The following is a 72,089-nucleotide window of genomic DNA, read 5'->3' as shown; positions in this document are numbered from 1 at the left end:
GTAACGGGGTTATGGCTCGATAGCAATTCTTCTAGCGTATCGGTCATTGTGTCCCCGTCGCTCTCGGCCAATTGCCAAGGTAACGGGGTTACGGCTCGATAGCAATTCTTCTAGCGTATCGGTCATTGTGTCCCCGTCGCTCTCGGCCAATTTCCAAGGTAACGGGGTTATGGCTCGATAGCAATTCTTCTAGCGTATCGGTCATTGTGTCCCCGTCGCTCTCGGCCAATTGCCAAGGTAACGGGGTTATGGCTCGATAGCAATTCTTCTCTTTGGGTGGCGATTATGGAGGACAGGCACTTGGATGGAAAACCTGGTTGTTTCTTCATTTAAGATCACGCGTTGGGGTGTCCACATTGGGTTTGGACACCTCCGCCGCTATACGAAGTACTTTCTTAAGTTGTCGGTGTTCCAATGGCTCATCAAAGGCACACCCTCCATGTCTGTCAGCCGGTATGTACCCGGCCTCATTTCTTCAACCACCTTATAGGGACCCTCCCAGTTGGCCGTTAGTTTACCATGAATATTTCCTTTGTTGGTGGCGGCCGACTTTCTTAGGACTAGATCTCCTACTTTTAAGTCCCTCTTGTGGACTCTTCGGTTGTAGGCTCTTCTCATCCGGTTTTGATATACTGCCAAGTTGAGGCGTGCCGTATCTCGGCTTTCTTCGACTAGATCCAGGGAGGCTTTAAGGCCTTCCTCATTTTCGACTGGATCAAAGGTAGCCGTTCTGAATGTTGGCACCGTCGCTTCAATTGGTAGGACTGCTTCGGATCCGTAGACTAAATGGAAGGGAGTGTACCCCGTTGCTTCTTTCTCGGTGGTCCGTAGGGACCATAGGACGCCGGGTAGTTCATCGGCCCATCTTCCTTTAAGGTCTTCCACTGTCTTCTTCAAACCGTTGAGGATTGTCTTATTGGCTGCCTCCGCCTGTCCGTTGCTCTGTGGGTGGCAGACGGAGGAATACGCATACTTGATGCCAAGCTCTTCTAACCAGTTCATTATCGAGTCACTCAAAATTCTCGGCCGTGGTCAAATACCATGACTTGGGGCAATCCAAAACGGGTTATAACATTCTCCCGATTACCTTTCCGACGGCCGTGGTCTTTGCCGATCGCTACGACTTCAACCCATTTGGTGAAGTAATCAACGGCGACGATCAAGAACTTCCTTCCCCCGGAGGCCGTTGGAAACGGCCCTAGCATATCCATCCCCCACTATGCGAAAGGAAGGGGACTAAGCACCTGGCCAGTAGGTCTCGAGAAGGAGCATGTATCACCGGGCATGCATCCGACGTTCGTGCACTTCTTGGTCTTTGTTCGAGTCTTGGAGCATGGTGGGCCATAAGTAGCCGGCTCGGAGAGCTTTGTGGGCTAGTGTTCTTGCCCCCATGTGGTGTCCGCATATGCCCTCGTGAATCTCTGTCAAGATTAGCTCAAGCGTCGGTCGGACCGACACATTTCAAGAGTGGTCTTATTACGGACCTTCCGTACGCTTCCCCTTCGAATACCAAGTACCGCGAGATCCTTTTGAGCTTAGCCGAGAGATTGCGGTTGTCCCAAGAACTCGCTTGTGAGTTTGTATTTCATTATCGGAGTCATCCACGTCGTCTCGGTTTCCACGTCCCCTACCATGCCGATGGTCTCGGTGATGCTCTTCGCATTCCCGATGTCTACAAGCACGGTTGGTGGACGTTTTTGACGTTGAGCTGGCAAGTTTTGAGAGAGCGTCGGCTCGGTTGTTCTCGGACTGGGACACATTGGATTTGGAAAGATTTCAATTTTGCTATGTCGGTTTTTACCCTTTCCAAGTATCTCACCATCCCGTCATCCCGAGCCTCAAACTCTCCTCCGATTTGGTTAGTAACCAAAAGTGAGTCCTGTCTTCAACACAATGTGTTCTCGCTCCGGCGGCTCGGCCATCTCGACTCCGGTTATCACCGCCAGATTCGGACTCGTTGTTCGACGCCGAGAAGGTAAATTTCAAAGCGTACTCAAACTCGTCTCCGTTTGGGGCTGATGATAAGGATGCTTGGCTCCCGAGCCGTTCGTCGTGGAGGAGCCGTCGGTGTAAACCTCCCATACACCTGGGTTTGGCTCTTCTTGATATGTGCATTCGGCCAAGAAATCTGCAAGTGCTTGCCCCTTTATCGAAGGCCTTGGTTTGTATTGAATGCCGAAGCCAGAGAGTTCTACCGCCCATTTGATAAGCCTACCGGATTGTTCGAATTTCTCCAAAGCTTTTTCCAAAGGTCGGTCGGTTAGGACCGTCACGGGATGAGCGTCGAAGTAGGGTTTTAACTTCCTTGCGGCAACGACGACGGCGAAAGTCGCTTTTTTTCAATTAGCGGGTAATTTCTCTCGGCGGGCAGCAGTGTATGGTGACAAAGTAGATTGGGTGTTCTTTGTTTGTCTTCTTCCTCGATGATCACGGACCGACCGTGGCCGAGGTAATCTGCTATGTAAAGGTATAGCGTCTCCCCCAAAGATCGGCCGGGACAGAGTTGGGAGAGTCGAAGATGAGCTTTTAGTCGCTTGAAAGCCGTGCTTTGTTCCTCCCCACCAAGTCTTTATTCCCTTTCAACACTTTGAAGAATGGAGTACTTTTGTCGGTGACCGAGAGATGAAACGGCGAGAGCCGCCATTCTCCCTGGGTCGAAGATCATAACCTCTTTTCGATTCCTTGGTTCCGGCAGATTTAGGATTGCTTGGACTTTAACTGGATTAGCATCGATGCCTCGCACCGACGAGTACACCGAGGAATTTACTGCCGACACCGGTTGCACTTCATTGGGTTGAGCTTCATCTTGTATTTCCTTAGCGAACAAAACGTTTCCCGTAAATCGGCCAGTGCTCGTCGGACTTGCTTTTCACGATAGCGTCGTCGACGTAAGCCTCAATGTTTCGCCCTTTTTGACTTTGGAATACTTTGTCCACCGTCTGTGTACGTTGCACCGGCGTTTTTCAAACCAAACGGCATCATTTTGTACATGTATGTGCCGTTCGCGGTGATGAATGCGCATTTAGGCATGTCCTCCTCATCCATGAATACCTGGTGATATCCCGAGAAGGCGTCTAGCGGCTCGGCATGGTGTAGCCTGCCGTGGCGTCGATTAAGCTATCTATCCGAGGCAAAGGGTAACAATCCTTGGGGCATGCTTTATTAAGGTTGGTAAAATCTACGCACATTCTCCATGCCCCCGATGATTTCTTCACCATTACGACGTTGGCTAACCACTCAGGATAAGTACAAGGCATAATAAAGCCTGCTGCTAGTAATTTATCTACCTCGGCTTTGATGGCGTCGTCTTTCTCGGCCGAGGAGTTTCTCATCCTTTGCTTGACAGGGCGAGCGGTGGGGAGTACGTTTAGCTTGTGAATGATTACCTCCCGGCTCACGCCTGGCATCTCGGCCGCTGAGTAGGCGAAGACGTCTTTGTTTTCCTTCAGCAGATCTAGGAGAGCGGCTCTGAACTTTGGCTCCAAGTCGACACCGATAGTCACGGTGCGGCCTGGGTCAATCTCTACCTCCTCGGTCTCCGCTCCCTCTACCATGCCGACGGTGGTATCCGTGTGTTTGCCATCCTGTCGTAAGGATGGGCTCTTCCCCTTTTCTGATTTCTTCGCCGCTTTGAAGGATTGCAGGTTGCACCCTCTGGCGGATACTTGGATATTGACCGCCTCATCGGTCTCGTTCTTCGAGACGAGCTTATGCGCTTCCCCCCGGTCCGAGACATACATCAATGTCAGAGCCCGGATGGACATCACCGCGTCAACCTCACTCAGGGTGTCTCGGCCTATGAGGACGTTGTAGGCGGATGATCCGTCAATGACCACGAATTCCGACATAACGCTCTTGGCTGCACCTCGCTCTCCGAACGTTACTGGCAGCCTGATTGACCCCAGGGGTACCATGCCGGCCCCAGAGAAGCTGTACAACGGGCTGGTGCAGGGGGTCAAGTCCTCAACCTTCAGACCGAGGCTAAGAAAGCATTCCCCGTACATAATATTTGTGTAAGCGCCTGTGTCAATTAGGCACCTCTTCACCAAGTGGTTGGCTATGTCCAGGTGGACTGTCGGTGGATCGGCGCGAGGAGGAGCGACGACTCCTTCGTAGTCCTTCTTCCCGATTGTCATATCGGGGACGTTGGAAGCGGGGGTTGCTAAGTTGGGCACAAAGTCGATGGCTTGATATAGCTCATTCAGGTGCCGTTTGTACCCACGAGTGGACTCGCCGCCCTCGTTGCCCCTGATGACGACATTAATTACTCCTTTCTCGTTCTAAGACGGGTTTTTTATTTGATCCGCCGGATCTGCTCTTCGACCTCCGGCAATATATTTGCCTAGGCTTCCCTTCCGGATCAGTTCCTCAATGGCATTTTTCAGATGTCGGCAATCGTTTGTTAAGTGGCCGGTGTAGCCGTGGTACTCGCAGATTGGCTTGTGTCACCGTCTCCCCTTGGCTTAGGGGCCTTTCCCACTTCCGACCTTCGCTTTTGCTCGGAGCGAAGACTTCGCGGCGGATACAACCAGGGGGTGTGATCATCGTCGCTTTCGGTAGTGAGGTGCCGAACTCCCCGGCGCCCCCGCCGAGTTCTCATTTCTGGCGGACTTATCGGACCGTGACCTATTGTCGCCGCGGCGTCTCTCATCCGGGCTATCATCCCGGCGGCTTTTCCTCTCTCGAGGGATCGGCGTCGCTGGGCCTACCAGTCTCTTGTGGTAATCTTCTACCTTGATGGCCTGATCGGTCATCTTCCCGGCGCGTCCGTGCCCAAACCCCGTGCTTGATGAGCTCGTCTTTTAAGTTTCCCTTTGGGAGGCCCTTCATCAGTGCGAAAGCCGCAAGTTCGGGGTTGATTTCTCGAATCTGCTGGACCTTGCCGTCGAACCTCTTCATATAGCTTCGTAGAGACTCGCCCTCCTCCTGCTTGATAGTCAGGAGGTCCGACGTCTCCACGACCGTCCTTTTGTTGCAAGAGTACTGGGCTAAGAAGGCGTCTTTTAGGTCGGCGAAACAAGATACCGAACCGTCGGGGAGCCCCTTGTACCGTTTTGAGCTATCCCATGCGAGTCGTTGGGAAGACTCGGCACCAGACCTCATCAGGCTGCTCCCATACCGACATGTAAGACTCGAAAGCCTCGGCGTGGTCGGTTGGGTCGCTGTCTCCTTTGTATGTGAACGCCGGCAACTTCAGCTTGGTTGGCACGGCGGTGTCCAGGACATAATCACTGAGGGGCTGTTTGACCACGTGTCGGATGACACGCGGCGACCGACTCCTCGCATTCCTAGTCCGGCTTCTCTCCTCGTAGCGAGAAGGACTTCTTCTCCGGCTCGGGCTTCTTCTCCGACTCTCCTGAGTCGGGCTTCGCTGGTTCTCCCGGGGTGTGCCTCGTCGGTGTTGCGGCGGCGATGTCCTCTCCCGAGTGCGAGAAGGACTTACGTTTACCACGACCACTTTGGGCTCCTCCGGCGTCTTGGTAGGGTCTGCTTCTCCCAGTGCTCCGTTCAGGTTTCTTGGAGTCACGTTCTGGGCTCTGGTCTTTTGGACGGCTTCCGCCGCTCGTGTCGGCGTGCCTATGTGAGCTGGTGTGTACTCCCACCAGGTCCAGGAGTGTCTTCGGTTTTGCTACGTCAACCACCTGTCCCATGATGGTGACCTGGTTGGCGGGCGGCGGCGTGTCCGGTATTATCGGCATTCCGAATTCCGGTTGGACTACTACGCCGGTGGAGGGTTGTACTACTCCAGAATGGTGAAATGTATCATCTTGGTAGAATGTGGCTTCGTCGGTTGCGACTATCTCTTGTTGTTTCGACATCTTAGCTTTTTGGGTGGGTTTTTTGTGTTTTTGTTTTTGTTGTTTGGGAATGAATGTGACTAGCTTCTAGTGTCTTTTTTTCCCACAGACGGCGCCAATTGTTCCGGGTGTAATTCCAGAGCAGATGTTGGTTACCACTCGTAGCTAGTAGAATGATGTCCTTGCTTGAATCCTCCTTGCGGTCTCCTGAAACGATGAACAAACTGAGGGCTCGGCTTTGGCCGAGCGTACTCACTCCGACGCTCAAGTCAGTGAACTTAGAGAGAGGTTGTTGTAACTTGGCTAAGAGTATATTGTAGAGAGATAAGGAAGATATTACCAGATGAACAGTGGTTATTAGGTCAATTTGTGGATCTCCTCCTCAATGAAGATTGAGGAGTATTTATAGGCTTTCACCCTTTGTCACGTAGTGGCCAAGTGGCTATCAGGTGAAAAGACCGTTATACCCTCGGCCGATGGACCTGTGGCAGGCTCGCCGAGGGTCTTGGATATGAGTACGCAGATATGTGTCCCGGCTGGCTAGTTGTCTGGCCGAGACCCAGGTGACAGGCCGATGGGCTTCACCGGCTAGACTGTCTAAGTCGCTGACTTTGCTGTGAATACCCTTGACCTTGCTCAATGTGTTGACTTGGTCAGCGGTGCAGAATATGCCCCATCAGTGTATAATTAATCCATTAGTGAATGTATAATTAAAGCTAGAGAGAGAAAGTGGATTAATTAGTGTATAAGAAACTCATTAGTGTTAAGTATGCTTTTTTGCTTTCAATCTCAACCATCCTTAGTGGAAGATCTAAGGGATGTAGAGAGGACTTATGGACTCAAAGATTTAGGTGGACTCATAAGAACTTCACTCTCTCTCTCTCTCTCTCTCTCTCTCTCTCTCTCTCTATATATATATATATATATATATATATATATATATATATATATATATATATATATATATATATATATATATATATATATATATATATATATATATATATATATGACATTTATTTTTAGTTTGAATATAATTACCTTGCTTTGTATGGTTTCACCATAAACTTAATGATGCACAATGCTTGTTTTAATTGCACAATATTGAAACCCTTTGCGTTTTTCTACAAAAACTTGAATTATATTCTTATTTAGACTTAGTGTACATCATAACAATTATTGAGGTACAATTCTAAATACAAAACTAAAATGAATACACTATAACACTTATATGGCTGAAATGGCAACTACCCTAATTCCATTCATGTAAATTTCTAAATTAATTCTTGCTAGTCATCGTATGATTATTCAATGTTAGGATTTTAAGGATTTACAAAACCCTCGGATTGTATTATGAACACATCCTCCTCTAAATACCATTTAGAAAGGTGGTTTTGAGATCCTTTTGCCATATTTTATAATCATGAAATGTGGCAATTTTTAACATGATTCACAGATTAGTATCAAATACTCATGACATTGTAGGGAAATATCCGTAAAATTCCCTTAAATTTTAGGACTATAACGTATCTTTAACATGTGATTATCGTCATAAAACATAAATACAAGAGAAACGATAAGGAATAAAGAATCAACCTCGGGTCCTTGAGAATTCGGCCTAAGAACAGAAATCAAAGTAGATTTCCTCCTAATCGTTGCACCCAAGACCGTCTGAGACTATGCCCCTTGTGCTAGAAAGTACTCTCTAATTGCCTTGCAATATTGAGAGAGTTTATGTGAGGTTTTTCGATGTGAGATCTAGGTTTCAGAGAGAATGCCTCCAAAACCTAATTTTCTGTAAAATGAAAATGCTTAGGTCAAAAGGAGAGAGAGCCTCTCCTTTTGTTTGCCTCGGTCCGCGGGTCTCAAGAGGAGGGAGTGGGCTTTCCACTTTCTCTTCATTTAACTCGTGATCCGACTCGTAATTGCTAAAATGTATATGACGGGATTTTATCATAAATCGTCATCGGTTATCGGTTATTAAAATATCGTCTAGTAACATGAATTAGTCGATATAATAATACATGTCCGATAATGACAATATTGTATAATTAATTTATTCAATATACATTAATCAAATATAATCGTTTATATTTAATTTACGAATTAACTGTTTAATTCGCTTTAGCCATTATTATTTAATCCGTATTAAATAAAATATCTCAACATCGCGTTTGACTAATTATTAGTCAATAACTCCGACTAACTGCTTAGTCCTATTAGGCATCAACATGACTGTATTTTCATACCGTCACATCTCTCAAACGTATCCTATAGGTGTGACTTTTAGGGACCAGTTGATCACCGCCATCTGTATGACAATAACGTCAAACTTATCTAGCAAGCCAACCGTTATTGATAAACGTGGACCAACTGATAATAATACAAAAGTATACCCTTTGATCCTTTTAGAGATTTAAATGTTATTGCACTAACTGTAGAGGACACCAGCCCCAACAGACATGATAATTCGCAAGAATACAATGTCAATGTCATTGTTATTCAAGAAGGAATATGTTGGAGTCACATGACCAACTTCCTTGATCTTTACTTATTTAGGGTTTGTATCTATTTTAGTATCTAACACTTTCTCTTTCAAGCCTAGTTCTATCCTTAACAATTAAGATAGGTACTTACTTCTTATTGCTCCTACTTGCTTCAAGAATTTCTACTTGATGAAGACTTATCTTCATACAAATTCCTAGTTTAATCCTTCACAAGGATGAACTCTTATTGTGGTATTTGGTCAATCAAGATTTCTAACAAATCAATTTACCAATTTTACATTGTCATGTTTCTTAATTACTTAAGTGCTTGATGACAAGTGTTTAGTTTGAGCAATAAGACTTTTTGAACCGTGGATGCATAGATGATATTATCAAAACATATTTTGACTAATCATTACTTCCATTCACTTTTCTTCACAAGAAATCATACATAGGCATGTTAGGAATTTAAGATGCTAATCTTATATAACATAGGACAACTCATATGGAGTTATATGGAATAAAACGATTCCTATGCAACTAGTCCATGCCCTATTTAAACGATTCATATGAGAATTTAGAAAGAGATTATATTTGTCGTTAGTAATATTGGTTTAGCGGAGACTCGTGTTACAATGGAATTGATATCGTATATTAATACGAGAAATGATAAAGAACAACATAAAACAAGAAATAGTGGGAAAATAAACATTCATCGTTAATATATGAAAACATTTTAGCATGTTTAAGCATTTATATAATGACCTCCACCCAATTATATAAATGATTCCGAGATCGAAATCCATATTAACTCGGGCACGGTGAAACCGATACATCCCTTACTAATATAACTGGGTGGGTTAACTCTTTAACCGATTCTACAACTAGAACTCTCGGTCGATGAAATTACGTTAAGTTCATCTCTAGCCCCGGAACATAAGACTAGTCTTCATGTCCCGTTGAGTCCAACTAAATTTCGCGTGTAATAACTTGTTATTACCGCACTTACCCAACGAAAAATGAAAGTACCCCGGGAAATTGAATCTACCCTAAATGTCAAAGGGATTCATGGGTCCTACTATTTGGGAAGGCTAATCTCAATTTTAAATATGTGAGAGGTCTTGTCGATTTATTATCTATCACTTTTATGTAAACTATATTAGTGAACTAACGATAATTATAATCGACACGGTCGAAAAGACGATGTAAATGTATAAAAATGCATGTGATGTTAATGGCGATTTGGCAATGCATGTAACATATAAAGAAAAAAGCAAAGCAATAAATAAATTTCGTAGTATGGCCTTTCCAAAAATAGAAAATCTAATAATCTATTACAAATTTGGAAACCAACTCTTTTGGTCCCTTGAATCTTCAAATGACACGCTTCCCAAGGAAACTCTGTCTTGTCGAATCACCTTCCGAATGACACCATCTTGTAGGAACTCCGGAACAACAAATATAATAAAATACATGGCTATTCCTATTATACATTTATAATATGAAAAACTAGTAAAAATAAAAGTGATACGAGATCACATTAAAATTATAACCGAACCGGTATTCCCTTACATTACGGGTAATACCGATTAAAACTAAGGCCATACTAAGATAAAATTACATAATTCAAAATTATATAAATAAAATATGACATAATATGCAGCATTATTATATGATCTAACATGCCAAATTAAGTGCCAAATCGCCCTATTTAAACCTTATATCGTATATAGTCCGGTTTTATGGATATTCGCAATTTTAACTTATTAAATTACACAAAATATTACTAAAATCTAATTTTAGTCCAAGTTAATTATCCTAACACCTTAGGACTCAAAAATTAGTCATCACTCAATTTTTGACGATAATTCAACTTGTTTTAACATTTATGCTCATTTTTGACCTTAAAATCATAACCTTTTATGATATAAATCCAAACTAAATTACAATAATTTCAAAATTTGAATTTTAAATTTTTGAACAGTCTGGAATAATTCCATGATACTCATAATGTCAAAAACCAAGGTTAAAATTTTCGAATTTATTTCGAGAAAATATGGTTGCTATTTATCGGTTTTATCAAATAAAACATCTAAAGCATATGAAAATTAATCTAATCAATGTTCCAACTTTATATCTGAAATGTGGGATAATTATGCAACCTAAAATAATTTTCTCATGCCATGTAATTCGTTTTAGCTATTTTTTCTAAAATAGTCACTATTTATGTCATTTTTATTCTAAAAATTCATAATCATGCAAAATGAATCGTGTTTATATCAAATATTACTCAAAGTGAGTAAAACATGCATGTGACAACATACTAAAATTTCATGGCCTGTTTCGAAGTATAACTAATTTTAACCATTTTTCCTCCATTTATTCTATTTTTATCTCATAAAAATCATAAATCATGAAAAATAAATCAAATTTATACAAAATTTTATATAGAATAAGTAAAATATGCATGTGAGGTCATATAAAAATTTCAAGGTCAGAAACTTTGTCTAACTATTTTTAGCATTTTAAACACCATTTTACTCAATAAAATGTAATAAAATTACTAAAAATCATTAAAATGAGCCAAAAATTACCATAAATCATCAAAATGACCTAAATTCATTTTAGGACCAGAATATATGACATGCAAAAATTTTCGTGACTTAATACTACAAATCACAAAATTTCAAGTTTTATATGTTATACTTTTAACTCGGAAAAACTATAAACCGATTATGCATGCAACAACCATTTGCTCTGATACCACTTGAAAGGACTCATTAACCCTCAAATTAAGCTCTTTAATTATTTATCTAAAATATTCATTGATTTAGATGATGATCTTATGCATGCATTGTTGGAGCTTGTGTCCTCCGCAATTAGTGTGATAACATTTATAAATCTCTTATAGGTTCACAAGGGTATACTTCGTATTTTATCAGTTGATTAACGATTACTTAATAACGGTTGGCTTGCTAGAAAGTTTGACGTTATTATCATACTGATGGCGGTGATCAACTGGTCCCTAAAAGTCACACCTAAAGGATGTGTTTGAGAGATGTGATTATGGAAATGTAATCACATTGATGCCTTATATGACTAAAAGGTTAGTCCATGTATTTGACTAACCAGTTAGTCAATGTGTTGATGAGACGATTATTTAATCTAATTAAATAATATTAGCTGAGACGAATTAACTGTCAATTCGTAAATTGAATATAATATGTTATATTTAATTAATGTATATAATGTTAGCTTGAACGAATTAAGATGTTAATTCGTAATTAAACGTAACCGGTTATATTTAATTAGCTAATTATAAATATGCAATATTTATAGTTAAAGTATAGATTATACGAGATTGTCATAATAAATTATTACAGACCGGCATTAATAAATCGACTGCAAGCTGTTGTGTGTAGACTTATTAATACGGAATAAAATAAATGACAATTTATATATTATACACTTTATAAACATTTTGAAAACTACCAAAATAAGAAGATTTAATCTCCTTATTTTTGGTAGGTGGAAAAACCGAAAAGAGCAAAAAGAGGAGAAAAAGATCTCCCCTCATTCACTCATTCCCACGGTTACAAGAGGCCAAAGGGAGATCATTTTCTCTCATTCCAATTTGACCTAATTCTCTCATCAAGAACACAAAAACCCTAAATTAATTAGTGAAATTTGGGGATCTCATTCTAGCAATTTGAGGGGCATTTCTCGGAGCATCTTGGGTGCAACTAATAGGAGAATATCAATTCGATATTGTTCTTTGGCCACATTTGCTAGGACCAAAGGTTATTTCTTAATCTCTCTATTTTGTTTATGCTATTTCATTTATGACTCGTATTCATAATCATAATTTCGTTATAATCCTAATAATATTAAAGGAAGTATACCGATATTTCCTATATGCATAACAATATATAAATAGATAAGTAAAGAAAATGTTCCTTACAATATTCAAAATGATTTTAAGGGCACAAGTAAGAACACCTTTCTTACTTGTTTCGAGCTCAAAATAAATGGATGATCCTCCTTATCTCAATAGTGTGAGAACCTCCTCTTAATTGCACCAAGACAACCCCTTAAATCTAATTAATATAGTAAGTAGATATATGTAATTAGAGACCATAAAAAAATATAATCTAATAATATTTCTTATTACTACCTTTAGTAAACTAAATAATTTTAGATTAGAACAATTTATTTTCTAAAACTTATTTTAGAGAGAAGATGAGAGAAGTGAGAAGTGAATCATCTAAGAATGAATTAAGTGGAAAAATAAGAACAATTCTTATTATTTTTAGTGGGGAGAAACCGTGGGATGGAGGTGTCCAAGATGACCAATGCATGACCATTCTCTTTTGAATTGTTCTTATCAAAATGCATTAGGGTGTAAGCTATTCTATAATTGTAATCATTGTGTTCTCCACAATAAAAATAAAATTAAACAGTTCACCCTCTAATATCCTCTAAAAACCGGCCCATTAGATAATGTGGACTCTATTTTATTTTTGTTAATTGTCACTTTGTTATATAATGTGTAACATGTGACATGTAACATGTTGTAATATAACATCTTAATTACTAAAACGAATCTCATTTAATCGAATTACGATAAGATTCAAATTCTTACTCTCATATGTACTTTGTTCAATTTTTAAGGAATTAATTAATCTGCATCAATATAAAATTAATCAATTTAACTATTAAGGGAATTATCCTTTAGGTGTGACCTTAAGGGATCAACTGATCACCACCGTCAAACGACAGTAATGTCAAACTCTACTTAGCCAATCATTACCGATTAATGTTGATCAGTTGACGTATAAAAATGAATCATCCCTTTATGTATTCTTATTATGAGTTTTAATAATGTGATCGCACTATTGTTGAGGACACATACTCCAACAGTTTTAGCACTAACTAGTTTTTATATCCGTGAAAATCACGAGTTTGATTAAAACTACGGTTAATCATAAATATTTCATAAGATAATATTCCCTCTATACTTTTTTTAGGATTAATTGACATAAATAATCCCAACTCCATTAATACCGGTAAAAGATAACATGGCTTAATTAAAATAAAAATAAAAACACAAAACAGAACCATCAACTCATCTTACTCTCTTCATACCTCTATTCTTGAATCTTAATCATCATCATTATTTTATGTAAAACAAACTTATCGTCTTCTTGAGTCCTTGACATATAAAATCACCTCACCTCACCTCACCACTATATAAACCTGACAATATCTCATTACGCCTCTGTTGCGCATTCCAACAATATGTCTCATTCTAGCCTTCTTGATGCTCATTCCATAAACAAATTAAATCATAGAAGACCATCATCCCGGAACTCCACAACCTCAATATTCATCGCATACACCGTCAATTTTCACACCGTCTAGTTGTGGTTATGTAAGACGACCCGCTGGAGGTTATAGAACTGGATTTGGTAGTGGATTTATGGTTGGCGTAGGGCGTTGCAGACGGGATTTTGATGGATTGGTTAAAGCATGTACAATAGAGAGCATATTACGATCCTCTTATTTTTTTTCTTTTACCCTCTCATTTTTTGACCCATCATTTTCTCTATGACTCACATTCATTTTCACTATGTTCATCCTCTTCTTATAATTTTTGTTCACAATAGAGAGGATCCTCTTATCCATCCTCTACCATTTTTATTATATTTTAACTTATATTAAAAATAAATTATAAAATATAAATATTAAAAATGGAAAAATATGTTGGATAGTTGGCACACCGGCCAATGTTCCAAGTCTAATAATTTTATAGGAAGTGGAGAACATCCTCCTTCTAAGAGAGGACATCTTCTTAGATGAGAGAAGGTGCTAAAAAGAGGGTAAATCCTCTCTATTATATATGCTCTTAGGATGGTTGAATGTTAAAGAGAAATCAGTAGTTATAAAGTCCAATAAACTTTTAGGCGACGACGAGGCACATTATTGAGGAGAGTGGTTGATTAAATCTCAAGACCTTTGATTTGAGGGAAGTAAATGAACAACAGAAGATTAGGGATGTAGGTGCCTTTGGAAATTGGATGGTCTACAAATTGTTGTGAAATCCATTAAATTATGAAAAATTATGAACGATTCAAGCTTTGTCTGACATGCAAGATTTTCTTGGGATTTTATAGGACTTGATTTTGATTTAGTGCAGTTTAGGTCTTGTTTATTAAGTTATTAAGTTTGTTTTCGTTTTTATTTTTATTTTATTTTGTTAAAATTTAAGTATATTAAAAAAAACGAACCGGAAAGTGAACATTTACAAATGGATTGGTAAAAAGATCAAGTGACATTTCAACCCGTCATCCGCAAAGACCAAAACCTCAATACCTAGATATAAAATCCCTATTTGGAGGCAAGAAACAACAAAACAAAAACAAATCGCATCTCCTCCCTTACTCTACTTCATCATCTCCTTCAATCAACACTGAAATCAAGCCATCCTCTAATCCATCAAGCACAGAATCGTTCATCATACCACTTTTGGTCCCTTGTTGATAGAGGAAGCTAGATTCTTGCCTGAATTCGAGATCTAACCTCCTTCATTAACTTTGTTGCTATTATCTCCGGTCTCTCTAACATCCCGACAAGACGAGCTTTATTCCGGAGGTACCAGGTGTGATACAGGCCCGCCATAATCACCATCAAAAGGATCCCCCTTTGCATCTTCGTCCCTCTTCTGCGCAGCCCCCATTTAAGGCTATCATTATGAGGTATGTTTAACTTGAATCTCTTGTTTATCTGCGTAAAAATCATCCTAGTAATAGTACACCTCGAGAAAAGATGTAATTGTGTTTCCTCATCTTGAGCACAGAGGCAGCAAACCGCCTCATCACAAACCCCTATCGTTTACGCCTTGCTTTTGTGTTTACTTATTCATTAAGAATTAACCATGTGAAAATGACATGTTTAAGAATTGACCAATTACTCCACACCATTTTCGTCCATCTGACCCTTGAATATTGTCCTCTCAACCACAAATAGCATCACTTAGTAGTGTAAACACCATCATCAAAACACCACTTCCCATTGGTGTAAGCAGCATCCAGATCATCTCTTGTGTTGCATATTTTCCTCCATGCCCAGCTGGATTCATTGTTGGGTTTGTACCCCAGCCAATTATTACTCTTTATATAGACTTGGTGAACCCATTTGACAAAAGCTTTATTCTACATTACTTGATCCCTTAAGCCCAGACCTCCCTCCTTCTTTGTTCTACAAACCCTGCTCCATGCCACTAAGGGAGCCCTCTTGTAGTCTATGCCCCCATCCCACAAGAAGTTCCTGCAAATAGCTTCTATCTTTTGGATAACTCTTTTAGGTATGAAGAAAATAGAGGCCTAATAGGAATATAAAGTAGTAAGAATAGCTTTGATAATCACCAATCTCCCAGCATAGGACAACTTTTTTGAGCCAATCCCATGGATTCTCTTACAGACTTTGTCAATTAGAATATCACAGCCCTTCCTTTTGAGCCTAGTGGTTTGGATAGGCATTCTAAGGTAATTAAATGGTAGGGTGCCCTCTTTAAAACCAGACGCACTCAAAATATCATCCTTTAAAGCATATGCCACTCTATTGAAATATGCATGAGATTTAGAGGGGTTGACCTTAAGGCCTGATGTTTTTGAGAAGGTATTGAATGCCTTGAGAAGTAGTACCATAGAACTGGAATCCCCTTTGTTAAACATAAGTACATCATCTGCAAACATTAAATTTGTGAGTTGTAAATCCTTGCATAAAGGGTGAAACCTGAACTCTCTCTTAGTTGTTGCGTACTTCATTGACCTGGTGAGATAATCCATGCAAAGAGTGAAAAGTAAGGGAGATAATGGATTCCCTTGTCTTAGCCTTCTATCCCCCTTAAAAAAACCAAAGTTTTCCCCATTGAGAGAAAGAGTAAAGGTTACAGTAGTGACACATTGCATTACCATCTCCCTGAATTGATCTGGAAAGTTAAGAGCAATAAGTAGTTGATTAACAAAATCTCATTCAACTGTATCATAGGCTTTCTGTAGGTCAATTTTGATCATGTATCTAGCTAAGACATAAGGCCTATTGTAAAGTCTTATCAGATCCTGACAGATGAGCAGATTCTCTAGGATACTTCTACCTGCAATGAAAGCCCCCCGATTTTGGACAACAATATCTGGTAAGATCTTGCTAAGTCTGGAACATAAAATTTTTGAGGTGTTTTTGTAGAGTACATTACAGCATGCTATAGGCCTGAATTGCAAAACACTCTGAGGCCTCTCACACTTAGGGATAAGAGTCAGATTAGTAGAGTTTATCTGCTTTAGCAACTGCCTATTCTGAAAGAAATCTTGCACTGCCCTAATCACCTCATCACCTATCACACTCCATGTATCCTTATAAAATTTAATGGTGAAACCATCAGAACTTGGAGACTTGTTGTTAGGAATGCTAAAAATTGCATGCTTGACCTCCTCAGGAGATGTAGGTTGTTGTAAAGACTGGACATGGTAGTCAGTACATTTGTTGCCACACTGAATAATTGGTGTCCTCACCCTCTTGGTAGGGGTTCTGGTACCCAAGAGCCCTTTTTAGTAATCCAAGAAAGCAGTTTGAATTAGATCAGTAGTGTGACACAAGTTCCCCACTTTATCCTCAATCATAACCACCATATTCTGTACTCTTCTGCTTTTGATAGTGTCATGAAAATAAGCAGTATTGGATTCCCTTTTACTAATTCAATGGGACTTAGCCTTCTGAGCAAGGAAACTATCTCTGGAAATTGACAAATCCCTAAGCTCCTAAGATAACATGATCTCCTCTGCCACCTTTGAAAAATCAGTAGGATTCACCCTAGTTCCTCTTATAGTTTAACAACTCTAATCTGAATCAGATTGGTCTTATTTTCAATGCCTGAAAACCTATCCTTATTCAGTAGCTTAAGTTTAGGCTTCAGAGCTTTCAGTTTTTTAACCACTTGAAACATAAGAGTACCATCAATTCTCATCCTCCAAATATCTTGAACAATTGGTAAAAACTGTCCGGCTTTACCCCACATATTGAAATACTTAAAGCACCTAGGATTCTTGATCTGCTTATGACTCCCTACAATGCAAGGGGTATGATCATAAAGACCTTCAGGCAAAAAATGAGCAAAAAAAATTAGGAAAGAGATCAGTCAAGCCTTGTTGACCATAAGCCTATCTAATCTGCTGTAAGTTCTATCCTCTGGCCTCTGTTTATTATTCCATGTATAGAAGGACCCTATTGCCTGAATATCCAACATCTCAAAATCCTCAACACAACTCAAGAAATCATCAATTTATGCTTGACATGTATTCCCTCCACACCTTTCAGTATGAGAGAGCACGCAATTAAAGTCACCCTCATAGCCCAAGGCCCTCTAATCTGATTAGCAAAGCCTCTGAGTTTATGCCATAAAGGAACTCTCTCATGAAGACCATTAAATGCATAAATTAAAGTAAGGTAGAAGCTCTCCCTACTAATCAAAGAGTCCACTCTCATATGAGTAAACTGAGCATCATACTCAATAAAATGGATCCTGAATTTTGATGGCTGCCAAAGAACCTAAATTCCTCCTCCTTTGTGATATCTGGTGTTGGTAGATATACTCCACCCATTATTAAAATTATTCACCACTTTATTAAAATTCCTAGGTTTTATTTTGGTTTCTAATAGGCCAAACAGACTTATATCTTTATTATGAAGAAACTAATTTATTTCCTTTTGTTTATTAACATTATTCATCCCCCTTATGTTCCAAAAACCAAAGTTATCCATCAAAAACTAAGGGTTCTACTTATTCCTCCCACACTACCATTAATTCCTTTAATTTGTTTAGATGCACCAGATTTACTTACTACATCCACATAAGAATGGGAACCAAACCTAGTCCTCTTATAACCTTCTTGACCCACACCATTTCTATTCATTTTAACCAATCTTTTAAGAGGAGTCTGAGTTCTGGTTGATGAAGAAATAACACAAGTAATTGGGGTGATGTGACTCGTATTTATGCACATTTAGTCCTTTAACTAGCCTCATTCCTATGCTTTCTTGCATGCATTAGGGTCGTTTTTTATCTTTAGCTTCCTATTTTGCATATTCTATGAGGTTTTGTGTCCTTGGTAGGAGAGGAGTGCTAGCCTTGCTTATATGGAGCAAAACGGAGCTAAATTGATCGCATCTAATGACCAAGCAATAAAGAGGAGACTAATACTAGAGGCCTAAGTCAATAAAACAAGTATATGGGCAATGATGAAGGACCCACACGACTCCTCAATGATCCCCACGGATTAGGAGGAAAAATAATGAAGAAGAAGCAACACTGCCCTTTAGGAAGGGCGTCTCAGAGGCAGTTCGGACATCCCAAAAAGGACGGGCGTCCCCAAAGTAGGACAAGCATCCCAAAGAGCAGGATGAGCATCTAACAAAGGCAGGCCGTGCGTCACATAGCAGGACTTGTAAGGCGTTAGACTTCATTTAAGGGGCTTAATCGTTATTTAAGCCCTTAGTTAACCTAATACTTGTACTTAGTATAAATACTCCCTTGTATTACCAAATGATTAGGAAGTTACCTTATATTAAGTCAAGTTATTTAGTAGATTAATACAATTCAAATTCACAATTTAATCTTAATTATATCTTAATCTTTCCTTAATTATTGTTCAAGTATTCTTAGATCTAGTTGGGTAATTTGAAGATTATTTGGGGATTATTGGAGAATTGACAACTCTTCATCATCAATCATGTTTTCTTCTATTAGTCTTTGATTTCAATTTTATCATCCTAAGATGATTGACACCATTATTAGCATGTTCACTATGATAATGAGTGAGTAGTTCCTTAACTAGGGTTAGTGGGGGGGGGGGGGGGGGGGGGTAGATCTTTACTTAATTAGTTAATCATGGGGTAGATCTTTACTTAATTAGTTCATATGAATGCTTATTGCTTGTTGTAGTCTCAACTTATGCACATGTTACGCTTGATTGACAACCTAGCATGATTCTCTTATCCTTTCAACAAGACTTGTAAGACATAAACCAACTCAAGGCTTGTTAGACCATGCATATAGTTGAATATGGAGAATTAAGTCGTTGTAGGTGTTGTAAAGTTGTGACCGACTCGTCTCCGAGACCCAAAACTCCCTGGGAATTGTAAGATATAAACTAACTCGATTCCAATAAAACAATAATTTGCTTGCATCTATGGAACTTATTTATGTGATCTCATCATGATTTCCCTATGAACCTATGGCACCCTAGTGCTTTAATCAATTGTTTACAAACCCTATTTACCTACTTTGCTTTACTTTCATTTATTTCCTTTGCATTTGTTAAGTAGTTTAGATTGCAATTCTAAATCTTAACCCAAATTGTGACACTAAAGACATAGTTATTTACAATCGATAAGTCAATACAATATCCGTCCCTTAGGATCCGACCTTTACTTACCGCTCTACTAAGAGTAGTTTGTTGAGAATATAAGTAGTGTTTTATTGGGAGCTTAGGCGTTAATTTTCGACCGAATCAAGGGGTATAAGCACTTCTTTAGCCCACACATGATTCTCACCCTCTATATTACCTTGCTGATCTGCCTGCTTTTCCTCTTTATCCTTCTGTATAGGCCTCCATTCACATCTGATTACCTTTTTTTTATTAGCCTGAACTTCATTCTTCCTCCACCTACAATTAATCGTCTCATGCCCAATACCCTTACAATGATTGCAAGTAATAGGTTTCCATTCATATTCCACACTAACATTAATCAATTGTCCTAACTCATCCTTAAATTTAACCTGATCAGGACACTCCTGATTAACATTGAGTTCCACCATAACTCTGGCAAATCCTAGCCTAGTTTTCTCTTCTGTAGCCACATCTCCTCTTATGAATTTCCCTATCAGATTAGCAATCTTGGGTAATCCCTTCCCCCAGAATTTTGAATGGAGTTGGTGTAACTTGATCTAAGTAGGTACAGTAGTCACCTCCTCCTTTTTAATTCATGTCTCAAGTGTCCACTTCTTCAAAATCAATGGTTTATTATCAAATAAATAATGCCCTGATTTTAATACCTTTTCTCTCATTTCCATTGATTTGAACCTAACAAGACAAAGACCATCCTGCATGAAAGAGATCTTATCAATGTTAAACTCAGATCCTCCTAATAAACCCTGCAATGACTTCACATGGAGGATTAGTACCCATAATAAAACAGATGACAGCCTGCTTCCAATATGTAATTTCGTCACTAACACCATCTTCTGTCAATTACATGACTTCTATATTGGGATCATGTCTACCCTGATCCAGATCCCCATTCATATGTGCAAGATTTTCAATTCTTCTATTGGACTGGATATCATTTTCACTAGTCATGTCTTCCTCCATATCACTGTCTTCAATCTCCAATTCAGGATCCTCTACTAACTCGTGCAAATTTTTAATTTTTGGTCCAACAATTCCATCTGGTCCTTTGCAATGATTGTCTGTATTCGAATGCATAGCGGGACTGACTGAACCCCTCTATGATAACTTGATTGTCCGAGCCATATGCAAGGAATCAATGGTGGCAGAAGGATCAAAAGTTCCCCGTTTTTAGTTTTAAGTTATTGCAGTTAAGTTTAGGTTTAGGAGATGAAGAAAGTTCAAGATGAATGAAGGCGGACAATAAAGGTAGGCAATGACCAATTTATCAAGTATTCTATCACCTTAGTTTGTTTTGAGAAGAAAGTACCAAAATTGGGGTTTATTTTGAGATTTAATGAAGCTCGGATTATTATGGGAAGAACACCAATAGTTTGGATTATTTATCTTAGTTAATCCTCTTTTTATTATCGATTTTTCATTTTGGAATGATTTAAAGATAAGTGATTAAAGAGATGAAAGACAATTTCTTCGTGAAGAGGATAACAATTTTCTCGTACTAAATTTAGAAAGAGGGTAATAATTTTAAGAATTAATTTAATAGAAGATGAGAAAGTAAAAATGCATTGAAAGATGTATATTGTTCATATAAACACCAATTAATTTTGGTAAAATAGTATAACTGATTGAATTCTTGCTGAATCATCATTCAGATTTTTCTTCGACGCATGTTATTTCGAGTCCGAATACTCACAAGTTGGAGTATTCATCAATTTCACATTTATTACTAATACTTGAGTTGTCCTTTTACATTATTTGATCATCTTATAATATGAAACCGTCTCACAAAATAATTTTTGTATGCCAATACCTAACCTTATAGTACTGATAAGGCCGCGTCCTCAACAATCAAATCAAACAATATTCATATTCTCAACAAACAACTAGCTAGAAAGTAGGTAAGTCGAGTTCGATCCACGGGACAGTGTGCATTGGGTTTTAAGTCTATCTATTTCAATTTATGCAAGTGTCACGATTAGCAGATTGAGTTTTAAACTACACTAACGAAATTAAACAACAATAACAAGATGTAAATAATTAAATGAAAGTACTAGGGTTTCATCGGTGCATAGGAGCAATCAAAGGTTTCAACATGTGTGAACCTAAATTTGGTCAATGTTATAGTCTGACTATAGACCGAGGCTCTCGATCTTATGGCTCTACCTAGGTCGAGTCGGGTTAGCTCTCACGTACACCTGTTTTACCCACCAACATAGTGCATGGTCTAACAACTCCTAAGGCTCTCGATCTTATAGGAGTGTTGAATAGATAGAGATTCAAACAACTTTATCAAACAAGCATTTCACCAAACACTTAATATGCACTAGTTGAAACCATAGCAATTGATCCATTTTGATCGACCTAACAAGCATAAATTCTACTCTTTAATCATCCCCTAGTCCCCCATTAACCCTAGCAAGGTTACTACTCACTAATTATCATGAGAACTATGCTAATAGCAACAACGAAAAAGAGACTAAATTAAGCATAATGATATGAAGCAGGTAAGAACAAAGGATTAAAGAGAGACAAGAAAGATACCAACTTGGAAAATAAAGATGAACATAAATAAGGGTGGATCTTTGCATAAAGATGGAGACTTGTCACTTAGTCTTCCAATACTTACCCAAGAAATCCAAATATAAATTATTGAAGAATGAATTGGAAGAATAGTTATTAAAATATTCAAGTGTTTTGTGGAAAGATTAAAGACTAATCCACGCCTAATCTAAGAGAGTTTTCTAATCTAAGAGGGCTCCCTAAGTTTAATCAAGCACTGTTTCCTCTAAGAGGACCTAAACCAAGAATTACTAAAAATAGGGTGTTTATATGGGTTACAAGATTAGGGCTAACTAAGGGCTTAAATAAAGGAATGACCTATTAAGAGATTCCATTGCCGTGCTAGATGAGCAACTCGTGGAGATTGGCCAGAAATAGCCATCCTTGCCTTCCAAATCGTGTGATCCCATGGTTTACTCGCTCTAGTCTTTTGATGACTCGCTCGAGTCAGTTCTGCTTTCTTCCCTTCTTGGACTTGGTTGTCCCTATCACCCTCATCTACAAAAGTGCCTTACCAAGGCCTGCCTTAGTAAACGGGAGTGCTACCATCTTGGTTGCCCGAGGTAGTTTATATCAAATAGACAATAAAAGAACAACTTAGATAATTTTATTAAATTCTTTATAAGATAATGATTACAACTCAAATCAAAGCCAGCTATCTAACAGCGGAGGAAACAAACTAATCAAAGTAACTGTCATCTAACTAAGCGAACTCAACGGTGACTCGCTCCCTCGCAGGATCCCAGCCAAAGCTCAGCAATCATCACACCTGATAAGACTACCTGCTCACCATTCGCCGAGAATTTCGAATGGATCACCACAAACACAGATAAATAAGAAGAATAACCAAACAAATAATACACAAGTCAACAACAGTACACAACAACACAGCAACGCAATATATAATATCAAACAACCACAACCAACTCCATCACCCTATACTCCATAGTAACCAATGGCTCTCATCGCAACGAGTAGCCAGGTTCCCATCACAACACTTAACCCACCCCAGCCGATGCCAAACCGCAGAGTGGACATCAAATCCCCGCTCATCGCAACGAGCGAACCTGAGTCATTAATGCGCACATCCCCTTTGCGACGAGAGTCACAATGGGGTGAAACCATCTCCCGACATGGCTCACAATATCCATCTAATCACCTCCAACATCCACAATCACAATAATTGCAGCTGGAGATAAGGATCAGGCCAACCCTGATTAAAAGCCAGGCCACAGCCCTAGCCACACTGCTCTGATAATGGCCACTGCCAAGCCTGCTCGGGGACGTCACAAGTGTCAGTACAAGCCCAACCACAAGTTGCCACCATGGCCAGCTGAAACCTTGTTCATCTAAGCTCAGAAAATTCCTAGGGATCCAGGCTTAATTCACACTACATCAAAGAGAAAATCAAGCTGAAAAAAGTTGCAGATATGGATATAAAGTATAAAGCAGATTGTCATTTCTGGATACATAATGGGAGAGTTGTTGCCAAGGTCCTTTTTTTTTGTCTCTCCATATTTCAGATGTCACCTAAAGCCAAAGTCAAGGCCTTAACTGCATCAACTCGTCCATATACTCCCAGCCAAAGCAGCACAATAGCCAAGAAAGTAACCTGCCACTATAACCTATAATTTCTTTTGTTTTGTTTCAGTTTGCTTTAAATCATTTTGTGATCATTTGTAAAATATTTTCATCACTTTGTTTGTATCCTAAGAACTAATCATGTCCCTTAGATGAGATATGTATAGTTATTTTGTAACGGAATTCAAGGGAGAGGTCTATATAAGGACCTCTACCACATCTACATTGAGGCAGCTTTTGATGAAAATTAAACTTGAGATTTCTCTCAAATGTGAATCTCTTTAACTTTTGATTAGTCGTAGTTAAGAGTCAGGCATGTTAACATCTTATTCTTAGACTGTAGATGTTGAACAAAGTCTGTTAGTGGAGTATATTTAATCTTGTGCTCTGTCTGTGGGTTGTTTGGCTTTGTTGTTGAGTTGAGTTGGATTTTTATCTATGCTTGGCTGTGATAAACACCAATTTAAGTTGTCCAAATTATTATCTTAATTACCTATGAATGTTCTGTGGGATTTGAGTTGATAATTATATCATTTGGTCCTTACTCAATCCCAAATACTAATCATGTGTCAAATTGCCTAAATTCATCTGTCAGTCAATCTTCAGCAATTTATTTAAAATACTTAGATTGTCTCTAAAATTCGGAAAATTTACTCAGAGTTATTTCACTCATTGAAATTATTTGTCACCAAGTTTCATAAATTTAGAAGGTCACTTGCTATTTTATTCAAATATACAAACTTTATAACATCAAGGAAACTGTGTTTGAGTTCTTGTCAGATTCACTTCATTTTATGTCAAGTCTTTGGGTTATACACTGCAAATTGGTAACTAGAGCCAGGTTATAATATAATTTCACCTTGTGTTAGTCTTGGATTAAGAGAAGTATGAGTTCATTATCCCTACCTACAACAAAAACAAAAAAATAACGAATCATGAGTGAAGAGAGACTTGCTAGTATTGAAACAAGAATAGAAAATTTAGCAGGAAATGTTGATATCTTGGTTAATGTTGTACACACAGTAATGGAGAGGATCCCAAATCATGACCCAAGAAGACCACCACGTGGCAGAGGCAGGGCCAGAGGCTTCTTTGTGGGAGAAGGGAGGGGACAACCACCACATATGAGTATGGGTCAGATTATGAAGAAAGCAACAGGACTCGGGAGGAAGTCCTTGAGCACACAGACAAGTATCTAAAAGTAGAAATCCCTGAGTTTTCTGGTAGCCTAAATCCTGATGATTTATTAGAGTGGATTAAGGATATTCAGAAAATATCTGAGTATAAAGGATACACTGATGTTAAATCCTTTAAAGTTGTTGTCTTAAAATTAATGGGATATGCTTCTTTGTGGTCTGATAATTTGAAACACCAAAGACTTAGAGAAGGGAAGGAACCACTTAGGTCTTGGTCTAAGCTTAAGAAAAAGATGCTGAGTAAATTTGTCACTAAAGATTACGATCAAGATCTCTTTATTAAACAGTCAAAACTTAGGCAAGATGAGAGACCCATTGAGACCTACTTAAGGGAATTTGAGCAGTTAATCTTGCAATGTGAGATTAATGAAAAACCTGAGCAAAGGATTGTTAGTTTTCTAGAGGGTCTTGACAAGAATATTGTTGCAAAGGTTAGGATGCAATCTTTATGGTGGTCTTATGATGATGTGGTTAATCTGTCATTGAGGTTTAAGAAAATAGGGAAAGTTAAGCCTGCAGTGTCTAAGACCACCAATAGACCTACATTCAGACCATTTACTGGTGTCAGAATTGGAAGTACACCCAAGCCAGTTACCCAACCTAAACTAGATAAAGGAAAAGCCCTCATGAACTAGAAAACCAACCCACCTGTGACTGAGGAAAAGATCAAATGCTTTCAGTGTCAAGGATATGGTCACTTTAGAAAGGATTGTCCTTCAACAGGACACTGACAGCAATGGAGGTAGAAGAGTGGAAAAGAGAAGGATTGGTTGAGTATGAGGAGGAAGATAATCTAGTGCTGGAGGAAATGGAAGATGATAATGAGTCAAGTCAAGATCAGGTTATAGCTCACCCTGAACAGGGCATAGCCTGGTCTTATGGAGGGTCATGCATTTACAACATGCACCATTGAAAGCTTACTAGAGGTCCCTGATCTTCAGGCGTATATCCATAGTTCAGGGAAGGGTCTGTAACTTGATCATAGATGGAGGAAGCTGTATGAATGTAGCTTCCATCACCATGGTCAACAAACTGAATCTGGTGACTCAAGATCGCCAAATCCTTACAAGCTCAAATGGCTAAACAAGGGAGCAGAGGTTAAGGTTGATAAGCAATGTCTGGTCCCATTCTCTATTAGGAATGTGTACAAGGATGAAGTGTTGTATGATGTTGTACCCATGGATGCTTCCCACCTGCTGTTAGGGAGGTCATGGGAATTTTACAGAAATACAACTAACCAAGGAAAGGAGAATGTTTACAGTTTCAAACATGAAGGTAAGAAGGTCAGCTTGACCCCCTTACCACCAAATCAGAGGAACTATGGAAGTCCAAACATGCCAGAGGAGATCAGTGCTGTGATGTTCTTATCTGCAGCTGCCATGATCCAAGAATTAAAACAGGATCAACCTGTATTGATCTTGTTGTCCAAGGAAGTGACTGAGAAGGAAGGTTCAGAGTTGCCTGCAGAGATTGAACCTTTGGTTCAGAAGTTTAGAGATGCGTTTCTAAAGGAATTACCTAGTGGACTGCCACACTTGAGGGGAATTGAACAAGGATTATCAACGATGAAGAATTGCATAGATTGAGTCATGGTGTTGTAAAAGATCATTAAACTCAGATAATTATCCAAGTGCTTCAAAATTTTCAGTGTAGTGCACTGTGGTTTCTAGATCGACTCTTAAGAAAACATTCGAAAATATTTAAACTCTTGAAAATCGCTTTCCAAACTTTTGACAAACCTTATACACTTCAGAAAAATCCGGTTTGATCATTTAAATTGAGAAGAAAGCTTTTGATGTATTGCAAAAGAGTTTGCTTGCACAAAAAGACACTACCAAAAATGGGTTGTTTACTTTTACATATTTTGCAAAGTTTATGGGTCCCATAAACACCACCAAATAAGCTCTTTCTTGATCAAAAACTTAACCCATATTTGTTAGTATGTGGGCAGCATAATTACTTGTAAAAGTAAGCTAGATTACTTAACCAAGTGTAGATACCCAGTATCTGCTGAGACTCCAACAAACACCCGATGATTATCGGACTACAACATGCTTAGGAATCGCGGCGTTTGATCGACAGTTTGTGTACAACTTTACGTCGGAAAACTTAAAACGATTTCGAAAATAAAACTTTTCAAAACTTTTCAAAAGTACTTGGAGTGTTTAATGCATGACGACGGGGTCGCAATGACACTAATTAGAATCAAAACCGACACCGGACCAAAAACCGACTCAAAATTAAAATCCCGACTCCAACAACGAGTCAAACCGAGTCAAACACAAAAAACAAAACCATTCAAATGCTTCTATGTAAAGATCTCCCGGAATCTTACATAGTCAAATACCAAACATGTTCATCCAAATCCTAGGATAGAACAAATCATGATTGCACTTGTGTGAAAGCGACAAGACATCTCGAAGACGTGATATATGGCTCGCGCCTCTTTCAGCAGCCCTGGTGGCCACATCGCTCAAAACTCACATAAGCACTTATTTTCCTATAAATACCCCTAAAATGCAACCATTTGAAGGTTACGCGAGCGTCCGCCCTCTCTTTTCTCCCTTAAAATTCTCGACTCGACTTCCTAAGTCACAATCCGACACGTGATTACGACCTATCGATCGTAAACATAAGCCTACACATTGTTTGGTACCGTCATCGTGCATTAAACCACTTGACCGACATCTTGACCACTACATCATCACTAAACTTAACAAAACACTCTTTTTATTTAATAAAACGGTTTTAAACCGAGTTTTCCGACCAAACGAGTTGATACACTTATGTCGATTTCTCGCCATAAGCCTAGCATGTAAGTATGAGGGTGTAAAAATCCTCTTTTTATCATGTCTTTACTTGTTTCATGACTATAACATGCTAAATCATGCATAACATGGTCCAAAACATGGGAAGAATGAGCCAAAATCGGACTTTTGGTAGCGGCAGAGGCTACTTACGTAGCACATAGGCTCGCGCCTAAAGGACCTTGCCCAGCCTTAAGTCCAATCCGTGTTTGGTCTCTTCATCCCCCATATTTTCATATTTGTAAACGGTTTTTACCATTTCAAGTATTTTCAAACTTTTTTTATTTTTGTAAGTTTTTAACCATAAAACATTTTTCACCCTTGGTTCTTAATACCATGACGGTTTAATCTGTATTTCGGTGATAATATTTGGTTAATTATATTTATGAAAGGCATTTAAAACCTTTTATTTCATTTTTTTACATTTTGAAGGGTATTTTAAAGCCTTTCATCATTTCTTTACATTTCCAAATAAATGTATTAGTCACCAACACAAAGTCATCCTTGGTTCCATATACCATGTCGGATTTTAACCCGAGTACGATGATGAATGTCGACTAATTATATTCAAATGAACTTAAAACAATTAGTTCATAATCACTTTCAAAACTATTCATGTCAAGCTTGCAAAGTCAAACCCGACATCGAATATCGCCAAAACAATGACGATTATTCAAGTCACGTTCTTCAAATCAACACAAAAGCGGCCTAAACGGCCTTTCCGAAACTAAAACGGGTTCAAATACCCATTTTTCAACACGTTTTACAAACGTTTTTCAATGGTCAGAACACGTCATATATCGTGGATTGACTCGCGCCTAAACAGGCCACTTCTTTTTCTGTTTTCAAACCAGGGGAGACCCCCTTACATCGCCAATAGGCTCGCGCCTCTTCTGGCTGCCTGATGCAGGGTCTGTTCCCCTTCCAGCATTGGTCTAGGATGGTCCCGACTCTGGCTAACCCGGATATAGGACGGATCAGACGATTAATTCGCTCATTCAAATATCGTATTTGCAAAACGTCTTACTAAGACAAATGGATCACGTTATGCACCCTAAACCTAATTTGGTAAATGGATGTTTAATTTCCGTCTTGCATGCAAATCAACCATAAATCCAACTCGACATCTTATACTTGATACTTGGATTAAATCAACCGACTTAGAAAGCTCTCACATGTTAGGTTTAAACTATTGGATGCGCATTCATGCATTTAAACTGTTTTATGAACTTTTGCATTCAACCAACCAAGATCGATCAGTAGAGGCCGCTACCGCGGGCGGGATTAGATGTCTGATTAAAGGGCTTCCCAATACGTACCTTCACCTCTTACTCAGAAACTTTGGATAGTGGACGACCTTATCCAAGGAGTACAAGAGTCATTCTAGAGATAGGATGCTAAAGAGGGACGATTCCTTATATTTAGTACCTATGTCAAACACTGCTTTGTGCTTCGTTTGACCGAGGTATAAAGTGGATTCGAACGGTTCCAAGCATCCCACAAATGCTTGGTGGCGACTCCGAACATCTCTAATCGTTTCGAGACCCTTGCCGAGACGAAACCGACCGATCTAAAACGATCCGGTCGAAAGCATTTTTACGCCGCCGAGCGTGGCTTTCAAAAGACCGCTATACGTCCGACAGATCGGCTCGGCGTGTAGGTGGCTGTGTCCACAGATTGGCGACTCCGCTGGGGACAACTAGGACACTTGTGTCTTTTTGATCCCTAGATAGTGAGACTCGAACGAGGTCTTGGTTGGAATGCATTAGTTGATATTACGGTCACGGTCGGATTCCTTGTCCGGGCCCATAACCTAACCCTTTTCGACCAATTGACTCGTCTCGTCGGCGTGAGTTTCTTTCTCATCCCCGCGTTTCGAATCCCGATTGAGTCAAATATACCGTTGACGTTACACATTTTTGTTTCGTCAAAGAGCTTTCATCACCTTCGAGCACGAGGCTAGGGCACCCTCCTTACACATTTTGTTTGGATTGGTATCCCTCTCGCAAATCGGGGTTTGATTGCTTGGTGTGTAACCCACCCTTTTAAAGCCAAAACCCATGTCAGCATTATGCATAATATAATGAAATTGCGAGTGCTTATGTGTTATGTGATCGTAAGTCCTTCCGTGTGATTTTCAAAAACACCCTTTTGCGCCGGCCATTTCAAACCTCGGTCTTTCGCCGACCGTTGCTTTTCAAACACGCCTTTCTAGGCCGTCGTAATGACGATTTTCAAACCCGGTTTTTTATAACCATTTCAACGCGCCTTTCTAGGCCGTCGTAATGACGATTTTCAAACCCGGTTTTTTATAACCATTTCAACGCGCCATTCTAGGCCGTCGTAATGACGATTTTCAAAACCCGGTTTTTATAACCATTTCAACACGCCTTTCTAGGCCGTCGTAATGACGATTTTCAAACCCGGTTTTTATAACCATTTCAACACGCCTTTCTAGGCCGTCATGATGACAATTTTAAAACCCGGTTTTTATAACCATTTCAACGCGCCTTTCAAGGCCGTCGTAATGACGATTTTCAAAACTCGATTTTTATAACCATTCCAACACGCCTTTCTAGGCCGTCGTAATGACGATTTTCAAACCCGGTTTTTATAACCATTTCAACACGCCTTCCTACGTCGTCGTAATGACAATTTTCAAAACTCGGTTTTTTATAACCATTTCAACACGCCTTCCTAGGCCGTCGTAATGATGATTTTCAAACTCGGTTTTTTGCAACCATTTCAAAACACCTTTTCACGCAGTTATAATCACCGCGTCTAAACACGGATTTTAACCCGTTTTGCGCCGACAATGGCTCTTTCAAAATCCGAGAAAAGCACACGTCCTTTTCTCAATACACTTTCGAGATCCCGAGGACCATGCACCGTCCCCGAGACCTTTTCAAACATTTCAAACCCGATCTTCAAAACATACAATTTTGAATTTCAAAAACCGTCTTGGGAAACAGTACACTGTTTTCCAAGCCGACTCAAACTCAAACCGCCTTTTGCAAACAAACTTAAGACAACCTTTCAACTGACCGACTTGCGGAGATCTCTATCTTCAGAAGCCGTCCAAAGCGACAAACGAAGCTTTTTGAAAATTTCTATTTTCGAAAACTTCAGTCCGCCATTCCAATTCTGCCTCGTGTCTATCGGGTCAAAGCAAACGTACTTATGGGTCTTTACTTATGAGTCGTCTCACCACGAGACTCGTCCAACGGCGTCACGCCACTATGTTTGGACGCATGTCAAGTTCGGTCAACACCGTCACCTTATAAATCGATTCAGCACCGAGGTACCACACACGGTCACCCTCGTCTTGTTGAGTCTGATCTTTGTTCTGTCATTTGTGTTGTCTGCGTTCAGTCTTTGAACCATGTCGGATTGAGTTGTAATGTGAGCCGTTTTCCTGCCTCAGAACCATGGCCCCGTCTTCGACTTCATCCAACAACAACGACAACAGAGATGTCACCACTGCTCAGCTAGCCAGCCTACTCACTGCTCTTAAGGTCACTCTGGATCGTGTCGAGACCCGTATCGACACCCTGGAAAACAAAGAAGCTGGAGAGCACAACACTCCGCCCTTGACTGAAACTGAGAAAAGGTTCAAGCTCTTGGAAGAACAACTCCTAGCCCGGGGTAACAACATCCACCTTGAAAATAATCGAAGATTTGATCCCGTTGGGAATCAGTTACCTGACAACTTTACCCTGACTGATGTGCCCAAATTCAAGGGAGTGGAGGACCCACTCAATCACATTCGAGCCTTCAAAGACTACATGGCCATAAAAGGGGTCAAACAGGAACTTTTCACCCGGATCTTTCCATCATCCTTGGAACCGATCCCTCGTCAATGGTACTACTCCCTTTACCCGAAGAACCTCACTACCTGGGATGAGGTTGCAGTTGAATTTGCTAAGCAATATGTCGACAATGTCGAAATCCAAGCCAATACCCGCATTCTTGAGGTCGTAACCCAAAATGACAAGGAGGGATTCACCGAATTCTTGACCCGTTGGAGGAGAGTAAGCACTCAGTTGGTCAGCAAGCCGAGTGAGTCGACCTTGGTGGAAAAAATTGTCAACAATCTCCGCCCGGTGTATGCCAACTTACTAAGGTACCAAAACATCAAGACGTTCCAGGATCTGCAAATCCTTGGGACACGCATTGAAGACGACCTCTGAAAGGGTGTCCTAGCCAAAACCTCCGGTCGAGGCTACCAGGGATCCACATCAACCGGATCTCGCCCTTATGGTCAGACGAACAAAATATACGAGGCCAACCTCCTCGAGCCAACTGCCAAGAGAGCTGAGCGCCCTCAAAGAGTGTTCACCAACATAGGGTCAACTTATGCAAGCGCCCTAAAAAGTCTTATGGACCAACGGAAATTACAACCAATCGGACCCACCCCAGATCCGTCTGATGCTAAGAAATCCCGCTTCTGGAACCCTAATGCCTTGTAACACCCCCATTTATTCGAGAGCCTTTAGCTAGACATTCCTAATAAATAGGACTGTTACCATCTCGGTTTCCCGAGGTAGCAGATAACAAAGTCCAACTCACCAAAGTACTTAAAATAAAAACTTTAATGATTACATAAGTTTTACAATTTTAATCAACTAAACTTAATATAAAAATAAATACAACTTGCCGCGGAAAATAAATAAGTGATATAACTATATATGTGATCTAGACTTCATCTAAGGTTCCAAGTTTGGCTCTCATCCCAATGGTCCCAAGTCAGCTAATCTTTGGTACCTGTCAAATCTGCTCCCCATAAAACGGTTCACCGCAGGTGTTCACGAATACACTGTCAACCGCGAGGTTGAGTAGGAATAAATACTAACAACAAAAACACACGATAACAATCCAACTTCCTTTTTATATTGCAGAACCCCCTGACAACGTGCCCATCTTTTTTCTTAGAACACCTCCCTTAACAACGTGCTCACTTTACATCATTCCAACCGAAGTTGAAGTATCCACCATCCCAACCGAAGTTGAGGTATTCACCATCCCAACCGAAGTTGAGGTATTCACCATCCCAGTACTGAGGTATCCAACAATTACGACATGAGATAACCAACAACCACCATATAAACCAATGACATATACTTCACAACTGATAATTCATCCAACAACATTATCGAGTAAAAGTTGAGTAGGATTTATCCCTACCTGGCAAGCAAGCACTCCAATTACGCAATCCAATAATTAAAGCTCACAAATCCGATTATAAACTCTTCACAATTTCCGTCACCTATATAATAATAACAATTACAACAATTATAATTACTAACTTTACTTATTTATTCATTTATTTATTCCTTTTATTTAGTTATTCAAATTAATTAATTATTATAATTATTAAAGGTTTATGATAACTAAAAACCCGATTCAATTACGAACCCGACTCACCCGAACTAATTAAGCATCAAAACCCGTCACAAAAACAAACACACACCACCCTATACACGGTTTATAAACCGTGACCAACACCCCTCATAAAACCCACCAAACCCGACACCACAAGCCACCACAGCCACCACCCGACCTGCCTACCTCCTCCCTACACCACGGCCCATCTAAATACCCACTCACCACCCATCAAACCAACACCAGCCGACCATAAACACACGCCCAAATCCACCCGACACCAACAACACCCCTCTGACACACCCACAAAACCCGTCCCAAAACACCACCTAACACCACCTATGCTGCCGCCTACAACCACCACCCAACTCACCAGTCCACCCTCGACAAAAGTCACCCAAAACCACCCCAACCCAGACCTCCTACAACCACCAAAACCCCCTCAAAAACCGCCTGCCCAGAACACGTCCTTCTCCACTGTTTTCGTCACCACCGCCGCAAACCGCCACCTGCCACCATACCACCACCACCAAAAGGACCGACCACCTTCCCCCGTCACAACCCCTCCATACCCAGGTCAAGACGAGGTCAATTAAGGGTTCAATTACCCATTACAATCCCTCATAACCAAACCTGCATAACCCCCTGACCAGCCACCTTTAGCCGCCCTAAACACCACCCTATCACGGTCAACGACGGTCAACAATGGTCAGGTCAGAAACTATGCAGTCCAATGTCGCTATAGGTCTAATTCCCGAGTCCTATGGTGTTCTATAGAAGTCATATTATCGATCTAAAGATGCTTGCATGAAAAGAATATAAACCGATTTAAGATGAATAATTACCTCGAGTTGATTAATTGATTTATGTTAATTCCTTCTTCTTCCTTCTCCTAAAGCTCCTTCTTTTAATTTGTGAATTATTTCTCAGATTTAAGGTGGTATTTATAGTGTAAGATTTAGAGAATACGAGGTCAATTAGGAAACTATGTAACTTACCTTATTCTAATTAGTATAGGAATTGTCATTACAATTATTATTATTATTATTATTATTATTATTATTATTATTATTATTATTATTATTATTATTATTTTTTTTTTTTTTTTTTTTTTTTGCATGAAAAGCAAGGGATCTTCTCATTAATAAAAGAATGGGATGTACAAACCAAGACCCGCTAGACCGTTAGCAACCTATGGGACAAGGCAAAATAGCCGCCTAAAAACAGAAAAAAGAAGAGCAAACACCAAAAAAAAAAAACTCTAATCTAGCTAGAATCCAACCGCACAGTGGTACATGCGTGTAGCTGTTACGTAACAAACCCGAGAGCTGAGGGAAAGCGCGGAGGTACTTTGACCCCTGAAAATCCTTTTGTTCCTTTCCTTCCAGATTTCATATATAGCACAAGCAAACGCAACCCGTCTTCGAATTTTGTCCCGAGCACTCCCACGGTTCCTTTCCTGTAGCCACTTCAGCAGCTGCACCAGAGTGCAGGGGGTTGAAACGCGCAAACTTTTGCACACCTCGGTCCATAGCAGCTTGGAGTAAGCGCAGGAAAAGAATAAATGGTACGTACTCTCTTCGTCCTCCATGCAGAGCACGCATCTATTGGCCATGCACATGCCTCTCCCCTTTATGTTGTCCACAGTAGGTAGCTTTTTTGTGAGAGCCATAGCGCCTATAACCGCATGCTTTGGGATGACAGCGGGGTCATGAAGCGTCCTACCCCAAGAAACAGGCGCAGATCTTGGCCTTAGCAGCTCATACATTGCGCCAATATCGAATTTACCATTGGCGGAGCAGCTAGCCAGGAGCTCTTCCCCCCTGGTGGGAGAACCAACAAACTGAACGAGAAAGTCCTTCACCTGTATCACGGATTTCCAGAACCACGAGTGAGAAACAGTGCTGGACACGTTCCAGATAGAAGCACCCTTTAACACATAGTGCCGGAACCAGGACGCCCACAAACTGTCAGGTTTGTGACAGAGTTTCCAAACCCACCGGAGCATTTGGCATTTGTTCCAGCTAAGGACTTCCTTTATGTCTAGGCCACCTTCCCGCCTAGGCCTGCACAGCCCATCCCATCCCTGAAAAACCATTCGTCTCCTTTCGTCAGTAATGCCCCAATAGAAGTCCCTGCAAATTTTGTGAATTTTCTTCACAATCCCCTTAGGCAACAAAATACTAGCCCCCCAAAAGTTTTGGATACCAAATACGACGTAGTTGATGAGAGTAGCCTTACCAGAATAACTTAAGCTATGGTTTGCCCAATGCATGATTTTGTCTCTAATTTTGGTCAGCATAGGCAAAAACATAGCCTCCGTAAATCTGGACGTTGACAGCGGAAGCCCTGGGTACCTGAAAGGGAAGTCACCCTCACTAAAGCCTGTGGTGTCCATGATCAGCAGCCGTAGTTGCTTGGGGACACCCCCAAAGTAGATACACGTCTTCAGTGGGTTAGCAGTGAGCCCAGAATAATCAGCAAAAAGGTTCAGGCAGGTAGCAACAGCGTTAACAGAGGGGAGGTCCCCTCTAGTGAAAACCAAAAGGTCGTCCGCGAACACTAAGTGTGTTAGTTGGAGCTTGACACACTTAGGGTGGTGAGAAAACCCAGGAGCCTTGGGTAAACCTCTAAGCATTCGAGAAAGGATCTCCATGGCAAGGACAAAGAGGTAAGGGGACAGGGGGTCCCCTTGTCTAAGCCCTCTCTGCCCCTTAAAGTAACCTTCAACCCCACCATTGATAGCAAGTGAGAAGTACGGGGTGGTGATACAGGCCGTAAGCCATTTCACATACTGGCCAGGGAAGCCATAACAAACCAGGCTTTTTTCAAGGAATTCCCAGTTGACAGAGTCGAAAGCCTTCCTAATGTCCACCTTGATAAGGCTTCTGGGAGTAAGCCTAGCCCTACTATACTTAGCGGAAAGCTCGTGAGCCATAGCAGAGTTTTCAAAAAGGTCCCTGTCCTGCACAAAGGCGGCCTGTTCCCACCCAATCAAAGATGGCAGCACCACTTTCAGCCTGTTTGCAAGCATTTTGCTAATGATTTTGTAGATAGTGGTACAACAAGAGAGGGGTCTATAATCCATTACAGTAGCAGGGGTCACACACTTAGGGACAAGCACGATCAGAGTAGAGGTAGCTGCTTTGGGCAGCTTACCCTTAGTGAAGAACTCTGCAACAGCCGCCTTAACATCTTGCCCCACCACGTTCCAGGCATCCATGAAAAAGCCAGAGCTATACCCATCCACTCCAGGGCTCTTGTGTCTACCAATGGAGTGCAGAGCATCCTGCAATTCCTTTTCAGAAAAAGGCACCACAAGAGAAGCTTTCTCGGCCTCAGACAGAGTACCAGACCCAAAAAGATCAGGGGGTAAGGGTTTGACATTAGAAGTGTTACCTAGGATGTTTTTGTAGTATTTGGTAAAGGCATCCACCACCTCCAAATGCCCAGTACACGGCTTTCCCTCCATGTCAGTTATAACCCCTATGGTGTTTCTAGCCTTTCTATCCGCAATCATAGCATAAAAGTATCTAGAGTTAGTGTCAGACAGGTTAGTGTGTAAGACCTTTGCCCGCTGTTTTAGTATACTCAACTCAATATTTCTCAAAGTCACGTAATTGTGGGCAAGGCTTTTAACCTTGTCAGCCAGTCTGGTGTTCGAATTGTCACATTCTAGCTGAACCTGGCCTTCAGAGAGCTCTTCCTTTGCAGTTTTAACCCTCTCACCAATGCCCCTGAACTCCTTACCATGAATACCCTTTAACCCTTTCCTAAGAGCCTTAAGCTTTTGGAATAAAGTGCTAATCTTTCCCCCAAAGCCGCGCATAGACCATTGCTTCTGCACGCAGGGGAGGAAGTCCTTTGACCTAGCCCAGCTGTCCAGGTATTTAAAAGCACGCCTCTGAGTGGGAGCCCCACTCTGGACCTGAACCCAAATGGGGGAGTGGTCGGACACCCCAGCAGGAAGGAAACAGGCCGTAGAGTTGAAAGTAGTTAACCATAACGGGTTGCTGAGAATCCTATCTAACTTTGCCCATTTCAGGTTTGCCCCCTGCCCGTTAGTCCACGTATAGGTAAGACCAGTAGAAGGGAGATCAGTCAATTCACAGAGCTCCAGGCAGTCTTTAAACTCCTCTATGTCTCCGTAATTGATCTGGGCACTCCCCTGCCTTTCCTCTGCACAGAGAGTGACGTTGAAATCCCCTAGACATATCCAAGGCAATGACACCCCCCGGGCAATTCTCTGCAGCGAGTCCCACAGAGCTCTCCTCTGAGTTCCCTGATTGAAAGCGTAGACAAAGGTAACCACAAAGGTCTGCTGAGAAATGTGGTGAAGAACTCGGCAGTGGATGTGCTGAGCTGACATCCCACATACCTCAACACTGACTCTCGCAGGTACCCAAAGCACCCAAATACGACCGTTAGTATGGTAATTATTATTGTTAGCTAGACTAAATCGAGCAAGCTTATTCTTCCAGACCAAGTTGATTGCGTCCTCCTTCACATGAGTCTCTATCACTGCAGCAACATCCACTTTAGTTTTCAGCAAGAGGTCCACAACCTCTTGCTGTTTCAGAGGGTCATTTAGCCCTCTGATGTTCCAGGCTAGCACGTTCATTGGGTGGAGTCAATTGTCCCCGCATCAGGGCCAAGAGCGTCCTCCTCTAACACTGCATTATCCTTATTTGTGTCCTCAGTATCCGGTTTGATCTCCCCTGTGTGTTCATCCTCAGTGGCTAGCTGCTGAAATTTATTACTTAGGCTAACAGAGACCTCCTCTTTTGGGGAGGGTGGTCGACCTTTAATTTTCCCAACCAATTGAGCAGCAGGGGTGGTAAAGCCTTCCTGTTCAGCTGGTGTTGTTTCCTTTGCTAGCCCTTCCTCCTTTGTTGCTGGTGTAGGTTCCTTTGCCACCACAGTAGCAGGTCCCTTAGGTTTAGGCTTGTACGTCTTCTTTTGTCCAGCTCTACATTTGTCCTTTGTATGACCTATCTTCTTGCACTGGCAACAGAAGTAAGGTACCCATTCATATACCACTTTCTGCAGTATTCGCCCCCGGAATGGGGTGTTCAGCCATATCGCACCAGGAAGTTCCTTAGCTATGTCAATCTCTATGAGTACTCTTGCAAAGGCAAGTTTACTCTTTTCAGTAGTAACCTCGTCTGCACATATTGGCTTTCCAAGAGAGCTAGAGACCTTGCTCAGGCCTGCAGCAGACCAGAAACAAGGGTCCAGATTTGGGAAAAGGACCCAGATAGGGACAATAGAAACCTGAGTCAGTTCCTCAGTCACCGTAGGGCTCCAGTCCTTGAACACTAATGGGAAGCCATTAACATTCCACGAGTCATTTTTGATCTTCAGCATGTCCTCCTCATACACAAATCGAAAATAAAACCAACCTTTCCCAAAATAGAGCACCTGAGGAGGGGTGACATGGTTCCAATTTTTACTAACCAGAGATTCCAATTCCACCACAGAGGTAGTCTTTCCCAAAACCGTTCCCACAAGAGTGTATTTCCAGTAATCAAGTTCGTCTATTATGTCCGATTCTTCAATTGTAACACCATTCTCATTAGGTTTAATGAAGGACAGTGCCATACCTTTATTCAGCGATGATTTGAGCGTTTGGGCGTATGTTTTCCCTGCTGTTGTTTCCTTTGTGTGGGACTCCTTGTTTGGTCCCGGAGCTTCAGCTATAACCGTCGCTTTTGTAGGCGTAACCCTAGGAGAAATAGGGGGACTCACAGGTTCCTCCTCCTCGTCCGTCAACACTTCAAGCTCCACCACTGGTGGAGCCTCCACTTTCTTGGGCGGTCGGCCCCGAGGCATGGCAACGGCTCAGGGAGAGCCAAGGTGAACCACCTATCGTTACCAGGGTGAAATCGTAGAGAGAGGTTAGAGGAAAGGGGCCGATTATTATTATTATTATTATTATTATTATTATTATTATTATTATTATTATTATTATTATTATTATTATTATTATTATTATTATTATTATTATTATTATTATTATTATTATTATTATTATTATTATTATTATTATTATCATATATTATTAACCTTACCATAACTAGGATTTCCTCATATAATATTTACTAATTTATTATTGCCATAACTTTATTATTAATTTTATTATAATTATAATTACCTTTATATATTATTATTTCCTTATTATATTATTATAAATTTCCCGATATAAATCCCGATTACATTCGTTTCAATTTAATAAGTTTCGGCCCATATAATAATAGCACACAGCCCAAAGCACAAATATTAGCCAAACCCAATTCCCGACTTGAATTATTAATTTATTATTTAATTAACGTCTTACTTGTATTCATTATTAGAAATGTCATTTAATCAATTATTAAATTACATAAATTATTCTTATAAATTATTATTAAAAATACGGAGTATTACAGTCTTCCCCACTTAAAATGAACTTCGTCCCGAAGTTCGCCCACAACTACTACCACAACACACATAGACATTCTCATAACTAAGCACCATCCAACACAATTATGCATTTTACGATTATCAATCATGTCAATCTTATAACAAGGTATCACAAAATAACTTAAAACACTCGTAGTATCACATGCCTACTGTCAATACCACCAAGGGAAAGGTCATGACACGGAAACCTGTTTCAAACTCAAACACGTCATCCAGGACATGATCGAGAAAGGGGAATTGCCTTTGCCTCCACCGACTAAACCAAACAACAAGACGAACCCTTTGGGAATCCATGCTATCTCTGATGATGAGGCAACCTTGGACTGCTCACACCTCATCTTACCAATTGATGACGAGGTGAATGCCCTGGAGAAGGATGCTTCGGACGGAGTATTTGTGTTCAGTGTCGTGACTATGCTTGCCATGTTCCAACAAGTCAAGGAAGCTATAGCTAGTCGCTCCAAAAGGATTAACCGACTTGATGATGCTTATCGCCGATTTATTTTCAATCCTCCAACGCCACGCCCGAGGGAAGGTCCCCCAAGCATCGTTCCCGCGACCATTCTGGCACGCACCTCACGATAATCACCCTCACAATAATTACCTTCACAATAATCACCCTCACAATAATCACCTTCACAATAATCACCCCCACAATAATCAACCTCACAAAAACTATCCTCACAAAAATTACCCTCACAAAAATTTCCCTCACAAAAACTGTCCACCGAGGAATACCCCTCCAAGGTACCCTCGGGATCTCGAAATAAATGGTATCTGGAGAGACGATGCTGAGGATATCTATATAGTCCCAGGGAAAGAGAATCAGGCAAAAGAGATCGGTCCTCTTACCCGGTCCGGACGCCCCTATCAAAACCCGAACAATTCAACAGTCGTTCCAACAACGAATGATCAGGTTGTCCCGGACATGGACACTCAACCAAAGGCTCCCGAGAATTCGATCCTCAAACAGCTGCAGAAAGCAAAAGCCGAAATTTTAATTTGGCAATTGATTGCTATATCCTTCGAGCATCGACAAGCTTTACTACAAGCCTTGGCAAAACTGACTGTGTCCTCTACCTCCTCCCCTGAAGAAGTAGTAGCACACATGACAAAGGATGTCCCCGACCTGAACAACCCGGTCATCTTCTCTGATGAAGATATCCCTCCCTTCGGAGCCAACCATAACCTGGCCCTGTACATCACCGTGAAGTGCCTCAAAAAGAATGTGCCTATGGTTCTTGTGGATGACGGATCCGCGGTTAATGTTATTCCTCTCAAAACAGCTCAGAAACTGGGTATCAAAGAAGCTAATTTGGTCCCAACCAATCAAGGAGTATACGCTTATGACGGCACTCGTCGTAAGGTCGTAGGACTTATCACTCTAACCGTCGCAACCGGATAACTGGAAAGGCAAACCAGTTTTCAGGTAGTCGACATCAACGCCTCCTTCAACATACTTCTGGGACGTCCTTGGATCCACGCCGTCAAGGCGGTCACCTCAACCCTTCATCAGAAAATCAGGGTCCCCTTCAATGGGAAAACGATCATGATTCCTGCTTCCCCGATCAAAGCCATCATAAAAATGGGAATAGCCTCCCAGGCCATTGAGGAGGATGACAACGAGATGTGGGGATTTCAAGCTGTGAACGCCATAACTGATGAATCAACACCCTCTGATTGTTACCCGTTCGCCAACCTCACAGTCAACCGCATCCTGATGCGCCAGGGTTACTTCCCGGGTTTACCTTTCAATCCGCTAAAGAGCACCTTACCTCCCTTGAAGCAGGCTAAGGTCCCCAACATCCCCTTCGGGTTGGGCTATGAACCTACCGATGACAATATCCAGAAGATGAACCTGCTGATTCGGAAGCGCAAGAAGCACGGAGTTATCCTCCGTCCCTATCATTTGACCCTCAATGGATATTTTGTCCTCGAGGGAGAGTCTGAGCTCTACCATGGCTTCCCTGAGCCGATCTATGACTCTGTGGCCAAGGCCAGGTACCCGGGTGTAGAAGTCTTCCAGGACTTCTACTTCATCCCCAACAACACCGAAGCTGCATCAACGGAGTCCAAGTCGTCCCCATGCCTCGACAGACAAGCTGTCACTCTCCTCTTTGGAGAGGATAATATCAAGCACCTCGACTATGAGGACATCATCAACATTGCTCTAAGGGACAACCAATTTGACCCCACCGCCTTGATCTCCAATACTGACCCGGAGAAAGCTACACAAGGATGGAGGAAAACCGTCAAGTGGACCGATCGCCAAGGCCGCATTCTCAAGATCACAATTGGAGAAGGCCCTATGTTCAAATAGGGAAGTGAAGAAGAATCTGAGTCTGAGTCGGAGTCAGAGTCTGTCTTAGATCGTAGCACTCCTGATGTCCCGGTCAAGGTCCCCTTCCCACTGTTTTATCACAAACTTGTGGCTGCTTTAGAGGCTGAGTCGACTAGGGTCATCCCCACTCCCATGGAAGGTGACAACCTGGAGCCTGTTCCAGGGGCCACCTCCTCTGTTGTGTCGCCTCTGACCGACCATGAGATGTCTGTCATGTCCGAGCTTTTCGCTCGTGTCAACTTAATGAACGCTAAGTTTTCTTACGACTCGTCTCAATTTAACTGTAATGCAATTCTGAATGATTATGAGGAATTTGACTTGAGTGACTGCCCACCTCACTTAGCCAAAGAACTTAACAAACGGGAAACCACGACCCCCATCATTGAGGAGACCGAACCTATTAACGTAGGAACCGACAACACATCTCAAGAACTTAGGATAGGGACAACCTTTGACCCCTTGGAAAGACGACAGTTCATTGACCTCTTACACGAATACAAGGACGTATTCGCCTGGTCCAACAAGGATATACCTGGGATCTACAGGGAAATTGCCGAGCACCGGATACCCATTAAGCCTGGAGCTAAACCCGTGAAGCAAAAGCTGCGCCCTGAATGGGCCCTGAAAATCAACGAAGAAGTGGATAAACAGTTCAAGGCCGGTTTCATCAAACTGTCGAAGTACTCTGACTGGGTGGCCAACATCGTTCCTGTACCAAAGAAAGACGGGAGAATTTGGGTTTGCGTCGACTTAAGAGATCTGAACAAGGCAAGTCCAAAAGACGAGTTCCCTTTGCCACATGTTGATATTCTGGTGGACAATACTGCCGAACACGCCCTCCTATCATTCATGGACGGGTATGCCGGGTACAACCAGATCAAAATGACTAAGGAAGACATGCACAAGACTGCGTTCACAACGCAATGGGGTACATATTGCTATACGGTCATGCTCTTCGTCCTCATCAATGCTGGAGCAACCTATCAAAGAACCGCTACCACTCTCCTACATGATATGATGCACAAGGAGGTAGAGGTATACGTCGATGATATGATCGTCAAGTCAAGAAAACGGGACGGCCACATCAACGCCCTCCGGAAATTCTTCGCTCGTCTGCGGAAATATAACATGAGACTAAATCCTCAGAAATGTGCATTCCGAGTCACCTCCGGAAAACTCTTGGGACATGTCGTCAGCAAAAGAGGCATTGAGATTAATCCAACCAAAATCAAAGCCCTTCAGCAAATGCTTCGGCCCAAGAATGAGAAGGAGATTCGGGGATTTCTTGGTCAGGTTCAATACATCAGCCGCTTCATAGCCAAGCTCACCAAGATTTGTGAACCAATATTCAAGAAACATCGCGCCTCCGATCACACCGATTGGGACGACGACTGTCAAAAGCCCTTCGACAGGATAAAAGAAATACTATCCAAACCACCTGTCATCATGCCACCTCAACAAGGGATTCCCCTATCCCTGTACCTGACTGTCACTGACACAGCCATGGGAGCAATGTTAGCACAAACAGTCGATAGTGAAGAACGAGCCATCTACTACATCAGCAAGAAGTTCATCGAGTATGAGACGAGGTACACCCAAATGGAAAAGACATGCCTTGCCCTAGTATGGTCAACAAAGAAGTTGCGACATTACATGCTCAGCTATACGGTCCACATCTATTCCAAGATGGACCCGATCAAATACATCTTCGAGAAACCCGAACTAAACGGAAGTTTGTCTAGGTGGACACTCATGCTGTCCGAGTTTGACCTCAAGTTCGTACCCGTCAAGGTTAACAAGGGAAGGGCAGTCGCCGATTTCCTGGCAGAGAATCCCTTCAACGAGGATCCAACGACCGACACATGGTCACTCCCTGACGAAGACATCCTTTGTGCCGACTCCGACGCATGGGACTTATACTTCGATAGTGCATCCAATCTGAGAGGCTTCGGGGTAGGAATCCTTCTAATATCACCAGAGGGAGAACATGTTCCGATCTCAGTCAAGCTAAACTTTACCGTCACCAACAATGCCACTGAATATGAAGCGTGCCTCATCGGCTTACAAGCAGCCATCACACTCGACATCAAGAGACTAAGGGTCCACGGCGATTCCTCGCTCATCATCAATCAGGTGTCCGGATTATGGAAAATCCGAAGTGACAGTTTAGGTCCCTACCGAGCCAAAATAAATCAAGAGGCCGAGTTCTTCGACCAAGCCGATTACTTGCACTTGCCACGAGAGGAAAATCAATTTGCTGATGCCCTGGCAAAACTTGCTGCGCTCGTCAACATACCTGACGACATGACATCGATGCCCCTATGTGTCAAGAGAAAGAGCGAACCGGCTCACATCTGTGCCATCAACAGTGACGAGGAAAACCATGATGAACCATGGCACCAACCATCCTCAACTACAAAACCAAAAACGAATTCCCTCCTAACTCTGACCCAAGAGGACAAAGAGCCATCCGTTTACTTGCATCACAATTCGTAATAAACCAAGACCAATTATACAAAAGAACCCCCCAAGGGATTCTCCTCCTTTGCATTGACCATCGCAAAGCCAAAATAGTCATGGGAGAGGTCCACGACGGAGAATGTGGCCCTCACATGAGCGCAATGATACTTACCCGAAAAATCATGCGGCTAGGCTACTATTGGACCACCATGGAAGCTGATTGTCGTAACTACGTCAAACATTGCCACAATTGCCAAATCGTCGCCAACATACAACACATACCACCATCCCTTTTATACACCATGACATCACCCTGGCCTTTCTCAACCTGGGGCATCAACATCATCGGGAAAGTCAATCTGATAGGCACCAAGGGGCATTGCTTCGTCCTTGTCGCCATCGACTACTTCACCAAATGGGTAGAAGCGCAGTCATATGCAGTCTTGACCGCCGAACAAGTGGCCAAGTTCATCCAAAACAACATCATCTGCAGATATGGGGTACCCCATGAAATCATCAGCGACCAAGGTTCTCACTTCCGGGCGGAAACACAGGCCTTACTTGACAAATACAAGATCAAACGACATCGGTCATCCCCATGCCGTCCCCAAAACAACGGTCAAGAAAATGCAAGACAACTATCGTGATTGGCCGAGCCAGCTCCCATTCGCACTTTGGGGATATCGAACCTCCATCCGAACACCGACAGGCGCCACACCCTTCTACCTAGCATACGGTATAGAGGCGGTTCAACCGGTATAGTTGGAGGTCCCATATCTGCGTATCCTACTGGAGAGTCAGGTTCCTGAGGCGGAATGGACCCGTCGAAGGTATGAACAACTCGCTCTTCTAGAAGAGCGGCGGCTCAACGCCTTGCACAACGTCCAGCTATACCAACGAAATATACAACTGGCATTCAACAAGAAGGTCAAACCCAGGAACATCAAGGAAGGCGACTTGGTCCTCAAGTCGGTTCGAGCACCATTACCCATCGATCCGAGGGGGAAGTTTAAACCCAACTGGGTCGGGCCATACCTGGCCAAGAAAATACTTTCGGGGGGCGCAGTGAGACTGAGTGACCTAGACTAGGAGGATTTTACAAACCCGACCAACCTAGACCAACTCAAGAAATACTACCCTTGAACCGTAACAACCAACGACCTCGCCCTAGTTTTACAACTAGAAACCACCTTAACCTTCTCAAGTCGAGTTCCTCAAATGCGTTCTAATTTGAAATTGCATGTTTTATCGAGTCTAGGTTGCGGCTCCTTGCCCGTTTCGAATGTTCTTTGATCTGTCAAAGGCAACATCCATTTGCACTAAAACAAAAACCCTGAACTACGAGCATGGTTTTATTTCACTTCTTCAGGTGGATACGTAGGCAGTCCTTCTTATACATGAGGGATACAACCACAAAACCCAAATAAATTTACAAAAAATTTCGAACTACAATCACGGTTTGATTTCACCTCTTCAGGTGGAAACGTAGGCAGTCCTTTCTTACACAAGAAGGATACAACCATCCCCATAATCAAACAAAAACATTCCTTTATGTTTACCCACATACAAAACATCACCCATATCAACTTTCAGAAAAAAAAGGAAAGGGAAAAACATTCCCTTTCCCCACAAAAATACAAAAAAGAAGCCTTTCTCCCTTCCTACAAAAATCCCATTTCCCAAGTGCAAATGTTTAGGATAATTCGAGCCGAATTGCCTTTACAAAATGGATGGAAGAAACAAGCATTCATTCTTTTGACACGAGCAATCCTCTTATTTAATTAATAATAGGAGAGATTACAATTTTAACAACAAATAAAGCTCGACGAGTTTACAACTTGTCAAAACTAAGTTGTCGACTAAAATACCTCACATAATAAAACTAGCACAAAACACACAAAACATAGCTAGTACAACATAATAAAAACTCACAACACTAATACAACATAATAATAAGGTGGGTAATGGAGGTCTTCACTCTTCCATTCTACCCTTGCCTTTTCCCTCGGGGTACATCTTAGCCTTGTTCTTCTTGTTGGCCCGCCTAGCTTGAACTTCCTCTTCGAAACGGATCTTCAACGGATCTACTACGGCGACGGCCTCCGGTCTCTTGCAAGACCCCATGTTCGGCCCAAAGCGAGCCCATGCATGGCCCACTACATTCTTAGGACCCGAGCTTCTCCTCTTTGGTGGCCTCATCACATCCGGGCTAGCTCCATCAACATAATCCTCAAAAAAGGCACGGTTGGCCTTGCCAACCTCTCTATACTTCAAGTCAACAACCTCGTCCTTACGGGATTTGGACCTTTCCTCCAAGGATTTGGCTCTTGCCCATTTGACATAAGCGAGAGTCACCCATGTCGTGAGAACGGGGTTTGATACCTCATAAAGCGGCCGAGTGGCCCATCATCTTTCGAAGACCTCCACAAGCTCGGAGTTCCGGAAAACATTCTCTTGGACAAGGGTATCTTAAGCGGGCACCTTTTGTTGATGCCCCATGATGCGTGTCCTAAATATGATGTTTTACACCCTATTTTACACGCATTTCAGAGCTCAATTATGTAGTTTATGCTACTATTTTCCCTATTTCCGTCTACTTTCGTGTTTTTGTGTAATATTGCAGAAATGTGAAGAATTCAGCGGAAAATGAGATGAATCCGTTCCCGAGTGTTTAGCATAGGATTTGACATGAGGTATTGACTCGAGGAATGAGCTTCGTGCGCGTTTGAAGGCCTAAAGATAGCAAAAGCATGGGTGCGTACGAGTTTAACAAGCAAAGAAGCACTTCACGATATTGCAGCCTGCTTCAGATGGAAATATCTCGAGTTCTAGAGCTGATAATCGAGTGATTCCAATTGGAGGTGAAAGCTTATTCTCTTAGATTTCAAACGCCACGTAGAACGCCTGATTTGACCAAGTAACGAAGAAATGGCGGCTGTTTTAAGATCGGTGCGCGCTGCAGAATTTATCAGAAGTTACTGTACAGCGCCTGTGGTCGATCAACTGGTTCCAGTGGTCGATCGACCACTGATACCGTCGTTTAGTACCAAAAATAATATTTATAACCTAAATACTACTAACATAAGCTAGTGGCAGTCAGGGTCGATCCGCAGGGAGGAAGGGAATTTCAGTTGTTCTATATTTCAGTCTAGAAGTAACAAATAAGGGGGGTGTTTTGGTTTGAAGTAAATCTAAGTCTAATGCATAAACTAAATAAGCAATAAATGTAATAAAGAAGGTAAACAATGATAGAAGAAATGCTAAGACGGTCGGTTTACTATAGTTGCGATGGCACAAAATCCTAGGTAAGTCTGAAATAAAGTCGTGTAGATGGGTAAATAACAAGTCCTCTCAGTCCAAGTTAACCAGTAGCTCCTTTCGGCCTATGCTACTAGCCCCTAAGTCTCACTAATGCTAGCTCTCGCACGGAAAAGTGATTCTTAAAGCCTAAATTACCTGTCTTTCGATCTTAGCAATTTAGTTGTTCTAATTCATTAATTATTTCCCTCCCCTGTCTCTCGATCTTAATGGGTTGGTCAATACTAAGCATCTAACAGGTTCCCTCTCGGTCTCGCTGTCAAATATTGCACTTAATAAATTAAAAACGGTGCTAATCATACACGCGTCAGTCGATCGACCACTATAGGCGATCGATCGACCAACCGCACAAATGATCGACCAGAGAAGCCAGTGGATCGACCAATGCCCTAATTCAGGTCGCCTAATTCTACGCCATCTACGCTATAGGTCCCCTACATCTTAGCACGAAGGGTTTAGCTACTCATGACTATTACGAAAACAACAATAAAATTAACTAATAAAACAGTAGAATTCATGATTAAAACAACTAAATAAATGATTAACAATAAACAATAATTTGGCTTTTAGGGAAACTATCCTAGCAATTCTAAACTATGAACGAATAAAGCAATAAATACTGAATAATAAAACAGCGGAAATACCGTATGAAAACAGGAGAGAAGAATTGTAGAACAAAGATCCAAAAAACCGAATGCGAAAGTAACTTTTATTGAAGGAAATAATTGTAAACTAAAGAACCCTAATTACTGATAGTCTAAAACTTGAATCAAAACTGAATACATCAAGTTACGTTATATAGGAATATCACGCAACTCTTATTCCTAAACCTAATATACAATGGGCTTAAGCTAAATCTCGTCTTTAAATTCTCGTCAGACCCGTGGAGTGGTCGATCGACCACCTGGACCAGTCGATCGACCAACAACAACATGCATGCACTGCATTCTCGACGATTCTGCAGCGCGCACCAATCTTAAAACAGCTGCCATTTCTTCGTTCCTTGGTCAAATCAGGCGTTCTACGCGGCGTTGGAAAGCTAAGAGCATAAGCTTTCACCTCCAATTGGAATCACTCGATTATCTGCTTATAACTCGAGATATAGCCATCTGAAACAGCCTGCAATGTCGTGAGGTGCTTCTTTGCTTGTTAAACTCGTACGCACCCATGCTTTTGCTATCTTCAGGCCTTGAAATGCATTCTAAACTTCAAGTCCGAGTCAAATACTCATGTCCTTCCTAAGCTTAGCTTCCGGGGTCAAGATTTGGTTCATTTTCTACTCAATTCCGCAATGATCTGCAATATTACATAAAAAGGCGGAAGTCGACGAAAAAGGGCAAATAGTAGAATCAACTACTAATAAAAGACATAAAATGCGTGGAAATAAAGATGTAAAACATCATATTATAGACACGCATCAAACTTCCCCAAACCAAACCTTTGCTTGTCCCCAAGCAAACTAAATGCAAAACTAAATCTAGATAGAAAGGAGCAAAACATGGACAAACTGAAAACCGTCTACTTAAACCAATTTAACGCATATGAATCAACTACTAATAGCTCAATGTCACGCAAACGAATTTATGCATATTTCGAAAAGATGTTGAACGTTTGACCTTGCAAGACTTTCAAGATTGGACTCTCCCGGGTCACTCTTCTCTCAACAAAGCAAATGGTAAGCAATTTATATGTAAGAGAGAAAGAGACAAAAGTCGCTCACCTAGACTCAACCAACATGATCATGCATGCAATATAGTATGATAAGTAATTCTAGCTACCGTGCACATACATTCCAACCATTCAAGGTCCATCACATGCCGAATACTTGCAAAGATTTGGATAAGTGAGGCTATGGGTAAGAAGAGGCAAAACGATATGGGAATGAGGGGGAAATAGCCAAGCTGGCATCCTAACAAACCGAATAAAACATCCACTTCTAACTCAATGAAATAAGCTCAAATGCCTTAATGAATTAGGCAAACACTTCACTAATCCATATACCACTCCTCATAAAATATAAATCGCAACATAGGAGTCAAATAACTCAATTTCTTTTTTTTTTCTTCTTCTTCTTTCTTTGCCGTTTCTTTTTCTTTTCTTTTCTTTTTTCGTTTTTTTTTCTTTCGGCAGTCACTTTTTTTTCAATTTTTTTTCATTTTTTTCTTTTTCTTCTTCCCCTTCATTCATTATTCTTCCCCTTCATTCATTATTCTTCCCCTTCATTCATTATTCTTCCCCTTCATTCATTACCAACTTCATAGAGTGCAAATCGAGCCAAAATTGATACAATACAACGAATACCACTAAAACTACTAAACTAGCTCAGCAAAGGGTAGGCTAAGTTTATGGATTGTAGCTAAAGGGTCAACTGGCAATTTTTGGCTAATGTGAAGCTAATGGGTAAAATGAATAAAAGGGATTTTCGCAAGCATTCTCCAAACATGCAATACCAACCACTAACCCGAATGTATGCAGGCAAAAAGAAATTAAATGTCATACTTGTGCAAATTAATGTTACACGATATGCAGGGAGTAACTACTCATAATCCTAAATGAAACTGGTCATAAATGACACCAGTTTATAAGGCTCTAATTCCTTAGAAAGTTTTGTAGTTTACCAAAATTTCAAGTCAAGTCTAATTGTTCAACAAATTTTGAAACGAAATTCGAGATACTGCAAAAACTTTCGCTAAAAGATGTGATAAAATGCAGGGTTTAAGCAAATGACAACTATCAGTAATGAATACTCCAATCTGACTCAACCTAACATGCAAAATTAAACGTGAAATTTTTGAATTTTTGAAATTTTTCTAATTTAATTTTTTGAAATTTTGTATATATGGAAAATAAAAAACAATGCAAGACAAAAATGTAAACGTGAATGCAAAACAGAATGAAATGCAACGCAAAACCCTTCCCCAAACCAAATCACACAATGCCCTCATAGTGCGAAATCATGTAATGAAATAAAAGGGAAATGGGATTTTGCGATAAATAACTAAATAAGACATGAAATTGGGACTCGGAAACTTACAAGATTTTAAGCGCAAAAGGAAATCTCCCCAAACCAGCGTGAGCTAGGAGGTTTCAGTAGCCAGCAGTGCTACCAATAAGTACCTGAAAAGACAAACAAAAGTACCGTGCGTAAATCCGAGAAAACAATTTATTAAACGCAAAATTATGTGTAAAATAAAGAAATGGAAGAAAACAGAAATAAATCGGAGAATAAAGTGGAGAAAAGACTCCCTCAACTCCGCAAACCGACCAAACACAGCAGGGGAATGATCGATAACAGTGCAAGAAAAAAGTGGTCGATCGACCACATCACCCGGTCGATCGACCAAGGTGACACGAACAACGACTTCTCAGAATCGTAGCGATCGATCGATCGACCACATAGGTCAGTCGATCGACTGAAAAACCTGCTGTAACTTCTGATTTCATCAAATTAGCTCAACAACTTGAACTAATATGGTCTATAAACCTGCAAAAGCACATAATAACGCGCCCAAAAATTGCGCACAACCCAAAGTAATAGTTTAAAGCATAAATAAATCCTAAGCAAACTTATAAAAGCGAAGTCTCGCGCAAACCAAAAACAGAAAAAAAGTCTTAAATGCGATAAATTGTCTTAAAAACTCAAGCATTAAATTATTTATCCGCGAAAAACGCGGGATAACTCCGACCATGGCCTTTGGCTAGATGCAATCGCCTCGAATACTAATCTCAAAGAGATGGAGACCACCCATCTCCGTCATCTAGGTAACTAAATGGATTGTCGCAGCTCTAGCCCTCCATGCTCTAGTATCGTCCGCTCATCGAACTCCGGATCATACTCCATGCCTCGCTCGACTTCTTCAAAGCGGAAAATCGGTGGCTCTTTCTTCCCAAACCAGCTCCAAAACAGTCAAAGCGGCAAAATCTTCCTCCATCTTGCTCCCATTCGGGGCGGAGGTGTTAGAGCAGAAAATAAGGGTAGGAATAAAAATGGGACATCATCAATATGCGATCGATAGTGTACCTCATCTTCCGATTTCTGGAGCCGCTCAGGAAATGGAGGCTTCATCGACAACTTGGCCCGCTCTTCTACTTCCTTCCTTGAAACATCCTTTGAATTAAGGACCTTGTCCTTATCAACTCTCGGAAATGACTTCATAGCTCGCTCTATGAACGACCCGTCAATAACTCGGGCCGAGGTATCACGTAAATCGACAATATCGAACTTGCGCATGTTCAAAACCTTCGTCACATCATCATTAGCTGTCGAATTTTGCAAATCAAGTGGCGGATTTGCGTTCTGCTCAGGTATACTGGTCGGTCGACCAGTGGTGTTGGTCGATCGACCATGAGCACTGGAAACGTGATCTGTTTCCGCATCAGAAATTTTAGTAGGCTTCTCCATATTTCCCGAATCCTTTCCTTGCTGATTAGCCGCTAAGATTGCTATTTGGCTTTCAATTTTCACCACATGGGCCATAAGAGCTTGGACTGTCGTTCTCAATTCTGCAATCTCATTGGTGCCATGAACCGAAGCATTCTGCTCTGAATTTTCTTGCTTCAATTGTGCCACCTCAAGCTTTTCAGATTGAGCATTAACAGAAGCCTCAAGTGCCGCAACGGTACTCATCTCTACACTTGCTTTCCGCGACTGTCTACTCTCCAGCTTGTCAGATTTTGCATTCTGAGCTTCAAATTGTGCTACAATTCTGGAGACGTTAGACATCTTGGTGGAAGAATCAAAGGTACTCAAGCCTTCCCTTTGATGTTCTCCTTCCAAAATCTTGCTTAGATAGGACCTGAAAGACCTATAAAAACAAAACTAAAGGAAAAAGATGAGAACTGCCTCAAGGAATAAATCCCTTGAGGCTAAAGACAGACTAAAATAAAAACAACTAAAACTAGCGCTGCCTCCCCGGCAACGGCGCCAAAATTTGATACCGTCATTTAGTACCAAAAATAATATTTATAACCTAAATACTACTAACGAAGCTAGTGGCAGTCAGGGTCGATCCGCAGGGAGGAAGGGAATTTCAGTTGTTCTATATTTCAGTCTAGAAGGAACAAATAAGGGGGGTGTTTTGGTTTGAAGTAAATCTAAGTCTAATGCATAAACTAAATAAGCAATAAATGTAATAAAGAAGGTAAACAATGATAGAAGAAATGCTAAGACGGTCGGTTCACTATAGTTGCGATGGCACAAAATCCTAGGTAAGTACGAAATAAAGTCGTGTAGATGGGTAAATAACAAGTCCTCTCACCCAAGTTAACCAAAGAGTCTCCTTTCGGCCTATGCTACTAGCCCCTAAGTCTCACTAATGCTAGCTCTCGCACGGAAAAGTGATTCTTAAAGCCTAAATTACCTGTCTTTCGATCTTAGCAATTTAGTTGTTCTAATTCATTAATTATTTCCCTCCCCTGTCTCTCGATCTTAATGGGTTGGTCAATACTAAGCATCTAACAGGTTCCCTCTCGGTCTCGCTGTCAAATATTGCACTTAATAAATTAAAAACGGTGCTAATCATACACGCGTCGATCGATCGACCACTATAGGCGATCGATCGACCAATCGCTACAATCGATCGACGACCGAAGAAGCGAGTGGATCGACCAATGCCCTAATTCAGGTCGCCTAATTCTACGCCATCTACGCTATAGGTCCCCTACATCTTAGCACGAAGGGTTTAGCTACTCATGACTATTACGAAAACAACAATAAAATTAACTAATAAAACAGTAGAATTCATGATTAAAACAACTAAATAAACGATTAACAATAAACAATAATTTGGCTTTTAGGGAAACTATCCTAGCAATTCTAAACTATGAACGAATAAAGCAATAAATACTGAATAATAAAACAGCGGAAATACCGTATGAAAACAGGAGAGAAGAATTGTAGAACAAAGATCCAAAAAACCGAATGCGAAAGTAACTTTTATTGAAGGAAATAATTGTAAACTAAAGAACCCTAATTACTGATAGTCTAAAACTTGAATCAAAACTGAATACATCAAGTTACGTTATATAGGAATATCACGCAACTCTTATTCCTAAACCTAATATACAATGGGCTTAAGCTAAATCTCGTCTTTAAATTCTCGTCAGACCCGTGGAGTGGTCGATCGACCACCTGGACCAGTCGATCGACCAACAGCGCTGTACAGAATTGCATTCTGACGATTCTGCAGCGCGCACCAATCTTAAAACAGCTGCCATTTCTTCGTTCCTTGGTCAAATCAGGCGTTCTACGCGGTGTTGGAAAGCTAAGAGCATAAGCTTTCACCTCCAATTGGAATCACTCGATTATCTGCTCTATAACTCGAGATATAGCCATCTGAAACAGCCTGCAATGTCGTGAGGTGCTTCTTTGCTTGTTAAACTCGTACGCACCCATGCTTTTGCTATCTTCAGGCCTTGAAATGCATTCTAAACTTCAAGTCCGAGTCAAATACTCATGTCCTTCCTAAGCTTAGCTTCCGGGGTCAAGATTTGGTTCATTTTCTACTCAATTCCGCAATGATCTGCAATATTACATAAAAAGGCGGAAGTCGACGAAAAAGGGCAAATAGTAGAATCAACTACTAATAAAAGACATAAAATGCGTGGAAATAAAGATGTAAAACATCATATTATAGACACGCATCAACCACCCCACGACCTGATGCGCAATTTAAAAGACGAGAGACCAAAGCCCAATTGTAATTAGGTTTAGGAATAGGTTACGTTATTTTCCTATATAACGTAACTTTACCTTCTGCTTGACAGATCTATCATTCATTAGCTTAGTTTAATTCAGTTCCTATCATACATTCATTATTCGTAGTTTAGAATTCTCATTAACGTTCGTACCTTATTTGCTTTCGGATTCATCTTGTTCCTTTGCAACGGTAATTCTAATCTTTAATTTCAAGATCTTTTTTTAATCGTTTCGTAGTATTAATTCTTGCTAGATAGAATCCCAAAGCCCTAGTTATAGTTTTTCTGCGAGTTTATTCATTCAATATTGCAATTATGCAATTCTCTATGCTTATTATCAAATTAGTTTTCGTTATTAATTCCATTATGTCTAGCTAAATACCCTTTGCTAAGATGTAGGGGATCTATGGCGTAGATGACATTAGAATAGGTGACCCCGCATTAGGACTTGGTCGATCGGCTGGCTTAACTAGTCGGTCGACTGAGCCGGTTAGTCGATCGACTGGGGTAGCTGGTTGATCGACTGACTTCGTGTCTGATTAGCACCGTATAATTCGTTAAGTGCAATATTTAACAATGAGACCTAGAGGAGACTTGTTAGATGCTTAGTTTTGACCAACCCGTAGATCGAGAGATAGGGAAGGGCATTAATTAATGAATTAATACGACTAAATTACTGAGATCAAGAGATAATGTAATTTAGGCTTTAGGAATCACTAATCAGGGCGAGAGCTAGCATTAGTGAGACTTAGGGACTGGTAGCATAGGCCGAAAGGAGCTACTAGTTAACTTGGACCGAGAGGACTTGTTTTACCCATTCTACACGACTGTATTTCGGACTTTTTTTTTGGTGGAATGTTAATATCATTAATTAATCATATAGCAATTACAAAATTGGTTCACCACCTTACAAAAGACTCCAACCTATTACTTCTCCCGGCACCTCTCAGATATCAGACTCATACATCATTTAAATCTAATACACCACTCATTATCTAATCTATGAGGGACAGAACAAATCTTCATATTAGCTCGTACTTTCACCTGTTGCTGAACCCGTCTGAAAAGCACTCTAGGATGCCAAACCAGATGCTCCACTCGACATTGATTCCGCATACTCCAAATCTGATACGCCAGAGCTACTACCACCATATGAATCAACTTCTTTTTCAGCAGCGACCTATACTTCAATTGGCAGCACCACTTAATACAATCCCTGACTGGTATTTCACTTTCCAACCAGTCATTTATCAAAGCCAAACACATCTGACTATATTTGCATTCAAAAAATAAATGCTCTACAGTCTCAAGCTCCTCACCACACAGCTCGCAGTCTCCATCAGTGATTACTCCAAACCTCACCAATCTATCTTTTGTAATTAACCTGCCCAGGGCAAACAACCAGGCAATGAAGGAATGTTTAGGCCAATTCATCCTATTCCATATGACAGGGTACCACTCCACCTTCTCATGCTCACCCACCAACCATCTATAACCTGCATCATGCCTATACGCATTTCCAGTAGGGTCCCAGATGCCTGCCTCATAACCAGGCTTCAACTTCTCCTTCACTTTACAAATTTGCCTCCAAGTCCAACTGGTATTCATATTAGGAATATACTCAAACCAATCCTGTTGCTTCATATATACATGATGCACCCAACGAATCCATAAATGATCCTCTTTGCATGCCATCCACCATGTATATTTACCTATCAAAGCAGTATTCCAAGCCAAGCAATTAATAACCCCCAAACCACCTTGCCTTTGATCCTGGAAAACTTTCTCCCAAGACACAGCAGGTGCTTTATGGTACTGATCAACACCCTCCCATAAGTAATTCCTACAAATCTCTCTATCTTCCTTATAATACCCTTAGGGATAACAAAAATCCTTGCCCAGTAAGAATGTAACTGTGACAGGACAGACTTAACTAAGACAAGTCTTCCTGCATAGCTAAGCTTCCTAGCCCCCCATCCTCTGATTCCTTCCACCATCCTTTCAACCAGCTTAGAGCAATCCCCAATATATATTCTCTTGTATGAGATAGGTATCCCAAGATACCTAAACGGGAAGCTGCCCACCCTGAAGCCATACATCTGCATAATCACCTGTAACTCCTCCCCTTTGATCCCATTACAATATATTTCAGACTTGTCCCTATTCATCTCAAGCTCTGATGCAACTGAAAACGTAAGAAAAGCTCTCAGAATGACCTTCACAGACTCCTTATCTCCCCTACAGAATAAGAGCAGATCATCTGCAAAACAAAGGTGACAAAGCTTAAGCTGTCTGCATAGAGAATGAAATCTGAACTCCCTCCTGTCCACAACCACATCCAGTATACGAGAGAAATACTCCATACAAATTGTAAAGATTAAAGGAGACATAGGGTCCCCTTGTCTAATGCCTCTTGTACCCTCAAAATACCCAAATGTATTCCCATTCAAAGCTAGAGTATACATAGGGGTAGAAATGCACTCCATGATTAGCACCACCATTTTCTCAGGGAACCCCAAAGCATATAACATTTGCTCCATGAATGTCCATTCAATTGAGTCATATGCTTTCCTCAAATCTACCTTAATAAGACACCTAGGAGAGCATGTCTTCCTGTTGTAAAGCCTTACAAGATCCTGACAAATCAAAATATTGTCCACAATTTCCCTCCCTTTTATAAAAGCACTCTGGTTGGGACTGATAATATCAGGGAGAACATCAGCCACCCTATTACAGATGAGTTTCGTAATGCACTTATAAAGCACATTACAACACGCTATAGGCCTAAAATCAACCACAGATTCAGGCCTATTCTTCTTTGGAATCAAAGTTATCACAGTAGCATTCACTTGTCTGAGTAATTTGCCAGTCCTAAACACCTCCGTCACTGCCTGACATACATCAGCCCCCACAATATCATAAGCATCACGAAAAAACTGGCTCATGTACCCATCAGGTCCTGGGGATTTAGTAGCTGATATAGAAAATAGAGCTGCCTTAATTTCCTCATCTGTAACCTCTTGCAACAATCTTTGTTTCTGCACATCATTGAGCACCCTCCCACGTTGGACAGTAGGAAAATGAACCCTCTTCACAGCTTTATGAGTCCCCAAAAGCTTCTTATAGTAGTCTAAGAACGCACCTTCAATCCCTCTTTCATCCACACAATTATTCCCATCAGTGTCCCTAATAGAAAAGACCTTATTCAGAATCCTTCTACTTTTAATAGCACTATGAAAGTAGTGTGTATTAGCATCTCCTTCTTCCATCCACTGAATTTTGGTCTTCTGAGCCAGATAAGCATTCCTAGCCTTATCCATAGCCTGATACAGAAGACCAGCTTCCTTTTCATGCCTCAAAAGCTCTCTATTATTCACATCCTGTTGCAATGCAAGCTGAACATTTTCAAGATTCACTTTAGCAATTCTGACAGAGGCTTCAACATTAGCAAAAGCTTCCCTATTGATAGACTTCAAGCCCTGTTTCAACATCTTCATTTTCCTAACCACTTGAAACATTGTGATGCCACTGATATTCTGCTCCCATACTTGTGCCATAGTAGCTAGGAACTTCTCATCACTGCCCCACATATTAAAATACTTAAAGCTCATTTTCCTCTTTATGATATTATATTAGGCCGAGTTACCAGCTGGGTCATGTAGTATATTTGTGACTCGGATAATTATGTGACTCGGGTTTTAATTAATCTAACTAGGCTAGGCCCGTATCGTCTTAATAGCACCTATCCTATATGTATAACCCATCTAACCAAACCCTAATCCCCCTATCACCATATTCATTTTAACCATGAGAAAAGAGAGAAAAGAAAGAAGAGGGAGCCGTGTGTGAAGGGAGCCGCGTGAGGAATTGCGAGGCGATTTCTCAGCCTATTCTCATCCTATTTCGTAAGTAGACTATCCTATTACCTCTTTATTCAATTATTAGCATAATTATAGTAGTATTGAGATAATTTTCGTAACCCTAGAATTGGTTTGGGGTTTTTGATTATAAATTGTATGAGATAAATGAATGGAATAGTTACAGCAATTTACAGATTCGTTGGTCTGTGTTATTTGAGTGTTTTACCTGTCTTAAATCCGTGGGATGCAAAAAGTTAAAGAAGAGACTCATGTTTATTCCAAGCCTAGTTTATGCCTGTGAAAATTGGTAACATTTCACCGTGTAGTGTTTCCTGAAGAAATTATTTGTGAACGTCTATCTAAAAAGTCCGCAAATCAGTAGAGGCTGAAAGATTACTTCTAAAACATAATTTAGATATTGAATTGGTGCTGGGTCTTTTTCATATATTTAATTTAAAGAGTTTAGATGAGTTAGGCGTTGGTTTTACTTAAGAATCATTTGTCAAACTCGTTTTATGAATCAATACTTTTTATGCGACGGTTTCTGTCAGTTTTTGGAAATCAGTCTGAAAACCCTTGATAAGTTTGGAATTTGAGAAAAAGACGTTAGATATAAATTGTATCTAAGACTCATGGGGTTCCAATTCAATTGGCCGTGCATCAATTCGAATTTTCTGGAATTAGTTATTCATTTTATACCGAGTCTGCCATGAGCAGGAAAATCAGGAAAAGTCGTGTTTGTTCTTTAAATTGATATTCCTATTAAGTTATGATGAGTCTAGGTTATGTGCATGATTAATTGACTGAGTAGATGGTAATTATACATAATTATGTTATGTAGGTGATGGATAAGTGAAGGATCATAAGTGATTGCTTGTGTGTGCTTGGATTGCGAAAAGGTAGGGAAATACACTTGACTTATTATCGTTGATGTTGAATTGTGTTGACTTGTTTGTGTTTCGTATGACCAAACTGTGAACGTTGACTTGCTTCGTGGCTGTTGATTTACGTTATGATTCATATACTGGAAGGTGATTGACTGAATTGATCGTATTGAGTATGTTATCACAACATTTGGTAACCGGCATGATTTTATGATTGATCAGTTCAAAAATATATATATTGTGTTGCATTAATTTCTTTTGAGCATTCATATGCATTGGAGATGGAGGATGTTGTGGTGATGTGGTGTGGTGAAGATGATGTTGTGATAAGGCCCAGGCGGGTTCTGCAGGACTTGCCCTGGTGTCCTCAACAAGCGAAATGCGATCGGCTACGGTCGATATATAGTCTACCGGGGATCGGTATGGCTGGGTGTTCCGGGTTATGAGATATGAGTTGAGATGGAGATGGAGGTGACGGAGGAGCATGCATATCATATTTTGTTGTTTCATTGTATTCCCTACTCAACCTCGTGGTTGACCCTGTGTATTCGTGAACACCCGTGACGATCCAAATATTGGGGAGTAGGCTTGACAGGTTTATGAGATAGGCTGGGAGCTTGATGGGCGTGAGACACTGGATCAGAAGACTTAGTAGCTAGATCATCATTTAGAAGACTTTCACTTTCATTTATGTTAGTTCCTTGTAATTTGATGTAGAAGAGGTTTTGTAATAATTAAGCTAAAGTAATTATATATTTTGCCTTGGAGTTCAATTTGTTATTCACTACCTCGGGAAACCGAGATGGTAACAGTCCGGTTTATTAGGGAATGTCTTGCTAAAGGCTCCTTCATAAATCGGGGTGTTACAAAGTGGTATCAGAGCACGATCCTCAGGCCTAAACCAATGAACCCAATGAACGTAGGATGTGTCTAAATAAAATGAACCCCTGGGAATAAACTGTTAGGAGCTCACAGTGCGGTTAAGAAGGCGCCCTTAATACGTGCTCTTTTGCCCTCTCAGTTTTGAACCAGGTAACCCGAGAGAAAATTGAGTGAATGGGGTAGTTAGAAGGAAAACCTTGGATATAATCGAGTTGATGTATACCTTGAGACCCATATATTCTAACCATTCTGAAGGACAACGTTACGGTAAGTATTTTGTATGAATGATGACGTGATCATATGATGTTGTGAAGATGAGAAATAAATTTTCGTGTTCAGATTGATAATCAATGAAGTGTTGGATTGTGGTAATCGTGAGCGTGAAAATAATTGCGAATTGATGATATTTATCTGGATGGATGTGAATGACGTGTTGATAGTGCTATTATGTCTAGTGATATGCGGTTATGTGATCCGGAAGCCATGCTAGTATAGTATTGTGATAGTAATCAGAAACACTATTGAATTGCTTGTTTCTAGTCATAGCAATCGTGATTTAGATGTAAGGAGTAGATCGAGATGCGAAGGAATTCTATGGGATAGATGTTTACGTAAGTACAAAGTGTGAGATTTAAGTTGGGATGGGTTAGTATACATAGTATGTTCATAAGAGCTTGTAACATAGTAAAGAATGACCTAGTGTTGAAACTCGTTTTGTTTGATTTTACTCTTTAATTGACCTTACTGCCATTTCTTTTCTGTTTATTGCCTATGGATGAAAATTTTATGAGAGATAGCCTCGTGAGTTAGTGTTCATTTGGCGTTGGTTTCATGCTTATAGGATATACGGATTAGGAGTAATAAATATTTTAGTGGGCTGTGGTCGGGAAGTTTCTGTGCAGTGATGTTTCGACCAACGATTTTGTAAAAATCCTCATTTAAATTGTATTAATAATTTTTGCATAATTCCAACTCCATCGATCAGAAGATTCGCATATGTTTTCAAATTGATAAGCCACGAAAATTTTTGATGTCTCTATATTAAATGGTAAGTTTTGCAAACTGACCCAAGTTTCGGACCAATTGCTGTCACATACTTGTTTGGACCAACTGAGTTGTAAAATCCTTTAAAAACTGAATTCTTGAGCTTTGGACCTCATTCTTTTTCTCACGAATTATTAACTCTCTGTATGTTATAAAAAGTAATATAACTCAAGTTTTCGTTGAACGGTTATTTATTCGTGATTTTTTTTGGAAGTTACAACGTGAATCATAACTTTTAAAATGTGAATGCTATGTTGAGTTTTCATGCAGTTGTTCGATTATTTCATGAGCCTTATTAATGTGAAATTATAGTGTCCTTATATGATGATAGTAGCATACATATTCATTGGTTGTGTATCTTAACTAGTGAAAAAAAAAATTAAAGTTTAGTTTATAACATTGTTGGCATGATAGTATGAGTGAAATTGAATAGCTTAATTTGATTCTTAATCGAGGGTGAAATATTTTATACGAGTCCAGTTGTTTGCATATTTTATGCTTGGCATGTTATAATATCTCTGGTCTGTTCATCATATTTGTATAGTGGTCGGATATATATAAATATAAAACTATATTGTCATATCTTGGTAAAGTTGGTGGCGTTAAATGTTAACTTGATTGTTCTAATATACTCGCATGAATATTTATAATAATTATGTTTAAATGTTTACACATGGATGGTAGTAATGAGTATGTCTAAATGTTCACACATGTAGGATGTCATCTGAGTTCTAATGTCTTTTATGTGAGTCTGTGTGCCTATAGTTATACTTATTACTTTCATTACATTAATTTATTTCAGTTGAACCTAAACTTATGATATGATAATAAAATAGTGTTGTTGCTCCTTATTGGATATGTTCATAGTTGTATTGTCATGAAATGCTAAGGTGATTGTTGCAATTGTCACGATATTTGAAATATAGTTTGATATAGTTACGATATAGTTACGATATTTGAAATATATTCTCGAACCGTCGCTATGAATTATAATGAGATAACCCTTTGATGATTCACATGTTATGCGTATGTTTAAATGATATTCGTTATAGTTACGTTTAATTGAGCCGCGAGTTGCCTATTTGTTCAAACCGTGCAAACCAGAGAACTTGTTCACCTTGCTATTCTTTTGTCATAGATAATGTTTTACAAGTTATATGATGGTATATGTACATGTTTAAGTTGTTTATGCGATATCTTTTATTTTGCTGAAAATGAATTATACTGAGTTGATGGATACAATTGAATGGTATGGTTGCTAAAATGTTAAACATATGTGTGATATGGAAGTAATTTTGTTGTTAATGTGAATCATATAACCATTAATACTCAATTGTAATTTCAGTTGTTTGACTTCTACATTATTAAGTTAATTACTCATGACGCACAGTCGATGGTTCCGTAAGGAGTTTAACAGGGAATTTTATAATGTGCCTCCGATCTAAACTAATAATCTTCTTGTATTGACTATATGGTTAGACTCTTGTCTAGTTCTTATGACGTGATAAATCGTTTTAAAATTTAACATGTTATTGAGTTGGTACTTATACTTTTGTGTGACCATGCAACCCGTGATAAATAGATCTGTAATAAAGAGGTAAAATTTTGATTGAACACAGTTAATTTGTAGTTACTTGCTTTACATCATGGTACGAATCGTATGCTTTAATGAGACGTCACCAGGGAATGTGTACTATCTAAAAGGTCTCCGATTAAATGATGTAGTCGTGTTAGCCGTGAATATAACTGAGTAAAGAAGTGCAACTAAAATCCTGATGTTGAGGTAATAGTCGTTCATTAGTAAAGATAGGACTGAAATGAATAAGATGAACCTGTAAATTACGAAATATGAGTCGACACCTAAGCTTGTATTGTTTGAAGGAATTGAGTTAAGTTTATCTGATTTTGAGTTAAATGGATTCTATGGACGGCTCTGTTATAAGATTTATGTTAAGAAAGTTATTCACCGTCCAAAGATGAAAGTAAAAGTTTTGAAAATGAAGTTAAATTTTGTCGTGTGAGTATAAATTCGAATGAGATTTCCAAAAGATGTCTGGTTGTATGGTTTCATGATATTTGCTAGTCTGGGGAATGAAGCTAGAACGGAGTCACAAATAGTGGGTTAATTTAGTCATGTTGTTCGTTCATGTAGTGAATTAGTGGGTTGTGGTTAGTTACGAATGTCAAAACGGGAAATGTAATGTGGTGATTTAAGTGAGTTGTGTGTTAACATGGTATGTTGATATTAGCATGATATGTAATGAATATTTGTAAAATTGGTGTAGTTAAATACATTTAATCTTTTATGTCATGGTGTTGAGTGCAGTTAAAATATATTTAACACCAAGAATGAAATTTTATGTATGATAGTATTGTATGTTAACTTTCCAATATCGCTGTTTACTCGCTTGACTGACTCGACCAATAAGCTTGTAAAATTTGCCAATCAATGTGCATTCGTCATTCGTCATTCGACCAATATTTCTTGGAAAATATGCTATTTGACATGAACCATATGTGAGCACCTAAGCATCTTCATCTTTGTAACCTGAGTAGTAATGTATAAATTAGATTGACAAGCAGATCCTGTGAATGTTATTGCATGTATTGATTGATATGAAGAGTGTTTAGATTAATACTGAAATGTCTTAAGTTATTCAACGTGGCTTTTGCTCCGATCCGTGGCGATGTCTTTGTAGCGGCATGAATCGTAGCTTCCTTGAGAGAGCTTGTATATTGATTGTCTTTAGTAGGGATTAGTTAACTTGAACGTGAGTTGTGAATCTTTTATCCTCTTTCGATTTGTTAGCGTAGTTTGAGAACTTTTGTTATAATAATGAAGGTTACGGGGACGTAACCATGTTTAAGGAGGGTAGGATTGTAAAATCTTTATACTTTCATGTGTGATTTCTCAGTTTGGCTATATTGGTTATGCGTTGTGTGGGTTATGTTGGAGTGTTACATGATGTGTTTCTTTTATGGTTAAACTTCGGGACGAAGTTTCTTTTAAGGAGGGTAGACTGTAATACCCGGTATTTTAATATGATATTATATTAGGCCGAGTTACCAGCTGGGTCGTGTAGTGTATTTGTGACTCGGGTAATTATGTGACTCGGGTTTTAATTAATCTAACTAGGCTAGGCCCGTATCATCTTAATAGCACCTATCCTATATGTATAACCCATCTAACCAAACCCTAATCCCCCTATCACCATATTCATTTTAACCATGAGAAAAGAGAGAAAAGAGAGAAGAGGGAGCCGTGTGTGAAGGGAGCCGCGTGAGGAATTGCGAGGCGATTTCTCAGCCTATTCTCATCCTATTTCGTAAGTAGACTATCCTATTACCTCTTTATTCAATTATTAGCATAATTATAGTAGTATTGGGATAATTTTCGTAACCCTAGAATTGGTTTGGGGGTTTTTGATTATAAATTGTATGAGATAAATGAATGGAATAGTTACAGCAATTTACAGATTCGTTGGTCTGTGTTATTTGAGTGTTTTACCTGTCTTAAAGCCGTGGGATGCAAAAGGTTAAAGAAGAGACTCATGTTTATTCCAAGCCTAGTTTATGTCTGTGAAAATTGGTAGCATTTCACCGTGTAGTTTTTCCTGAAGAAATTATTTGTGAACGTCTATCTAAAAAGTCCGCAAATCAGTAGAGGCTGAAAGATTACTTCTAAAACATAATTTAGATATTGAATTGGTGCTGGGTCTTTTTCATATATTTAATTTAAAGAGTTTAGATGAGTTAGGCGTTGGTTTTACTTAAGAATCATTTGTCAAACTCGTTTTATGAATCAATACTTTTTATGCGACGGTTTCTGTCAGTTTTTGGAAATCAGTCTGAAAACCCTTGATAAGTTTGGAATTTGAGAAAAACACGTTAGATATAAATTGTAGCTAAGACTCATGGGGTTCCAATTCAATTGGCCTTGCATCAATTCGAATTTTCTGGAATTAGTTATTCATTTTATACCGAGTCTGCCATGAGCAGAAAAATCAGGAAAAGTCGTGTTTGTTCTTTAAATTGATATTCCTATTAAGTTATGATGAGTCTAGGTTATGTGCATGATTAATTGACTGAGTAGATGGTAATTATACATAATTATGTTATGTAGGTGATGGATAAGTGAAGGATCATAAGTGATTGCTTGTGTGTGCTTGGATTGCGAAAAGGTAGGGAAATACACTTGACTTATTATCGTTGATGTTGAATTGTGTTGACTTGTTTGTGTTTCGTATGACCAAACTGTGAACGTTGACTTGCTTCGTGGCTGTTGATTTACGTTATGATTCATATACTGGAAGGTGATTGACTGAATTGATCGTATTGAGTATGTTATCACAACATTTGGTAACCGGCATGATTTTATGATTGATCAGTTCAAAGATATATATATTGTGTTGCATTAATTTCTTTTGAGCATTCATATGCATTGGAGACTTCAGTAGAACTCTCTACCCCACCACCTTCAGGAGACTTAAGTGCAGCAATGAAAGTTTTCTGTATCCCCTCCCTAGCAGTAACAACCCCTTGTCTGTTCAGTCTAGTGAGCAACCTAGTGGAAGTAGAGAAAACTCTGTTACCCTTTGGATTTGGAGTAACCAGAGAAACCCCTATACCAGTATGAGCTGGTGTATTCACTACCTCAACAGTGCCAGCAGGCTGCACTGTAGGAATTTCAGGGAATTCCTGTGGATTCAGTATAAACCCAGTTTCTGCAGGCTGAACAGGTTGCTGGGGAACTTGTTTAGGACGCCAGACTTGCTTCTTTTTTGCTTGTTGTCTCTCCTGTCTCTCCTGTCTAATCTCTTTCCTCCTGCAATTTTTGGTCTCATGACCCAGTCCCTTACAATCATCACACCTGATAGGCCTCCACTCATAATGAATGATTTGATGCTGAGTGACATCCAATTCATCAACAAACCGTATAGATTCTGACAATTATTGACCAATTTTAACTTTCACCATGATCCTCGCAAAACCCAAAAAGGTTTTCTCCTGAGTATCAATATCCAATCGAACAGGTTCTCCAACCAACCCCGCAATCTTCAGAAGTGCAGGCCCCCAGAATTTAAGATCCAACCCATACAACTTAATCCATATAGGAACAGTATCCTGGTCTTCCTTAATCAATTTCGCAGTCGGAGTCCATTCTTTGACAATTACAGGTTTATTGTCAAAAAATAGCGGCCCAGCCTGCAACACCATCTTCTTTCTTTCCACAGTTTTAAAACGCACAAGAAAGACGCCATTAGACTTAAAAGCAATTTTGTCAATAACCTCCTTATCCCAAACTCTTTTAACAAACGCATCCACAACACTTCGAGGCGGATTTGCCCCCAAAATATAACAATAGACTGCATTAGACCAATACTTAAGCTCAGATTGAACATCAGTGGAAGTTACTTGAAGCATACCAGTTTTGGAGTGCCCCTTACTCCCCACTTCAGTCCATTCCCCGTCGGCATCATCCTGTTCTTCTTCAATTGATTCCAATTCCGATGACATGCTGAACGGACTTAATCTGGCTTCAGTATCGACAGCCTCCTCCGTTACAACGACCTGCTCACTCGTAGATTCCATAGAAGTTTTTGTTTTAGAAGAAAAGAAGGATGATTTACTAGATAGTTTGCTTTTACGTAAAGATTTTTTAATTATAGATTTATTTTGTTTTAGAATAACCATTGTTAATCTCCCGCAATCATAAACCCTAATCTTAACATCTCTCTACTTTCTCTCTCTAGTTTTTAACATCTAACTTAACGCAACTGTATTTCGGACTTACCTAGGATTATGTGCCATCGCAGCTATAGTGAACCGACCATCTTAGCATTTCTTTTATCATTGTTTACATCTTTTGCAACTTTTATTTATTTATTTAGTTTTTGTTATTAGTTTTAGAATTAATTCACATCAAAACCCCCCTCATTGTTACCGTTAAACTAGAATTAATAACAACTATTATCTCCCTACCTCCCTGCCGATCGACCCTTACTACCGCTTGCTAGTAGTAGTTTGGTTTTATAAATATTATTTTTGATACTTACATCGACAGGTATCACCCTATTTGCCTCATGAGCCTTTCGGGATAAATGAAGGAAACCAACTTCAAACCCACCACCATCAAAGAACGAGGACTAGCAACCGAAGCGGGCAACCCCGTGAAGGACCTCAAGTGCCACCATGGTACCACCCAACAGTCTTGAGGTTAATTGGGATGTGTATGATGATATTATAGATGAACCTATTATAGAGGACCCGATTGACCCATTTGACTTTACCGCCCCATGCATTTGGGACGATTATCCACCTTCTCCCTTAGTTGACCAGACTCCTCCATCTCACAGTTCATACCCGTCTGAGCATCTTAATTCTACTCGCGTTATTTTTGAGTTAATTGCTCCTGAGCTCTCTAATTTTCCACCTGCGGATAATTTGAGCTTTTATATTCCGCCCTTAGCCGGAGGGCGAATTATTTTTGGATGATTTTAGGAGCCGCCATAGGAAATTTGTTAGGCTTAAATGTTTTTACATTTTGATTTCCTATGTTATTTCTATCTTATGGTGCTACTTACGCTTTGTGTAGCACATGCGCAAATGTATGATAGGTTGCTGAGAGCCTTGAGTTGTTTTGATTGGGCTCCATTAGAGTAAGCTGCTGAAGAAAAAGAGGTCGAACGGGACCGGTCTGAAACCAGCGTTAGCCGGGAGGCAACCCGGATGTGATTTGTTTAGTTTTGCGAATAAAATTCGTAGTTGTTTAAAAAAATAAATAAAAACTCTTAGTGTGTGCTTAGTTTAATTTCCGTGTTTAGACTGTTACAATTGGGTTTAGCGCAATTTTGGGCGCGTTTTTATGTGCATTTACAGGTTATTAGACCAAGTTAACTCAATTCATTGAGTTAATTCGAAGAAAGAAGCTGTTTCGTCAGGTAGGTCAGTCGATCGACTGACCTAGCTGGTCGATCGACTGCCCTCAGCAGTACAGTACCCTCGATCATCGTGAACTGGTCGATCGACCAGGACCATCGGTCGATCGACCACTGTAGCTGTTGTACTTTATGGTGGCACTGCTGGCTACTGAAACCTCCTAGCTCACGCTGGTTTGGGGAGGTTCTCTTTTGCGCTTAAAGTCTTGTGAGTTTCCGAGTTCCTTTTCATGTCTTATTTAGTTATTTATCGCAAAATCCCATTTCCTTTTGCTTCTTTATAAATGATTTTGCACAGTGAGGACATTGTGTGATTTGGTTTGGGGAAGGGTTTTGCATTGCATTTACATGTTTTATTGCATTTGTCTTGCATTGTTGTTTAATTTCCTATATATATACAGAAAATTCAAAAAAAATTGAAAAAATTCAAAAAAAAATCCAAAAAATAAATGCATGTTTATTTTAGCATATAGGTCGAGTCGGAAAGGTAGTATTTTAATGATGACATTGCATTTTCAGCTGTTTATGCCTAAGCCGTGCTTAATTGACATGTTATTAGTAGAATCGCATATGCATAATCTACGAGTTTTCGTTAAATATCTTGCTGAACTTAAGACTTGACTTAGACTTTTGGCAAACTACTTATATTTCTGAGGTTTAGAGCTTATAACTGGTGACATTCATGACCAGTTTATCTAGGATGTGAGTAGTACTCCTTATAAGACATGTTACATTAATTTGCATAAATATGAACTTAATCTGCTTAATACCTGTGTGCATTCGGTTTCGTGGTTTGTTGACACATGTGGTAGAGGTTCCCTTTTATTCATTTTACCCATAAACCCCTCATAGCCAAATTTAGCCTTTTGTCCCTTAACTACATCCTATATTTAGCCTGCCTTTGTCAAGCTAGTAGTCTTAGTTTTTGGGAATGTGTTTATTGCGGTTTGGTTATTTTACTCTTTATTGAGATTTTGGTGAAATGGTGAAAGGGAAGGAAAGAAAAAGGTTTGAAAAGAAAGGAAAAAAAAAGAAAAAAAAAACAGAATACGAAAGAAAAAAAATGATTCGAAAAAAAAAGAGGTCAGTCGATCGACTGAACCAAGTAGTCGATCGACTGTGTACTGCAGCAGAAAAAGAAAAATCGAAAAAATCACATGTTGCAATTGTTATGAGTTGGTGATTTTGTACTCCCATGTTTTATTTCTAATTGTTGGGGAGTTTGCTTGTTGATTGGGTTGTGAGTTTAGTGCTAGTTATAACACCGTTTCATCGATTTAATTTTGAGTAAGGAAGTGGATGTTGTTATAATTTGGTTTAGTAAGTTACTAGCTTGGCTTTAACTCCTCATATCCAAATTTATCTTAGCCCTTCTTACCCATAGCCTCACATATCCATATTTAACTCGGCATGTGTCATGGTCATTTGTTTGGTTGGAATGCATATGTACGGTTGTAGAGATTATTTTCATATTAGATTGCAGGCATGTTCTTATAGGTCCACTACTACAAATCCAGGCAACTACAACGCCCCTTTAACAACGATTATTCACGAAAATCACAATAGACGTTGTAGAATGTATGGCGCGAATTTTACTAAAATCAATTACAACGGGTATGGTTATAAAAACCGTTGTTATTCTTTTTAACAACGGGTCACACATGCACAACCGTTGTTAATAATTTGGCGCAAAATTGGCGCAAAGTTAGTGAAAAGTAATCACAACGGTTATTTTTGAAACCCGTTGTTAAAACTTATTTAACAACGGGTTTTTTTTACAACCGTTGTTAAAACATATTTCACAACGGTTGTTGTTTAATAACCGTTGTCAATACCTTCCATACTCTAAACCACACAAACACAAGTCTCGCTGCACCACAAAACACAAACCTTAATACATACACAAACACAAACCCAAAGAAAGCAAAACACAAACACAAAACACACACTTTCTCATCGTCTCTTTCTCTCTTTCTCATCGTCGCTTTATCTTCTCGCCGTCACTTTGTTGATTTCATCGTCTCTTTACGTTACGTTCTGTAATTATCGGAGTTTGTTTCATCGTCATTATTTTATTTTTCTAATTATTTCAGTTCCATGTATGTGTTTTTATCGACCATTAGGTTCCGTTCAAAGATCTCTGCTAATTATTTCATTTCCATCTTCTTTGGTGTCCTTCAATACGGATCGAGCATAGTAAGAGTCTTAAGGATGATATCATTCATTTTGTTGGAGTTTGGAGTTTGTTTTGAAAGATTAAGGAGAGGGTTAATTTATTTGGAGTTTGTTTTAGCGATTAGGGTTTGGAGAATATATTGAGATCATGGAAATGCATGTTAGTTGAGATAATGCAATGTATTTATACTAAGCAATGTGTGGGTTGAGTTGTTTTTTAATTAATATATATGTTAGGAAGTTGTGCCATAATCAGCATCATCATATCTCTCAATACTTTTGCTTCAAATCTTATTGGACAAGAATGGCGAATAATCTGGATCTTGATGATGACTGATCTATGGAGTTGAAAAAATGGAAGCAAATCAAACAAGCATAACTCAACACTTTCAAAATGATCATTTCATTAATTTTAAACCAAATACATTACAGCAATTATCAGAAATCAAAAGATGTATAATAAGCCGGAACAACCCCGGTTAAGCGTAAAAAGCGCTTCTCAACCTGCCACCAATCACGCCACTCTGGTATACCGCTAACTTCCGGGTCATTGGCTTCATATTTTGCAATAACAGATTGAATATATGCAAGGACACGACTTGCATGTGGAGATAAGGTTGGAAGAGTACAACTCAACATATCTCTGGCTGCAGACCAAGTTGCGAAATAGCAACAGCCGACGAGGGTATGAAGATGATGATGATGATGAGGCTTTGTTGACAAGCCGGACTGCTTCACGCCTCTTAATCCAATAATTCCGTTGATGTTCAAGGGATGCTTTGATTAATGGGTGTTGATCGGCGGGAAGCCCGGCGAGAACCTTCCCATCATCTTCAATCGTTTGTGTAAGCCATTCTTCGTTGTTGATAAAATTAGGGTTCATTGCCATGTTGTTTCAATTAATGAATGTTAGATACTAAAGGATGCTTTAATATTTATAGCTAGTCACATTTATAAGTTTTTTCAAAACCATTGGTAATTAATTTAAGGGATATTCTGCATGCATCGGAATTCTAACGGGCCGTAATTATACATGCATCTAGTAATATTTAATTTAATTTTTTTTTATTTTTTAAGAACAAACAACAACGGTTATTTACAAACAACCCGTTGTCTTTAGTTATAACAACGGTTTTGTATATTACAACCCGTTGTTATAACTTTCCCCCCAAAATTGAGTCACACTTTCCACAACGGGTTTTTATACTTAAAACCGTTGTTAATAGTTTTAACAACGGGTTGCTTAAGAAAACCAACCGTTGTTACAACCTTTTACAACGGACGCTTTAACAACGTCCGCTTTTTTATATAACAACGGTTTTTGACCGTTGTTATAGCCTGTATCTGTAGTAGTGGTCGTAGTTAGGTGAGAGTCATTACAATATTACTTCTTTCTATCTTTTACATATACTCACCCGTATTCATTGAGTGATATGAGCGACCCAGGAGAGTTCATATTGATAAGTCTCTACAGTTGACGGTTCAGCAGTTTTTAACGACTTTATAACTCGTTTGCATGATTCATATTGCTAATTGATTGTTAGTTGTTGCATTAAATTGGTTTAGGCTTTATGGTTGCATTTCGCTCTGAGATTGAAATCGTTCCACTAGGTTTAAGGATCGAGTCTAGTTCTTGCTTGGGGACAAGCAAGGGTTTGGTTTGGGGAAGTTTGATGCGTGTCCTAAATATGATGTTTTACACCCTATTTTACACGCATTTCAGAGCTCAATAATGTAGTTTATGCTACTATTTTCCCT

The sequence above is a fragment of the Silene latifolia genome, chromosome 3 (assembly GCF_048544455.1).
Source record: "Silene latifolia isolate original U9 population chromosome 3, ASM4854445v1, whole genome shotgun sequence".
Classification (NCBI taxonomy): domain Eukaryota; kingdom Viridiplantae; phylum Streptophyta; class Magnoliopsida; order Caryophyllales; family Caryophyllaceae; genus Silene; species Silene latifolia.
This window is presented reverse-complemented; position numbering follows the sequence as displayed.